Here is a 71863-nt window from a genome sequence, read left to right as displayed (position 1 = left end):
TGAGTTTTCCACTGATAACAACGGCATTCTCAGGGTCTGGGGGTTCATGAATATTGCACCAGTCCCAGCCACAAGTCAAGTGCTGATTTTCTGCACATACTTGTCTTTCTTGGGTCAGGAATTTTTCACGGTGTCCCACATTCGGATATGTATTATTTTGGTTTTGTGGCTCTGTTTGTATTTAATATGTAATACATATTACATAGTTTAATATGTAATTTTACTTTTATAGCTGTATAACAGATATAAGCCTAGGAGTTTACACATAATTCCATGTTATATTTATATATATGTTATATATTTAAGCGGCATTCAATAAAATTAATTTTAGTAAGCCTAGAGGTCCACAAGATATTTCCCTTTAAATGTACATAACCACAAACCCAAAATAATTCAAATTGATAACATTAATTTAAAGATATTTTGCTGAACAACTGATTTATCACTAGTAACAGGAATGTGATAAAGAGGCTGATGGCAAAACTTGCGGATGTTAAAGGAAAACTTTGAAAAAGGGTAAAATCATGACTCATGCAAATATAAAATGAACGTGTTTCAAAGATTTTATTGAATTCATCAATTAATGAGGGAAACAGGAAGATACAAAGATCAGTCTAAAAAGTGTTTGAGAAGCTACATATTTACTAGTAATTTAATAAAGGAATGTTAGGATACAATTGCTTGGTTAGATACAAAACTAGTTAATGGTCTATAAGGCAATAACTTATAACCTTTGCAGTTATCTTTTCTACTGGCAAAAATCATTTGCATCTCTCTTAGGCAAAAATCTACAAACTAACATGTAATTTCTCTAAGTCTGGGACCTTCAATGAACAATGAGTCCAATTAAGTACAATCATTCTCAAAGCTGGTCCATGAGACCCCCTAAGAGTCCTGACGAAGCTCTCAGGCGGTCTGTGTGTTCAAATCTGTTTTCATCATCATCATCCACTATTTATCTGTTTCACTGTGATAACATTTGTATTGATGGTGCAAAAGAAATGGTGGGTAAAACTGCTGTCATTGTCACACAAATCAAGGCAGTGGCACCAAATTGAACTAGTAGTCATTGTAGTCTTCATCATTACGCACTCACAGGAAAAAAAACTTGTTTCACTTGAGAACGTCCTTGACGAAGCTATAAAAATTACTTCTATTAAATCTTGACAGTTGAGTACAAATCTTTTTAATATTCGGTGTGACAAATGGAAAGTATACAAAAAGCACTCCCTCAGCCTACCCAAATATGAGAGTTACCTTGAAGAAAAGCACTTGTACAATTGAGTTATGAGCTGAATTAGCCACTTTTTTATGGAACATCATTTTTCCCTAAAAGAATGGCTGACCGACAAACTATTATTCTTCTGACTTGGGAATTTGGCAGATAGTTTCTTGAAAATGAATGAAGAGGGCCTTTCAATCCAAAGAAACCGTATGACAGTATTTGTTGCCTATAATAAACCTTGAGTTTTCAAGTGAAAATCAGAATTTTGGGAAGGTTGTATCTGCCACCATAAGCTTGATAGCTTTCCAGTACTAAAAGACTTTTCTTATGAGAAGCATGGTGAGTTAACGAATGTGAGTTTTTGATATTGTATAATGAAATATGTCAACATGTGGAAGATCTGCACAACTCATTGAATCCATGTTTTCCAAATGACCAATGCATGATGTTAGAAAATCCTATGTGAGCAAAAGAGCCATTCAAAATGCAGCAGGAACCAGTGGATTTTAATGTAACCAAGTATGAAAAATTCATTGATATGGTTCCAGATAATACCTTGCAATTAATGCTTAAGAAACTACCATTTTTGAATTTGGGTATAATATTAAAGAAGAACATCTACAATTATCTGAAAATCTATTAAAATACTCTTCCTTTTCCCAACAACATATATGTGTGAGGTCACATTTTCTTCATATATGTCAACCAAAGCAATAAATCAAAATGAGTGGAATACATAAGCAAATACAAGAATCCAACTGTCTTCTGTTTAGCCTGACATTAAATGGATTTGCAAAAATGTAAAGTAATGCCACTCTTCTGGATAAAGTTTTCTGTTGTGGAAAATATATTTTCATGAAAAATGTTATCTATGCTGATATGGGTTTATTATAGTCATTTAAAAATGAATTAGTAAATAAATTTCTCAGTTTTAATCTCTAATACATAAATATTGATAGATTCAACCCACATAAATGAAAGTTTTTGGGGATTCTCAATCATTTTTTTTTTTGCGAGGAGGATTAGCCCTGAGCTAACATCTGTTGTGAATCCTCCTCTTTTTGCTGAGGAAGATTGGCCCTGGGCTAACATCCATACCCATCTTCCTCTACTTTTTGTATGTGGGACGCTGCCACAGCATGGCTTGATAGGCAGCATGTAGGTGTGCTCCCGGGATCCAAACCTGTGAACCCCAGGCCGCCGAAGTGGAGCACGTGAACTTAACCACCATGCCACCCGGCTGGCCCATCTCAATAATTTTTAAGAGTATAAATGGATCCTGAAACCAAAAAGATCATCCTTGGGAAGGCCTTCATCCCTGTATGACATGGAAGGGACATGCTGCCCACCTTTTTTGGATGTTTTATCTTGATAGGGTTCTTCTGTAGATAATCCATGGGCTGTATGATAACTGCATACTCTCACCAGTTTTCTGGTTGAATGACTGGAAAAGTTTTCTTCACACAGTGCTTTGTGATGTCCTTTGGCCTCTACTTTTTTACATATTAAATTCATCTCTATTCTTCTTTCCTCTAGCTGTGACAATTCCAATAGCATTATTTGGCCCCAATACTATCTTAACACAGTGCCAATGTAGACACTGAAATCATGTTATGGTATTCAGTGGCTGTTCAGATGACCCAGAATCTGCAAACATTAGTCTTATTTTAAATAGGCACCAAAGGAAAAGAGAAAATGTGAAAGTCCTTATGCAGCACTCATAGATGCCTGGGGGTGAGTCTGCAGACCCCGCTGGAGAAGCCCGAGCTAGCTGGCTCAAGCATAGCGGTCCATGGCCATGTGCTGAACGAATCTCAGAGATGTTGGAAATGCTGCTGTTCTTATCACCAATTGTGTGGTTATTTCATAGTTTCTTAAGAGCTATACCTAAAAACCATCTTGACGGTTCCCTTTTATTTTTATGCCCCAAGTCTCAGTTTGAGATGTTTTCCTCTCAGCTTCCTTGATCACCAATGGACCAAAGATCTAAGTCCATGTCCACCCTTAGTTCTTCCTCCCAAAGTCTCCATCAGGCAGTTCATAAGCCTTGTCTCCCTCTAGTAGATGCCTCTTTCTTCTGGGTACAGAGGTCCCGAGTCATCTTCCTTCAACTGTCCCACACTCTGGCTTCACCACATTGCTATTAGGTCTCCAAAAGGTCACTTTGTGGTTCTCCCCAGGTATCTAAACATTCCTGTTTTATAAACTATTCCTTTCTTCCTTTAAAAAGTCAATCAGTATTTTCTCCACAATTCCTACTTCAGAGTTGAGATGCGGGTACTCACTGAGAGGCTGGTCATGTCCTCTTATGTCAGACAATTCTCAAATATTTAGTTTCAGCTCTGCCACTTTCTGGCTGTGTGAACACAGGCACATTACTTAGCTTTCTGAGCCTCAACGTCCCCGTCTGTAAAGTGATCATAATACTACATGCACTGCCTGTCGTGTGTGGTTGTGAAGCTCAAATTTGATAAAGGATGTGAAAATATTTTGAATATTGTAAAGCGCTAGTCAAATGCAACTGAGGAGTAAGACATTGACATATTTAATAGTCACTTTATGATTCTTCCATTGAGGCTAGACAAGAGCGACATCTCGGCATCGATCAATATATTGAAGATTTAGGAACACAAGATTCTTAAACAGAGGATTTTTTTTCTGCATATTTTCTTCTTCTAATTGCAGTATATCATATTTGAATGTTGTGGTACTTGATGGAATTTTTTTGCAAACTATTACCGATGGAAATGAGAACTCATTAGCCTCTCCAAATAGGTCATGGCTGCTCCCTGTTCCAAAAAGAGATGCCCTATCGAGTAACTAAGTTCTGTTTAGAAATAGAATATTTGCACCCTGAAAGGCCAGTTTTCTTTTTATAATGTAATCACATTAAAGACACTTAGGAAATAAAGAAAAAGCATCTCAAATCCTACAATTCTGTGTCCTTGCCGTTACAGCCTAGTTGTTATGCATAAACACAGATAGCTTAAGAGGCTATAATTATCATGTACAAACCATTTGATATTCTGCGTTTTTTCACTTAGCATTATAGCAATCATTTCTCCATAGCCTCCATGCTCATCATTTTAATGGCAAAATAATATTTCATAAACTTAACTAATCGTAATCCTCTTTGGGCCAGGATGTAAGTCGTCTCCAGGTCTTACTTTTGCTACTATTGATAATGCTGTACTGGAAAGCTTCTTAATTATAGCTTTTTAGCTCTGTTGAAAGATAAATTCTCAATGGCAGAATTATTCGCTCAAACGGTATGAAAAATCTTTAGGATTCTTGTGAATATATTTTTATTGCTTTCCAGAAGGATTTTCACAAGTTACAAGACCTTTAGACATGTTTGATTTCATAGCAAACATTACAGCATTGAAAAATTTATTATACAGCTTTACTAATATGTGTAAAATGCTATCTTAGAGTTGTTTTATTTTTAATTCCATAAAGAAAAAACAATTTTCAAGAGGTACTTTTTTTTTTTTTGCTGAGGAAGATTCGCCCTGAGCTAACATCTGTTGCCAGTCTTCTTCTATTTTGTATATGGGTCGCTGCCACAGCATGGCTGCCGATGAGTGGTATATGTCTGCACCCAGGAACTGAACCCTGGCCACCAGAGCGGAGCATGCCAAACCTAACCAGTAGGCTGGGGGCCGGACCCAAGAGGTACTATTTGGAAGACAAACTTTTGGCACCAAAAAGAGAAATCCAGGTAGCAGACAGTATCTTCATTTAGCACTCTGTCCACACCAAGAAGGTGAGAGAGCCAGTTGGTACCAACCTCCCGTTCAGAGGATGAGAACAGCCAGACCTGCCCCTCGAATCCACAACACAACCAGGCCTATAGTATGTAGTAGAGTGGATAGTCCTGAAATAGTTTATATATACTTGCTGGAACTCACCAATAGAAAGTTTCAGTTTTGCTGAACTTCTAAACCAGCAATACAAATTGCAAATATTCCAGAAAGGAACATTAGATTGGCAACACGAAAATTGATTATCATCCAACTACCGGCATCTGGACTCAGTAAGAGGAATTTACAGGCAAACAGAATCTGGTGTGATATTTATAGCAGCTTAGAGGGAGCCAGGCCTCTTAGCTTTGCTATTTGCATCAGTTCCCAAGGGAACTTGAGTGGACAAGCCCACTCCAGGTTTTGCAGTTCTCTGTTGTCCATTTGCTAGACAGCTTCCCTGAAAGAAGTGATGTGAAACTTGTGAACCAGAATCATGGAAATACTCTGACAGTCTCAGATGGAAGGGGCAATTTTAATTCTGAAAGCTTTTTCTGTTTAAAAAAAAAAAAAATCAGATCTTCTTTTCACTATTTCATATTCTGGTTCAGGTACTCTTAATAAAATGCAAAGAAAATGACTGAGAGTTAATTTTCATAAATTCAAAATCAGTAGCAAAATATAAAAGGAAGTGCTCCACTGTGAAAAAAAATTTTAAAAATTGTTAAAAAATGTGAATGTCAGCAGAGGTGATTCTAGGCACTTAGGGATGTTTGTTCCCCATCCTAGCTTGCCTTTTACATGTCTAACTTCTTTTCTGGTAGGAAAGTAGATTGTAGAGGAAAAAAAAGTCTTATTTCATCATAAAAACAATTGTATGAAGCAGATATCATTGTTGTCTTCGTTTTACAGCTGAAGACACAGACTCAAAGAGGCGAAGGGCCTTGCCCCAAGGTTGCGTGGTTCAGAAGGGTATCTCCACTCTCTTATCCAAGCCCTTCTACTTCTGCTAGGCATTACTCTTCCTGCACTTGAAATTGAGTGCAAGTTGCAATTCTTTTACCTAGGCTATAGAACGGGTCTGGGAAAGACGGCGAGAATGGTGCATGAAGGCGTTGGAGAGAAGTCCTTGGATGGAGAATGTGTGAACAGCAGGTGGCAGCAGTGTCCTTGGAGTTCGTGGTTGTCCCCTACAGTCCTTGGAAAGCAAGGTCAATACACACCAGGGAAGGCGTGGATCTAATGCCTGACCTCTGATCTCTGACCTGGTTCCCACCCCTCATCCACTTCCTGCTGAGCTAGGTAGATTATCTGACATCTAGTAAGGTGTTTCCCTTTCTCTGCCCTGTATCCCTGAGGAACAATCGGGGAGAAGATTGGGAAAGACGACCCAGAAGTCATTTACAACGGAAAGGCTCCCATCTAGATAATTAATGTCATGCAGTGTGTGACCTTGGCATATTCCCTCTCTGTTCCTCGATCTCCTTTCCTGTAAAATGAGGATGATAATGGCCACCTGCCTCACAGGGTCATTGAGATGACTGAAGGAACATGATACTCACAAAACCTTAGAAGAGCACAATGCCTGGTGCACACTATGCTTATAACACGTGCGACTCATTAGTATTCTTCTTTGTAGAGGGCTTTATCTTTTGCAGCGATCTTCCATCCTCCCTCCGTATTTTGAAATGCAAATACTACACCCATTTAACAGAGAAGGACTCTTAGATTGAGCCAGAGGAAGTAAAAATTAGCATGAGCTTTGAAGTCAGACAGACTGGAAGTTAGACTCCTCGGAGGTGTGGGACCACGTGCAAGTTACTTACAGCCTCAGTTTCTTTGTCTATAAAATGGTGGTAATATTCCCTATCTTGTGCATTTATTATGAGGATTAAATAAAACAACATATATGAAGCCATCTGGTGTAGTTCCTCTTACACAGTGAACACTTAAAATTACTAAAAGGATGTCTTAAAATAAAACACAGAGAAAGTTTTAAAGAAGGCAAGTAAAGATCAGAAATAACTCTGTTATTAGCATGTTGTGTTTTGTTCCCCAGTGTTTGCATGTAATATGGCTGCGATCACGTCACATATGTACAGGAAACCTGACTGAGGTACGGCCCTAAGAAAGTGGCAGAGCAGGGCTTTGGCTCCAGTCCGGGCTCTTCTGTGTAACCACTTCTCTCCATTGCCTCTATGGAGTTAAGCCTTAAATCCTTTTTGAGAAACTGATGAAAAAATATTTAAATGTTTCAAGTTTGAAAATATACTCTTACATTCAAAAGCACAAAAAGAAACCAGAAGTAACCAAAACAATCGTATCCTATAGTTAAAGGCTAGAATTTTGCCTGGAAAGTGTTTCATGTGGAAAATATTTTAATTTCTATGTATTTCTGTTTAGCCAACAACATTTTAATTGTTAAAACGTTACTGTTCAAGCTGTTACAATTACAATGGGTAAATTTGGTAAATCCAGTAAACTAGTCATTTGACAATGATTAAATTGACAAATTGAGTGAATTGATTATTCAGCAGATTGGGTTTTAGGGTGCACTAATTTTTGGCAAATTGGTTTGCATCTATTGGACGTAGAGTAGTGCTCAATATATATACTTGTTGACTGAATGAACACATGAATGAATGAAATGACCTTTCCCTCTAAAGATCAGTGACTTACATGATGTCAGCATTTGAAGAACCTTGGAAGTTTCCTGAGACAGATTCCGGTTCTAGGATCACGTGTACTCACAGTGTGTACCCCGACTCCAAACCCACGCTCATGGCCTGGGTGGCTGTTTAGTGAGAGTCGGTGCTTCCCTGCTGGTTCAGAGTCGTAGCCACACATTATGGGCTTGGAAACAGAAGAACCAGGTTCCAGGCTGGCTCGGCTCATGCATTCACTAGCCCCAGAACACTGGCCAGTCAGCTCACCCTTGAACTGTTTCCTCATCTATAAAATGGGAGTCATTCTGGTGCCTGCCCGACCTTGTTGCCAGCCTCACTGTCAAGATCAAATACAATATGTAAATATTCTCTGGGAGCAGGGAAGTGCTAGATGAATGTTAGTTCATTATTGTGAAAACTACTAGGCCTCAGGGTCCCAAGGACCATAGGCTCCCGGTGGTGGGAGGGGCCGGGATCTCCTTTGGGAAGGAGGTCCAGGTCTGCTCTCTGGAGGAGGGCCACTCTTCCCCTTTGCTCTTTGACCTCTGCCTTTCTGGTCACTGACACCCATGAAAGAGAGACACACAGACGTATTAAACTGCTTCCCCCAGGTCACCTGCCAGTGAAGAGCAGGCAAACACCTGTAAGCAGCCTTACAATGCCTCCCCGCCGCCTCCCCACCCCCCCGCCCCCGCCGGCCACTTCAGGGCTGAGGTTGTCTGCCCACAGCCCCTGGAGGGGTAGTGAGGAGAGGAGCCTGGATTCTCCCACAATCACTCCTGGGCCTCCAAGGCCAGGCTGGTGACGTCCTCTTTAGTCTGGTCTCCGCCCACCTCTACACTCACAGCTCTGAATCCAGCCTAAGGAGGTTCTGAGGGGGTTTCTACTGGCCACCTTTGCTGCCTCACAAAAAGAGATCCACAGTCAAAGAAACCTGGCTGGGGAGGGCAGGGGAAGGGAGAGAACAAAGCTGGGTGAGACAGGAAAGGGCATGGAATGGTATCAACCCGGGAACAGGACCAAAGACAGAAAAATGAGGGAGGAGACAGATAACTGGAGAGCACTATTTTTTTATTTTTGGTTCCTCAGAATGCTTAATTTTATTGTGAAATTTTCGTTGTACATTATTGTTTGTCAGTCACCATATAAGGAGAGTACTTTTTTTTTTCCTCCTCCCTTTTCTCAAGCGTAAGAGTGAAATGATTAAGAAAAAAGAAAAAGACATCCTTCAAAAAACAGTAGCCACCAGTGTCAGCTCTTGGTGCTTGCTTGGGGGGCAGCACAGTCCAGCTGCCATCAGGAGACCTACCACGCTAAGTGATGCTGCCAGCCGGCCAGTCCAGGCCCGAGGCCCCCAGCGTCTCCTTGCCTCACACCCAGGCTACAGGACCTGCGCAGGCCACTGCCACCAGCCAAGCAGTAATCTATCAGCCGCTTATTCTGGTTCCGTTTCTCTTTCTTGAGTTACACTGGCCCTAGCAGAGCCTTAACATAACAGTTTATTACACTTGTAAGGTGCTTATTCCTTCCAGCGAGCTTTACATCTGCCAACTAAAAGCTCATACATCTAAACAGCCCTTCAGGGTGGAAAGTACATGTGTACAGATGTAGTCTGAATTGGAAGGTTCTGAATTCATTATCACAGATAATGCAGTTACTATCTGATATCAGCTGGGGCCCCATCTCACCCTCAGAGATCTGATTGAACTTGGCCTAAACCCCAGTTCCAGGGGTTGTGACCAGGGCTGGTTTCAGACCGTAACAGGCCCCAGGGCCTTTTAATCATGGAGTCTACATTCCACATCAAATCAAACACATTAGAATATACCCATATTTCACATAAAATGTAACATTTTTGCTGTGGGAAAAAAAAATCAAAAGGGTTTTATTAATTTTGCTTTTGAAATTATTTAGCTACCAGTCATTCATTTACGATACGATCGGCTCTGATTTCTGGGCTGTCATCATACATGCACAGGAAATTTTATAGAGTGAGAAAATTGAATCATAGCATTATTTTCAACTATAAAATATTTATAAATACTAAATTTTAAAATGAAGTTGACATAATTATGTGTTTTATAGACATTTAATGAAAATGTATTACTTTCAATTTTATACTTCTCTCTTTACGTTTTAGATCAATTAAATTTTTTTCTCATCTCACGTGTTTTCACAGGCCTTTGAAAAAGCTCATCTGCCAGAGGCCCTGTGCCAGTGGGGCCTGCTGACCAGACGGCCCTGTTTGGGGTTGCTAAAAGCCCTTCCCAAGATTTTGGCCCATCCCTCACCCCACTTCTAGCATCTTTCTGATTCCTTGCTCCTGCATATCTGCTCATGGTTTGGTTTTAGGTGGTATCAAAACTGGTCACAAAGCTCAGTTTCTTCATGGTTTCCTACAAAATAGCCAACCACACTGAATGTTTCATGAAGTTGGTAACGTGACAAATTCTGAGGGCCGTGGAGAGAGGTCACTCATGTGCCTCGCAACCTTTTGCCATCTTGTTGGCTCCACCTTTCCAGCCAGTGCCCACCTTCCCTCATTCCATATCCTCCAAACTGCCTGTGCCAGCAGTGTGGCCACCTTGCCCAGGGCAGCTTTCCAGGGAGCCTGTGTCACATTGTCTCCTTCCCTTTTCTGGCTGCTTCTCTCTCAAACAGCAGACGCGCCAGGAATGCCTGCACTCCCCACTCCCCTTTAATTTTCTCCATCTCCTTACACAGCATTATCTGAGGCATCTATCCTCTGGGAGCACCACAAGCGGGAGCACCTGCTGGACACTCCCTGGAATGGGGCCCTAACCATCTCTCAGGTCAAGGCTTTGGCTTGCCTTTGGCTTGTTTTCACCAGGCTCCGTACTATAGTCGTTAAGTTCAGCACATTCTGCTTTGGTGGCCTGGGTTCCTAGGTGTGGACCTACACCACTCATCACCCATGCTGTGGCGACGACCCACATATAAAGTAGAGGAAGATTGGCACAGATGTTTGCTCAGGGCTAATCTTCCTCAGCAAAAAAAAAAAAAAAAAGAAAGTAATAAGATCTATCTGAATTCTGGCTCCACTGAAACTTCACTCTTGCTCCTGCTCCCACCTCAGGGCTCCTCTGACCTTCAACACACCACTGAGAGATGGAGCTGTGTCTCCATGAAACGACTGAAGAGTCAAGTGGTAAAGTCCCAACTGAGACCCAGGCCTCTCGACTGCCAGCCCTGGGCTTTCTCAGGGTTTTCTTCCCCTTGACTATCTTTTATTACTTGGCTTTCTTCAGGAAAAAAATGCCCCACACTGTGAATTTCCTTCAGCAAGTACAGACTCTCTGCTTGGTTAGGCAAACTGGGCCATGGAGGGTGGGATGTAGCAGAGGGTACAAGGGTGGGCAGCTGGACCAACTTCTCCATTAGGCACAGGAGGCCCAGTGCCCAGGGCCCACGATGCTTTCAGAGCCCCACAGATGGTTCAATTTCTTTTTTTTCCCCAAGGGGATTTCTTTTGTGTGTGTGTGTGTGTGTGTGTGTGTGTATGTGTGTGTGTGAGAAAGATCAGCCCTGAGCTAACATCCATGCTAATCCTCCTCGTTTTGCTGAGGAAGACCAGCTCTGAGCTAACATCTATTGCCAATCCTCCTCCTTTTTTTCCCCCAAAGCCCCAGTAGATAGTTGTATGTCATAGTTGCACATCCTTCTAGTTGCTGTATGTGGGACGCTGCCTCATCATGGCTGGAGAAGCGGTGTGTTGGTGCGTGCCCGGGATCTGAACCCGGGTCGTCATTAGCAGAGCACGCACACTTAACTGCTAAGCCATGGGGCCGGCCCCTCAATTTCTTTTATTTTTTAAAATTATTTATTTATTTATTTTTAAAGATTTTATTTATTTATTTATTTTTCCCCCCCAAAGCCCCAGTAGATAGTTGTATGTCATAGTTGCACATCCTTCTAGTTGCTGTATGTGGGACGGGGCCTCAGCATGGCCGGAGAAGCGGTGCGTTGGTGAGCGCCGGGGATCCGAACTCGGGCCGCCAGCAGCGAAGCACGCGCACTTAACCGCTAAGCCACGGGGCCGGCCCTCAATTTCTTTTAAAATCAGAAGGAAAAAAAGAACTTTTAGGTCAAAGAAATTATTATAATATATGATATTAATATATTTGTCTTCATGCCAATGCAGACATAAAATATAACTTTAATATTTTTTATGGAGGAAGAGGCCCACAAAGGCAGAGTCCCCAGTGTCCACAACAGTTACAATGTGGCTCTGGTGGCCAGGGGTATCCTCAGTGAACTTTACATGTGAAGGTCCATTTAATGGGATGATCGTACTATTGGTGGCAGATAGACAATTGGCACCTCCCGAACTATGATCGACCATCACATCCTGGAGGTGAATCAGATGAACTAATTAAAAGGCTGGTTCTGTCATCAAGGTCAGCATGGATTGGGTCCAACTGCCCAATCCTCATAGGGAATTTTCCATAAGAGGAGATACCATACAGAGCACGTGTTGTTGATTTTCTTCTTGACAAAGGAAGATGGCATAAAACTTAGCCATGGTTTAGGATCAAATCGGTTCTTTATCTCATATCAAGTCGGTGGGCATGGGTTCACTGCTTTGCCATAAGCATCAGAGAGAAGTAAAGACATGGACCATGCTCTGGGGGAAGGGGGATCAGCTCTCTTGGCTGGGGCCAGTTTGTTTTCTTCCTTGGACTTTCACCCCAGTTACAGCTCCACCCAGGGCTCCCTGAAGGACAGATGGGCAGTCCCTCAGAGGGTCTTGGAGCCTTGCCTGGCTCATCCTTAAACTGGCCATCCCCACTGGACCCCTCTGCTCCTCCCTGAAGCTGGTTAGCATTCTCAGCAGAGAAGCAGCACAAAATGGTAAAAAAGAACTTGAGCCAACCCTGTGTTCCAATCCCAGCTCTACCACTTCCCAGCTCTGTGTCTTTTCTGAGCCTCAATTTTGTTATCAGTTAAAATGGGGGTAATATTACCTGTTCATATAGTTGTTGTGAGTGTTGAAGAAGAAACCTATGCAAAGCCCGTAGAACTAGTAGGAGCTTGGTGTTGGCAATCTGAAAGCAGGGTCTAGGGTACGTGTCTTGAAGCTGTGTTTCCATACTTCACATAATATAAAGAAATATCAATGGCTTGTATCAAAGATGGGGGTGTGCAGCCCTTGGTGCTTCCTCTGTCTGGCTTATAGTAGCTCCCCTCTCTTCTTCTTAATGACTTGATCCCATCCACCAATAATCTGCCTTCATGGTTCTACCTGCCACCCCACCACCACCAGCCATGGGAAGACTGTGGTGTAATGGGAAATGCTCTGGATGTGAGGTCAGGGGCCTAGATTTTAACGTGAACCCTTCTGCCCCTTAGCGGCAGGATCTTGGGCAACCTGCTTCAACAATCTGGTCTTCAGTTCATATCTGTAAAACGAGGCCTCCCTTTGTGAAATAAGAAATATACAAATATTGGTCTCTGCCCCTGGTTCCTGACACAGAGCTCCTAAAACTCTTGAAAATAGGGATGCTAGGAGAATTTTTTGTCCTAATATTTAGTCTCTGACTCCACTTCCTAACACAGAGCTCTTAAGAACTTTTTAATTTCCTGAGCGATAGGAGTGTCTTTTGTTCTAAAGAGGTGACTCATGGTGGAATCCTGGATGGGGACTCAGCACCAGAAAGACCAAGATCAAAAGCTTGGAAGTTTCAGACCCACCCCCCATTCTCTGGTGAGGGCAGGGGGCTGGAAATAATCGACCATGCCTACATGATTTAGCCTCCATAAAAACTCCAATAATACCTGGTTTTGGGAACTTCTGGATTGATGAACACATCTACATGCTGGGAGGGTGGCGCACCCCTACTTCACGGGCACAGAAGCTCCTGCACTCAGAACTCTTCTAGACCTTGCCCTATGTATCTCTTTATCTGACTGTTCATTTATAACCTTTATTATATCCTTTATAGTAAACCAGTAATCATAAGTATTTCTCTGAGTTCTGTGAGCCATTCTAGCAAAATATTGTACCCAAGGAGGGATTCATGGGAAGCCCGATTTATAGACAGTTAGTCAGATGTACAGATGACAACCTGGGGCTTGTGATTGGTGCCTGAAGTGGGAACGGTCTTTTTTTTGGGGTGGGGGGGACAGAGCCCTTAACCTGTGAGATCTGACGCTAACTCCAGGTAGATAGTGTCAAAACAGAAATGAATTGTAGGACACCCAGCTGGTGTTGGAAAATTTCTTGATGTGTGGCAAACCCACACATCTGGTGTCAGAAGTGTTGTGAGTATGGTAGTATTTTGATTTTATGACTCTGGGCAAATTCAAAGTTTCTTCACATCAGGAAAAGATTGGGGATTCTTTGTTTGAAGGTATTTCATGACATACACCACACTACACTGTGGAAACGGGGAGACGGAAACATTCACCGGGCAGGTAGAGTGAAAACCGGCTGCCTTCCATTAACTCCTTCAGTTCACACCCTGAAGGTGGAGATGACTTTTAAATTGCTCACCAGCAAACCAGAGGCAGCTAGACTGGTGAATTCTCATACAGTCCCTGCTGTGACACTTTGACTAAGGTGAGAAGGGAAAATGGAGCTTCAAGGCTCACACTGGCGAGACCAAGAAACCCTTCTGACAAATCCAGGAAAATCTAGAATTCCAGAGAGCTAGGGGAAATCACAACTTTCTGACTGGGATCAGACTTCATCAGCTTTCCCAACTGGGAGGTGACGTCTAACGTGAAAATCCCCGTGCTGCCAACTCAGCCCAAGTTTACTTTCCTTGAAGTTGACCAGCTGCAAAACCAGAAGTTTGGGGAGAGGGTCCATTTGGGGATAAGGGGGCCAAAATGACAATCCCACATTTACCAATAAGCTTGAGAGTGGAGGGGGGGAGGAGAGAAATACCAGTTCTGGAATTCCTATCCTGGCCTGTTCCCGCCCCCTACTCCTTGCAGTATGGAAACCATTTAGCTGCAGACAGATGATTTCCCAGGCCTATTGTTGGGAGCACCCAGAGTAAATCACTTCCTTCTCCACCCCTGGGAAAAGTCTCTCTCTTGCTTGGATCATAATTCAGTCTGCCTCCGGTGAGCTGAGACTAAGTATGGAGTGTACCAGTGCTGATGGCCTGAGCTCCACGAATTATGAGTAGTGAAAAGACAAGATAAAAAGGGGGCACCTCTGGGGTAATGCAGTGCCTGCTTCAGGCAAACCTGACCCCCAAAACTTGGAGAGAGAACATTTTCATTTCTCTAAACCTAAATAATTATTTTAGGTAGAAATATAAAAAATATTTAAAATATGATTTTATTCATAAGATTTCTATTTACACATACCTTTCTGGAAATCTATGTATCTCCTAAAATGAGTGTCACTTCCTCACTAAAATTAGATTATATCTAGTGATTTTGTAAAAAATACTGGAACAAGCTGATGGGATAAGTAATAAGAATACAAACAGCCTCCCTTTAGAGTAGGGAAGCAATAAACTTTTCCTGTAAAGATCCAGATAGTAAACATTTTAGACTTTGTGGACCATAAGTCTCTGTCACAAATAACTCCATAGCTGTGGCACCAATGCAGCCAGAGACATCACGTAAATGAATGGATGTGGTGGAGTTCCAATAAAACTTTATTTATGAACACTGAAATGTGAATTTCACATAATTTTCACATATCAAGAACTATTATTCTTCTTTTGAGGTTTTTATCAACAATTAAAAAATTTAGCTTTTTTAAAATTTATTTATTTAAAAATATTTAAATTCTTAGCTCTCTGGTTGTACAAAAACAGGTGGTGGGTTGAATTTGGCCCATAGGTTTTGCCTGGTTTATAAATTCCCAGGGCAAAGTGAAGGTAAAGTTTTGTTTCTGGTTAATGTAATTCTTTTCCTATGCTTCTGGTATTTTTTTTTTTTTTTTGCTGGGAAAGCTTCGCCCTGAGATAACATCTGTGGCCAATCTTCCTCTTTTCTTTTTTTTCCTCCCCAAAGCCCCAGTACATAGTTGTGTATTCTAGTCGTAAGTAGTTCTTGTTTTTCTGTGTGAGCCTCTGCCACAGCATGGCTACTGACAGACAAGTGGTGTGGTTCCGTGCCTGGGAACCGAACCCGGGCCGCTGAAGCAGAGCACACCAAACTTTAACTGCTAGGCCATCAGGGCTGGCTCTCCTATACCTCTGGTATTTTAAAATAAGACAAGTGGGTAAGGAAAATGAAAGTCAAAGGAATATATTATTAACACAGGCATTTCAAGAAGAGTAAGAGAAAATATTTTGAAGAAGGCCCCTCATTTGCCACCTTGTAAACAACTACTGACTTAACCTCCAGGTGGAAAGATTTTCACCTCTATCCGATTCAGCAGACTATACTCCAGGAACACGCTAAGTACAAAGATGATGAAAAAACAGCCTCTACCTGCTGACAGGGCAACTGCTATTAAATAATGAAAAGTCCTTTCCATTTAGTGATAGGATTCGATCATTCATTGGACAAAGCATTTATTGAGCTCCTACTACAGGCCAGGTCCTGGGTTAGGTGCCCAACATTCCAAGATATATAAATTCTGAAGATGTTTATGGTAAGCGACTTTCTTCCTCACTTTCACTTTGTTCTTATTTTCTTGAGGGACAAAGGGAGGTACAGAGGGTCACGTTGGCTGTCCCAGATGGAATATCAAAGAGGGAGACCAAAGCACGACTAGTATCTGCCTTAGCAGGGCTGGAACTAGGGTGAGGGGCGTGAGGCTTCTAGGGTGCAAAAGTTAAGGAGGCATTCATGCGCAAGTTCTTGCATGACCTTGAGAGTAAGCACCTTCTTCACCTTGCACCTTAGCACTTCACTCGCCTCCCCCTAGATCTGGCCGGTGCCTTAGCTCCCCCGAAGGCCTGCTGTGGTCCTGGGGGTGGGGGAGTGAGCGTTCATGTGTTTGGACTACCTCGTGTTCATGCTCCTTCCTAAGATGCCCCGATTCCCTGGTGAGGAATCACTTCTTTCTCACTGTATGCAGTCTTGTGGAATTCCTGCGGGGACCTCACCCGCCAAGAGCCTAGGCTGCTGTGAGGCCCTGAGGCTGGTGTGGGCATCATGTGCTCCCTTCCTGGACTGTGACCCCTGAGCTGAATGAGTTGCTTTCTGTTTCTTCCCATCGCCTACGTGACATCTACAGTCTCTCTGAGTAATGCCACCATTACACACCAAGTCATACCTCAGAGCCCTGCTACTCCAAGTGTGGTCCACAGGGCAGCAGCACTGGCAACGCCTGGAGCCAGTGAGGAGCAGAACCTCATGCTCACCCCAGACCAGTCAGAATCTGCATTTTGACAAGATCCCCAGGTGATTCCTGTGCTCATGAAGCGTGGAAGCGCTAACCTGCACCTTTCCCCAACTCTCCCACCACTGCGCGCCATTGCTGCTGCCCTTGAGTTTCCCAACCACAGGGTCCTGGGACGGGGCCTTTCTTGGAAATGCAGGACTTGCTGAAACTCAAGGAGGCTCAGAGCTGACCCTGCCCTTCCCAGACGGGCCTCACTCCCTGAGGAGTCCTCAGCCAAGGGCTTCTCAGAACACTCACCTGGTGCTTTGTTGATGGCTGACTCTAAAACAAACAATTAGGCATTGATGTCAAAAAACGACGACAGCACCACTCTTCGAACAAGCGTCTCTCCAGAGAAGCCCCTTCCCTTTAAAAGTTTGGGGCAGTGGAGGCAGGAGACTCAGGAGGCTGCTTCAAAGGGTAGAGTTTCCCTACAAAGTCCCTCAGGCTAATATGGGATGGTGGTGGTTCCTTTTTAGAGAAGGGACCCACTCTATGTTTCTTTTAGAACGGGCCAGGAGTGAAGGAAGGGCATTAACAATCCTAATATTTACTGATAGCCTGCCATGTGCCAGGCCCTGGACATGTTTTATCTTTTATTCTTTAATGCGACCATAAAAGACAGGCTTTTACAGAGGAGGAAACAAATTCAGAGAGGCCAAGTAACTTGTCTCAAATTCTCCAGTTGTTACCTGTGAAGAACCAGGGATTGAGCCCAGGTTTTACCAGTGTCGCAGACTCACAGAAACACAGGAAACATAACACATGAGAAACAACTGTGGTGGGCGTCTGCCCCATGTGGGTGGTGGTGATGAAGAAGGCTCTGGGTGTGGACGTGTGCACATGTGTGTGGGTGGATGGTGGGGTGGGGTCCTCAGGAGAGTCAAGGGCACAAGTGAGAAGCTGGCAGAGGGGCCTAGCCCTTCATGGTGATGGGCCACGGCATCGATGAGATATGCAGTCAGCTTAAGGCACCTTTCACACATTCGTAATTCAAAATATAATATCACTATAAAATGACTGGAAGACAGACCAAGGATGTTCAGAGTTTTCCAATGAGGATTTCATCAATGTTTTTCGGTGGAAGTGTAAAATATTGAATTCTCTCACTTTTTCCTCATTCTTTTGGGTGCCCTGCTTTTGTTGACGTACTCAGTGCACATCCTTGTAGGACCCACTTTCATGCCAGCTCTGAGGCCTAGGGACGCTCACTCAGCTGTGTGGAAGGGGTGGTGACACCCCCCACCTGAAAGACCAGCGGTGCGCACCATGGTTAGGGAGGTGGGGAGGCTGAAAACTCAAGTGAGTCACTGCTCTAAGGATTTCTGGAGTACCAGCTAGCCCCATTCCTGGGCTCTGAGTCAAGAATGTAATTGAAGCCACAGGACAATAGAGTGTGAAAGGAAAGATGTTCTCTGGTGTCCAATACCCTGGCGAGCCAGAGCAGGTGCTTGGCTTCTGTTCCTGGTGCTGGCTGGGTCCTCGTGCCCTGCCCCACACCCCAAAGCCTCTCTTGACAAAAGCCACAGCTAAGAAGCTCAGGCTCCTCCTCCAGCACATCCAGGAACTGCTCCGGCTGAGAACAGCCTGCTTCCTCCTGCTGACCCCGTTTCAAGGCAAAAGATAGAGAGGCAGGACCACATCCCGACAAAGGAAACCATGAAGCAGGGCCTCAGATGCTAAGGTTTTCAACCAGAGGACAAGGATATTGTTCATGTCCGAAGAAGACTTTCAAGCGCCCCAGGTAACCTTCTGCTGTCTGGCAATAGGATCAACAACGAGGTGAGCTGAGTTTTCATAGTGTCATCGAGAAGTCCCTAGGAAACCAAACCCTGGAGGCAACCCCCATCACGCCCCAGTGGAGACAGGGGACCTGGGCGCTCTCTTCTGGGTTGCACGTGGGAGGCGGCTCCCAGAAAGCTGGTGATGGTTGGTCATTCTGTCGTTCAGGGTCTATTCAGGCTCCTCCCCTCCCCAGTGGAGAGGGCTGTTCTTACTGTTCACCAACACTGGATTTTAGTTCTGAAGGGCGATGCAGCCTTGCCTCCTTGTGATTTTGGGGGGAAGATCCAAGTGGACTATTTGGCCCTGAACCATCCTGATGAAATGAACATCAGAGGCAGCCTTGAAGGAGCAAAGACAGCACCATATGGCAGCCTCACAGGTGAGTACGGCTTCTTTGAAGCCTGGGAAGGGTGGCTATAAGGTCTGATCACAAGGACACAAGACTCAGATGTGTTGAAATAATAACACCACAAAAGAAGTTGTCCATCATTGACAGTTTGCTGCATGGGGCACTGTACTAAAAACTTTAATGATGCTCTGAATGCAGGTATTATTATCATCTCATTTTGCAGACGGAGAAGTTAAGTAGCTTACTCAAAGTCACACAGCCAGTGAGCGGCAGAGGTGGCTTTCCAATTCTGGTCTTACCTCAAAGCCTGAGATTTTAAGCACACTGCTAGACTGCATTCTTCACAGTGCAGTTTAGGTTTCTTTCATCCCAGCTTCTTTCCTCCACCACTGCTCATCACCAGTAATTAAGGGTCTTCCCAAAGCCCGGGTGAGAATCGCCCTGGGCAGTGCCTCTGAGCCCACACACCCATTATTCACTTTTATCAACTCTGGGTCTAGACATGGGGAACGGGAAAGAGCAGGGTGGCTGCTGGGAAAGTATCTCTTCAAGTTCAAGTCTGTGTGTTTTTGTTGGTGGGAGGAGCAGGGGGGAGGAACAGAGATAACATGTGGAGCTAGACTTCCTCAAGGCCTCTATTTCAACTGGTTTGGGGAAAGTGTTTTGTTTTGTTTCTTTTTTAAGAACCCAAAGCCTGGAAATCAGATGGGCTGTCTAGTTCAGGCTGGAGCGAGAATCACTACAGAGTTAAACAGTTCAGCACTATATTTAGGGTATGCCTGCACTTAAAAGAAGTAGCTTTGTTTTTCTAAAAAAGTGTGTTTTCATTTCCTACGAGTCAGAAAATATCCAAACAGCAAAGAATCTCATCTCAGTTCTAGTTATGAGAGCAAAAAATCGGAAACAATCCAAATGATCAAAAATAGAATAACGAATTATGGCACATGTACCAGATGGAGTATCATATAATATCATGAAGACCAGGTTAGCAACATAGGAAGGTACTTATACAAAAATTTTTTCAATAAAAAATAAAGTTTTGAATGAAGAGCCCTATATACACATATAGGCGAAACATATGGAAAACATTTTTTAAAAAAGTGGTGAGATTATGAGTGACTTTTTTCTTTATAGATTTTCTCTATTGTTTTTATAACATTTTGTGACAAATAAAAACCTTGAAATATACACAGTTATATGGTGGCTTGTACCTTCTGTGTACATTTTGGCTTATTTGCCTTGCAACCCTGTATCCAAACGTGGCAAAGAGCTTTTCATTTGAACTTGCAAATTGCTGCATGGAATTTCCATACTCCTTTAAACATATAACACATATCTATGACTGTTATACAAATTGGAATGAATTTCTCAGGTTAGAGTCTTTTTCATCCAAATTTAATTATGCTGTGTTTGTCAGTGATACTTTATCTTTCTTGGTTAGGAACCAAAACTAGAAAAGCACAGGCAGAGCTCCCAACCCCCAGCGGTTCCTGTCAATGCAGCAGTGAACTCAGTTCTCTCTGGCACACCACCTCACTTTGCATCTTTCCTGGAAGGCTGGAAAAGGGATTATCTGCAGATCCTGACAGCTCCTCACCCAGTAGGCAGGCTGACGTCTGGCAACTCCAGCAGATCAGCTCATTGCCTTCTCTCAGGGCCACAAGAGCACAGGGGTGTCTTCCCATAGAAGAAGTATTTGTGGCGACTCTCATCCGTTTGCTTTCCCAGAAACTAGAGGCTCCCTGCAGACCTCCCTAGGGAGTAGAAAAGCTGATTTTAAAGTCTCTAAGAGTCTATGTCATCATTTATTTATACTCTACTCTTTGCTCTAAAGATTGAGAGACGCTCTTGGATAAAAGCAAAGGTATCGTAAGACCAAAATTTAAAAAAAGTTAAATGGCACAAAACAAGGAAGGGGAAGTGGGTAACAGTGAAGTTTTAAAGTCCAGCAGAAGAAACCTATGATAAAGAACAAAACACTTAGTGGCCAGAGTAAATAGTAAAACCAAAGCATTTATAAACTAGCAGAGCTTGTTTCTCAGATTTGAGAGGTACGGGTGAGTCGTGGACTGCCTGTGGCTCAAGGACCCCTGAGCAATTTAAACAGCAGGCCCCAGACAGCCTTTTCCAATGGTTTTAGGTGTTTAAAAATCTTCCGGGAAGGGGGCATGATATCTGTTTTCAATGCACTCCTGTATCTCCTGTATCATTTACTCTCAATTTGCCAAGTAATCATATCCTATTATTATTTTTTAATGTGTGCACATTGCTTTTCTAGATTATAGACTCTTTGAAGCCAAGAAATCTATTTTATGCTTTTTCTATATTGTCCTACAATTGCTAACCTACAGTCCCTAAAATAATGTGTGCTTCTTAAGTGGAATTGGAATTTAATTCTTAGTCCCATAGGCCAAATCATGTATAATCTTAATTTCTATATGTTCTTTAGTTACTAGAAGACAATATGGAAACCTTTTCTGCGTTTAAGAGAAAGCGAGCAGAACAAGAGATTTAGAGTAATAAAAAAATTGTAGCCAGGAGGTGGAAGAGAGAACACAAGCCAGAAAGAGGAGACATTCCAGATAGGAGCTTTCAAGTAGAGGATGAGCAATTGACGAGATGTGAGCAGTTTTGCCAGAATTTGAGACTAGAAACACTTTGTTGAGGCACATTTTCTTTACATTTATTACATTCCTATTCCTGGGTAAAATATTCTGCCTTGTTCCTTTTTAATTTCTTGGTAAGGTGTTAAGGCAGACAGTCCCGGAATGTTCTGGAAAGGAGTACTTGGTGAGAACATAGCAGGAAGACAAATCATGATGGCAGCCTTTAAGCTGAATAAGCCAGCAATTAAACATTTCCTGGCTGGGTTCCGAGTTGCAGATATGCTGGCCATCCCTATGACGCCATCACCCACTTTTGTGCGTGTGTGTGTGTGTGAGGAAGACTGGCCGTGAGCTAACATCTGTTGCCAATCTTCCTCTTTTTTTGCTTTAGAAAGATTGTCCCTGAGCTAATATCCATGCCAATCTTCCTCTATTTTGTATACAGGACCCCTCCACAGCATGGCTTGATGAGTGGTGCATAGGTCCATGCCCCAGATCCGAACCCGCAAACCCCGGGCCACTCAAGTGGAGGGCACAACCCTAAACATTATGGCCACCAGGCCGGCCTCCCATCACCCACTTTAGAAACAAAAATGAAAAATCCTATTGCCCGGGTGTTGGTTTACATTTCTAATATGCTGATCACTGGTCTTTCAGCAACAACATTTAACCCTATTGGGATAGTGACAGGGCTTACTTGAGGTAGCGGTGTCCTTGCTACAGCATGATTCAAGTAGTTACTTGGCAATTGTTTTATTGTGAAATGTAGTTTTCCCAGAGGAACTGGGCTTAGGACAGGGTGGGGAGTCGGGGTGCTGATGCAGAATGTGGTCAACTCATCAAAACCTGGCTCATCAGAAGGCCACAGGGCTATATGATTCCATTGCATGTACCTGAGAGTTGAATACCTGACGTATGGAAAGACAACATTCCAAATCCTGAGTATCTCCTGAGTTGAAAACAGATCAGGATGGGGGTGTGCTCCCCCTCACCCCCATCCCCATGCAGCATCCACGCAACTCTTTCATGACTCCAGCCCAGCCGGGCCCAGTTGCCCCCTTGGGAGACAGAAGGGAGAATCCTTCCTCAGGCGCACACACAAAGGGCTTTTTACCTTTCCCGTCATTAGCTTTCCTCTGGAGACGGAGGATTCCGCAGTGGTCCTACCCAGTGGCTCCTCAAGAATGAACGAAGGCTGAACCACCTTCATTCACATCTGCTGCAAGGCGTGTAAGCAGTATTCCTTATTCTGTCCGCTTCCACTCAACTCAGCCACACATCCAAATGCAGTTCGAGACTGGAGCAACAAAAACTTATTTTCAAGGGGCAGTGTTTTGCTTAAAAATGAAATTTGAATCTCTTACCTGGGAACATTCTTCACCTCCTGTGCACAGGTGATTAACGACTCCGGAACTGTTACCCGAAGGTTTGTGTCTGGACCATTCGTCCAATCAACAAATGCATTTTGAGTGTCTTCCATGTGTGGGGTCCTGTTGCAATGCCATGAATGGCCTCAGGGGGATGGTACTGAGAATTTTCATTTCAAAAGGAAAAAAGTTCCTTTCAGTTTCCCTAAGGACCCAATGCAGGGGGGAAAAAGGCTGAGGGCTGAGGAGCAGAAAGGGGACCAGAGGAGGAGTAAGGTGGGGGGCCCTCTACACACTTCACCTCGTTTCGCTCTCAGCCTTGTGAGGAAGTGCACACACCTGTGAAGAGGCAAACCATTTCCGTTAAGGATGAAGAATTGCTACTCAAATTAAAATTAACCTGGGGTCACACAGCAAGTGGTGGGGCAGGATGCAAAGCTGGCCCCTCTGGTTTCCAGTCCCTGTACTGCGCTGCCTGCCCCGCAGGAGAGCTGAACTGGATGGGGTTGAACTCAACTAGCTGAATGACCTTGAACAAGCCACTGAACCTCTCTAGTCCTTGATGATTACAAGCCTCCTTCCGGCTCTGACTCAGCATTTCAGTCAGGGCATCAGCCTTGGCAGGCCCTGATAAGGCCTCGGCTCCACTCTTTGTTCTCCATGGCCTTGGTAACAGATGGAAATAAAACTCTTACAGGCAGCAGGAACCAGTCTTATCCTCTAGGTTGATGCCCATTTGTCAAAAATTTGGCAAAAGCTGCATTCATATTAGCGAACCCTCAATATAGCTTCATTCATTGTTTGACACACAAAATTTATGACATCTGTCGAAGGAATGTAGCTCTGAAAACTCTCAATGTCAAAAAGTATATATAATGGAAGGAACACTTCTTACACCGCCTAACATTTCTAATTTCTTTCCAAACCCGTCTCCAATTCTGGAAATGAGGGCTCCCTGAGCACCCAGTGCTTTCTGTTTTGATTGGAGAATTCAGACTTTTTTTGTGTATGTACATCTGACGGCAGATTAAAAAAAAAAAAATCACATCTACAAATAGTGTTCACAAGTTGGAAAAATGGTTAACATACACTCAAATATTTGTTCAAGTAAAAATGACATTTTTTTCCTTGATTAAAAATATCAGGCCAAAAGTATTCAACTCTGGAGGATCCATACCAGCATACCCAAAAATCAGATTTTGTTTCTGCTAACGATACCTCTAGGAGCAATAAGTAGGGGAATTGTCCTCTTCAATGCCAGTCTCAAAAAGTTCAGAATGTACCCACAAAGCACTTTCCTTTCTTCCTTAATAACGGATTGTAGAACTCTCATCGCAGATGTAAACATTTTTGGAAGATGCTTATATTCTTACACTGCACCCTTTCTCTGTGGAGTTCCACAATGTTTTACTCTGAACAAGGCAACTTTGCCAGCTGTTCCTTCTGAAATCTGGGCCGACGTTTGAACAATGGAATTTAGAGTATGAATCTTGAATTCTTTCTCTGACTTCATGGTTTTCTAAATGGTGACCACCTCGGCTTCCAGCCTTGGTGTTTCCACACTGAGAAACTGTTCGCCACTGAGCGGCGTGATCAGAGATTATCACCCTGGGGCAGACCCAATGTGTGTGCCACGTGGAGATGGGGTGTTCTCCCTTTCCTATTTAATAGAAAGATCGGGTAACAATCATTCTTCAACTTGGTGTGATGCTTCCTTAATTCATGGATTTCATCTGACCCCTGGAACCCAGGGAGGCAGTCAGGCGATAAACCACTCACTTGTGGTCATGTCAGCTGCAAGCTGACTCAGCCTACATCTTCCAGCCTCCTCTGCTCCCAACTGGACCCGCTGCTTCATCTGTTCCTACCTATGTCTATTGGTTGCTTTTCTTCTGATGTAAAATGAGTGAAACAAGTGGAAGAAGAATCCTAACAGGGCTTTTGAGTTGCACAGGCCTGAGTTTGAAGCCCCGACCCAACTCCCTGTGAGCTATGGGACTGTGAGTAGATTCATTCAGCCTCTGGCATATGGTATCTGAGAATAGTATTAATGACCACCATCATTTGGGGCAAAGCCAGTGTTGTCTCAGCTTCACCAAGTCGGATATTAAACGCCCTCTGTGGTGGTCTCTGGAGCATGTGGCAAGTTCAGGACAGCAGCAGTCAGTGGTTATCAAACACGCCCTAGGGGCTGTGCTATGTACTCATTACATGGGTTATACATGCGAGTCCCACGACAACAACCTACATGCTACGTGCTAATCTTGGCCCTGTTTCATAGATGAAGAATCTCAGATTTTAGCTAGTAAAGAGGAAGCCAGATCTGGCTCCCAAAGTGAAAGAGTGCTGGTCAGGAAAGGTCTCTATGACTAGAATGAGATGCATTTTCTGTCCAGCTGAGGACTGGCAGGGTGAGCCTAGGGGAGGTGAAGACGTGGGAAGGTTGAGACCCAGAGCGTTTATTTGCATTATACCCTTTCTTTCTGTGGAGAAAAAACACCTGGTCAAAGGTCAAAGGGCTCAGAAGAACAGCTACAGAGATATTCAATACTTTTCAATGAAAATATTAGCCATGCATCCGAATGAGTTTTCGTTTATTTCCATTCTACTCTATTTGCTTTTCATGAGAATGTCCTTTTCTCCCTGCAGCACAAATTTGGCCAACTAATATTGTTCGTAATGTAGTTTTGTTTGCTTCAAGTCTTCAAGAGAGACCTGTGATACTTTCAGTTTCCTACTCTGAGAAAATGAAGATGTACTAGAATTAAGAACTCAACACGAAATCAGAAAGACCCTTTAAAGCAATACTTTTAAGTCGACTCACACCGCTGGGGGACAAAGCAGATTTGGTGCATTAACCTACAATTCGTTGATGTGTGTGGACGCCACTGCTAAAGGCCTACGTGTTAAGTGCAGATATATACAAAAACATGGAGAAAGGCTTCTGGAAAGGGTCTTTCCTGCTTGGTCGTAACTTTAACTGACCAAAGGGATGCTGCCTTGAGTGCTTCTGGGAGGGTAACACGTGGAACCCAGTTTCCCCCTAGAACACAGTTTTTCCCTAGATATTGTTTGGCTTTCAGAAACCATTCATGAGGGAAGGTAGATTGATCGCATGATCTAAAGTTCACAAAGTAAAAACAAATGACAGGACTACCAAATTTAGAAAATGTCCTACAATGTGCATTTTATTCCATATCATTATACAATGTTTACATATAGTTATAACTCTTAAGAACATGTTTTTTCTTTACCAGTTGTATGTAGTGCCTAAATCTTTAACATGGAGAAATGATGAGTGGAAATCCACATTGAATGCTGTCCTTCCTACGCATTATAATGAGCTGCAAGTGTGCCAATTAGAAGGCAATAGTCTTAAGAGAGCAGCGTGGCTTACAAACTCTTGGCTTTAGTGAATTCAGGCATACAGGATCCATAGTCTCATCTCATAGTAAAACTCAAGACAAAATAAATTAGTGTTGGACGGAATTCTAAGTTGTACAATATTGAACGAAAGACCACAGAGGGACCTTTTGTTTAAAGTAGCACCAATCCACACCTGATTGTGTTTCCAACATTAATCTTCCTGTTGAATGTATCGTTGGCACTTCGAGTGGAAATCTTTCTGCTCTAGTGAGGATTCCTAGACTGACTAAGCATACTGTGTTGCTAAACTCTCTACGAAGTGTGGCAACGTCAACCTGGGAAATGGCACATCTGAATCATCATGGCCCTGACAGGGGCTTGCCTTTGTGTGTGTGTGTGTTTTCCCCACCCCCTGATCTAGCTGGTATTTTGTGGATGTTTCTGTGACAGTGGTAAAAGTAAATAAAAATGCATTTAAGGGGTTTCAGGGTAAGCATGGTGTTTAAAAAAACAAAACAAAACAAAACAACAAAAACAACATGAAAGAATGTGGTTCGCAGCTAAGGAGGTTTTCACATGTTGTTTAACTCCAGTAAAGTCTGATCCAGCATCTGATGCATACTAAGGTTTTCTTCTTTGGCATGAGCCACTTTCTCTGTGGTGGGATTAGAAAATTAAGTCATGAATAGCTGTACTTTGGACACAATGGTGGTTTGTGCATTTAGGCAGGCAAACATCAATCACAGACATGGGGTGAGATGATTAGGACCAGGCATGCTTGGAAGACACTACTCATTTCCGCACAAGGACCTCCAGAGGGGAAGCCGTCTCTGACCCAGAGGAACTACAGGCACGGCAGGTTCTCATGGAGCGGGCAGGGGAACCTTCACCAACAATCCACTCAGAATCAGGCACAGGTGGGGTCTGGTGAAGGTTCACTGGCTGCAGGCCATGGGAACGGGGGAGGTGCTTGCAGCACTGGAGTTAATAACAGCAGACATTTCTGAGTCACAGGCAGGTAAAGGTCTGGGAGATGTGCTGTACCACAATCTCACAGGAAACAAAGACGACATAAATAGGTTTTCTGACAACTTTTTAAATGATTTATTTCTGTTGCTCATTAAAAAGAAATTATCAACATGTTTCATGCACACTTAGTAGGACATCTTCTTACTACTCTTATAGTGTTCTATTTATCATTAGCATGACAGTCTCACCAGATTCCAACAACACCATTAGACTGAATCAAAGCATACCTTTCAGACAACCAGGGACTTCTGACATGAGCTCCTTTTCAAAAGCTATTCTGCCCAAGCATAGGTACATTTAATCGTATTTCAAACACTATACCAGGTATTAAGAAGTTAGGAATATGAATATGTAATAGAAATATATATATTATATATTATATTCCATATATAATATATATAGTTACACACACACACACCCCTCTGATTTGGCTTTCTAGCTTAAAGCAGGACTCAGTTCTCTGTAGGAAATAGAAAACTTTTTTTGGTCCTCATATGTATCAGTTCAAACAAGAGGACCTGCTGTTGCAAAGAGGAGTGCTGAATTGATCCTTATAAATATTTATCCATATACAGTGTATTTTACCATAAAAGCTGTTTTGAGATTAAAGAGAACTTAATATTCAAGATACAAGAGGAAAATGCAGGCAAGGCCAGCCTTTCAGCTGATTCCTTCCTCCTGTGTACATTTCTGCAGAAAGCCACTGTTTTCAACCCTATTAAGTTGGAGGAACGACAGTCTGCGATTTCCTGCCCAGGGCTCCACTCCTAGAATTCAGCCCCGTTCTTTCCCACTTAAGTTTAATCCTCATTCAGGGCCAGCTTTAGTTGGTTAGTTAGGCGTCGGTTTTGCTCAAGTTGCTGGTAGAGTTGATCTGTACAGGTCAGCAAGCAGGTTAGCAGAAGAGAAGAGCAGAAGGAAGAGAGGTTAGCTAGACTTGGTGAGAGGAGGTTAACAGACAGAACACAGAGACACCTCAGGCACCGGTCACTGGCTGAGCGGTTTACCCTCACCCCGTGGTCATCTGTCCCGTGCCCAGTGCAGGTGGATGCTAAAGGCCTAGCAGACTTAGGAAGAGCCAGGCTTTCTCTCTTGGTGGGAGGGGAGGAAAAGGGAACAACAAGGTAAGAGGAGGAGAAAGAGTGGATGTTCCTCTTGCACCTCATGAAAAACACTGTGTGTCAGCCGGATGCGTTTTCTGGCAAGAGCCTGAGGAACGGAGGCAGGGCTGGAGGTGAGCCCAGCACGTCCCCCGCTCCTTGCTGGGGCTCAGTGGAGCTCTCACAGCGACACCTCAACCTGCCCATTCCTGCTCACCTCTTCCTGGAACCCCTTTCATCTCCACTCCCAGGGCTGGCTTTCCTCTCAGGTACTAAAGAGGCGGCGACTGCTGCTGCATTAACATTTCCTGAAATGCAGAACTAAGCTCCGTGTCCTCCCCCAGTCTCCATGACACAGGGTACAAATTCTGAACTCTTGTCCAGCCTTGCTGCCGGGTGTGTGTTACCCTACTTAAACAGCAAAAGAACAAGACTTATTTCCACTCAAAACTGACTTCAAATTCATCTGCTTACTTCTTGAAAAGGATGGCGTTTAGGTTTGGCGCTAGATGGATGTGTATAAGATGAACAAAGTCTCAAACATCTACAGAGACCAGCGTGATATAAATTCTACACAACAGCATGTAATCTGCTCACACGGCAAGGAAGCCAACCACGAGAGTCAGCCTGTATCTGACAGTCCAGGGGGCGCCCAGACAACGACAGGAATCTGGCACCTACTACAAGCTAGAGAATACATGATTGCTTTGAATGACGGTAACAACACGGACCCAGACATCCTACTTAATGATCTTGAAAAGCTGACAATCCTACCCCTGGGGAAAATGAAAATGTCCAGTCTCCAGCCCCTAGGTCTGTTGGGATATGGATTAATTCTTATTTTAACTTTCTCTCATAAATAGTAGGAGATGCAGAAGATGCTATGTTCATATTATGTTTTCTAGCTTGGAATATCTGCTGACTTGTTCTCTTTGCTCATCCAAATTTTATGAATATTCAGAACCCTGGTCAAATGTTACCTCCTGCAGGTGGCTCGCAGTCAGAATTATTCTCTCTTCTTCGTTGACTCTAAACGCACATCATCTATTCGTTCAGATTCGCTTCACTCATCTGTCTTCTCATAAGATGGCCAGCCCATTGAGGGCTAAGAACATTTCCGATTTATCTCTTTACCACATGCCCACTACTTTCCACACTGTCTTGCATATGGGGGTTGCAAAACCTAAACCCCGCTAGTACATTCACACTATTGCAGGGGGAACTATCACCATGGGCAGGCAGCATGTTTGAGTTTGCTGAGCCAATGTTTGGCCAAGCTGGAAAGGAAGAACTTTGGAGAAACCTTAGAGAATCCAGAGGGTCCATGTGAATTCGGCTTAAATGACAGCTGTCCCCATCACATCCTCTGGACCTGCTTGACCTCAGCTGCCATGGATCTGAGATGCTTGGGTAGTCTGAGGGCAGGGACCAGAAACGTTTATACATTTGGAAGTATTTTCCTCTCCTGCTCTACCTCCCAGATGTCTGGGCCTCCAGTGCCCAGACTCAGCAAAGCTTTCGGTTTGGTTCAACCAAGGCTCCTGCTGCAGCTGCAGCTATCGCCTGGCCCTCCGAACTAGAAGCCCGGGCTCTGACAATTTCTTGTAAACTCAAGTTGCTATTTATCCTCTCGCGTGACCACACCTTCTTGGGCTGTTCCAGATCTGGCTTCCCAATCCATCAGTTTCCCATTTCCCCTTGTAGATTGTACTTAGAGAAAGTGTGAAAGTCTCTGGAAGGGTTTCCAAAAAACAGATGTGCTTTCAGACTTAACAGAACATCTGCTCAGCAGAACTTGCAGACTGGCCGTTTTGTCTATGGCAGGAAGCAGGGTTACTCAGAGAAGGGCCCACATCTATTACTCTGAATTTAAAAAAGAACCAGGCAGGAATCATGGTCAAAGTAGGCCCAGGGAGCCTTAGGGAAAAAAAACCATGAAATTACAGAAGTCTTTATATGCTCAAGGGAGAGACAATGTCCCAATAAAAGTCTACTATACCACTACTAAAATACTTAATTCACAGCCCTCTGAAAGAGTATTTTTTCTCTGCTCTGAGGTCTTTATAGAGTGATTGACATGATTATCAGTTTGTCCAAATTTATTTGAGTACAGTGGTACATTGACCCTCTTAGGCTAACAAAACCTACACACAAACAGATGAAGATCACCCACATTTAAAACATAGGAGAAATACAGCCAGATTGTTAAGGAGAAATGTTGGAAATTAAGAAACAAACGTCCACATCACTTTAAAGTTCTAATTTTGCAATGTGTGTGTGTGTGTTTTTTTTTTTTTTTAAATCACTTAACTGCTGTTTTTGAAGTGAAACAGTGAAGCCCAAATAAAATAGAACTGTATTCTGAATAATTTCCACCAACTACGTTTTAGGGAAGGAAAAAAAAAAAAAAAGAATCACCTTTAATGGCTATACTTTAAAAATGTCCACATACGAATAAACCAGCTATTAACACAAAGATTCTGTACGTACAACAATAAATTTCGACTTGAACACAGTAATCATATTTAGAAAACCTGAGATGTAATTTCATGAACGTGGCTGAGTAATGAATATACTGCTAAAAAGTTTTAACAGTTTTTTGTGCTATAAAAGGATGACCAACAATAACCTCAACTTACATTGTTTGAATCCAAGTTCTTTTTCACCTTTCTCAATATGTAAATTCCTAGCAATGTGAGATGGCTGTGGAGCCATTCATCAGTTAGCCACGTCCTCCCAAGCAGGCCATCTAAATATCAACAAAGGCGGCTCACCACATCCCAAACTAAACCTCTGGCAGAAGACACTGCTCAAGGCGGATCTTCCAACTCCAACAAGCAGTGTCGCCTGTGCAGAGGTTCTCAACCCAGACTACATACCAGAACCATCACGATCCCTAAAAAATACAGATGCCCAGGCCTCGCTCTAACCTTTGGAAGCCAAAACTCTGAAAGGGACCCAGGCATGAGTATTTTCTAAAAGTTCCACAGGGAACTACTGCTTTAGGAACTCTCAATATTAATGTATGATGTTCAGCATGAAAAGAAAAACAAAAAAGCAGCAGCCAAAAATTAACCCTCATATGCGTGAAGCAGATTTATAGTTTTATTCAGTGTTGAAACTAAAATGTCAATAAATAAGAAGTAAAAAGAATAGCAAACAGAAATAGCTTACACAGTGTTTATTTTACACTGAAATGAAGAGCTTCTGTACAATAGAAAGCACAGTGTGTGCCCGGCCCTAAGGCAGGATGCTAAAGGAAAGAACCAGGCTGAGCTGGAGAAGAGACAAACTGCAGAGCTCAGACAGGTGGAACGTCCAGCTTGATGAAAGGGTCTTGGGAGAAGTGAAGCAAAGAAACTTATCTGCATGAAGAGAAAAGGCGGGAGAAAAAGAAAAAAAGTGGCACAAATGGAAAAAAGGGAAACCAAACTCACAGATGAGAGCAGCACTTGAAACACAGGGGAGAAGGAGACATGCAAAACCCACGGCCAGCTGCACCTGCAGGAGGATGTCCATCCTTGCCCACCAGTGTCTGGACTAGAGGCGTCACAGGCCCCCTCTTGGTAAGGGTCCATTTAAAGACGACTCATGAACAGAATTTAAAAACAAATTTAAGATGAAACCCACCTCGCAGAATATTTAATCGTACCTGATGCTAAATGTTTTCCCCATAGAATCACCACATTTTAGCACTAGAAAAGACCTTAGAGATGGTGATCCGATCCACCCCCTCATTTACAAATGAGATAAGAGTCATGGAATTCTTTCTAGTTTCCATGGTGACAGTTGTGTCTCTAAGGGCAATGTAGAGATTCTATAACCTATAAGGCAGCAGGCACATGCCACACTCTTCAAGCTACCATTTTTCTGCATGGGTAAAGGAATGACAGGTGGGCCTGGAAAATGGAATTTCCAGCTCATATGGAATTCAGTGCTATATTATTAGCATGAAGAGAAGACCCGTGAAACATTCCAGGTGAGAATTTAAAGCAGCAGACTAAGTTTAATGTCTCAGTTTGGTTAGTAATATGTAAATTAGTTGTGTCTGCTCATGATTCTCATGAGAACAAGACCATCTACTCCAATACTTACTGCCTCACAGTAGTAAAAGCTGGGCCATTAACTCCCAAACTCATACTGCACAATCTGTGTTTTATTTCCCATTTCTTTGACACAGCTTGTGGTGTTTATTGTATTTTAATTCCTTTTATATAAATACAGAATATTAAAGGCTTGGTTACTCGGCAGAGGGTTCATTTCTGCCTAGAATTCTTAAAAGTGAGGAAGAGATGATCTTTAACGGCACCATTCTTTAGGCTGTATTCCATCAATTTCCTTCTCTCAGATGCTCAGGAACCTGACATTTTAGGGCTCCTTAAGTTTATATTTCTTTTATGAAAACGATCATGTATTTAATTGAATATCAGGAAACCAATTTTTGTTATTTCTTGGGACATTCCTGCACAATTGCATGGCTTTCTAATCTTACTTGAGCCTAGTTTAATTTCCTAAAAGAATAGTACTCAAGTCACTCACATTCCAGCTCATTGCTTGGTGGGAACAATCTAGCTCAAAGATTTTGAAATAAATGGATTCTGAAAGGAAAATGATTTGTATAGACACTTAAATCTACTTGGCCTTTTATATTAGTAGAATGTGAAAAAACAACGATGATCCTATTATGCAGAGAGTGAACAGAAAGGTGTAAAGATGGAGATTCTGGAGGCACAGAAGGAAGCAGCAGTGAGTTTATCATATTAGCGTGAGGGCACGGATGTGAGCAGGCAGGGTGGATGAACATTTACATGGAAGTCATGTCGTTGAGAGCGTGGTCCAGCTCCTCGCTGATGGCTTTGTACTTCAGTTTCTGAGCGTACAGCTCGTCTATGACCAGGAAGTGGAAGGCAGAGGTGCAAGGACATGGAGAGTGATCAAGAGATGGAGGGTGAGTGAGGGTGGCATGGACACCATCCCGGCACAGCAGCAAGGAAAGGGCAATGCATGAAGGAATTGGTGCCGCAGCAGGTGGCGAGTGCAGGAGGCGTGCGTTTTGTTTTTAAATGAATTGAAACAAAAACAAAAAGAACAAAACCCATTAGAAAATAAAACAAGAAAGACTCCATATGAAAATCATAACAAATATGGTAGGGAGGTATATCAGTAAACCGTGTTAAAGCCTAAACAAAACCACAGAAGGCTGTCTCCCGGGTGGGTAATAGGACACCTCTCTTTCATAGAGCCATATTTTAATTACGCTGGAGTAGTCAGCCACCTGCAACTAACAACGGTGGAAAACATAGCCAAGGGCAGTGTTTTGGAAGAACAATTTGTGACAACAGTCTGTAATCCTTCTCTGGCTCCACCTTCAAACCACTGCCTTCCTGACAAACTAGACCTCCGGTACGTGGATCTCTTAGTGCCATGTAAACTATTCCTGTGGTCTTCCCGCTCAAGCTGCCCTGTGACTGGTCCAGGAGGCTTGCAAGGCCATCTTCGCTGCAGACTGTTTTGCAACCATTCGTCATTCTCTCTTCTCCGCTAGCTTGGTTACCATCTGCACCAACCGCCAGTCCCTAGACTCTAGGCTCCTCTGCCTCTGATGTACATATTTTATGTACTTTTTCTTTCTTTTCTTTCTTTTTCACAGCTGACCCTTCACAAGCCTCAGAGCTCAACATTTAGGATTTCTGTGAGATGTAGTGGGTGTTACTAAAACAAAACCTTAAATATCTTAGGGGAGAAATGCTTCAGTATAATCTCAGAATACAATGCCCTATTACACCCACCCCCTTTCAGGATATAGAGCATTTGCCAAGATCATTAATGACTGAAAAAAAACCCCACCCAAACCCTTACATGGAATTCATACTTGGAAGAAGATGAGTTTGTCTAAAAACAAATCCATACCATTCTGACAATTAGGAGGGGTCACTAAAGACAGACAATACACTAGTCATTCTTACCTACAACTACGTCACCCGCTATGAAAAATAAACCTGCCACACTTCTGAAGACTGTGAAGTAAAGCTGGATGGATCTGGCATTACAAAAAGAGACGTACCCTGTCTGGTGGCTAATGGTCATCTGGTGAGCAGAGGACTCAGGCCCAAGAGCTTAAGAGCCACAGAATGAAAACCCCAAAGGACAGACAGGAAGAGTGTGCAAGAGCAAAGAAGTATATCAAGGAGGATGCACTTGGATTGGATTGTTTCGCCAGGTCAGTATTCAACCATAAAGATTAAATTAAAAAGAAAACTTAAGATCTTACCTTCTAAGTCATCAATGCTTTTCTCCAATTTAGTTACTGACCTCTCTGCAAACTCAGCCCGAGTCTCAGCCTGTAACGATTCAATGTATTTCAATCAAAATTGAGAAGTTTTAGATTCCCAGTAGCTACAAATAGAGGGAAAACAAGAGAATGAAAACCAAGCACAGCACCCATAAAATGGGTCTGACACTACCAGTCAGTCAGTCACCACCATGAGCAGCTAGCACAGCTCATGATCTCCAAGACCACCTATGAATATTCCTGACTTGGATCATCGTAACTTTAAAACAAAAAAGCCCTGACCTGCTCCATAAAAACAAACTCACTTAAAATCCAGTTGGCTTTGTCCAAAACACTCATAATATTACCTCCTTCAGCTTGTCAGAAAGGACCTTGATCTCTTCCTCATATTTGTCTTCCTTCTGCGAGTACTGTAATTAGAAAGAACGTTCCAGATGTCAGGCCACAGCTCACCCTATACTCTTGTCTTCCAATACAAAGAAAGCGCCAGCCCAGCCAACAGATGTTGAGGATCTCTTAGGAGGTAATGGAGCCTCTGATATCAAATGGCATACTACAATATCTTTTCTGTTTTCTTGCCTATTGTTTTACAAGGGTTAAGAACAAGATAACTTATCGACTTGGCAGTTGGTTTAAATTAAATTGTTACAGATGACTCATATACTCAACGTAAAATATATTCTCTATAAAAAAAATGAATCTGTTATCCAATAACCATTAGGAAATCACCTCAAAACGATTCCATTTATTAAAATGCCTAAAGGACTATTGCTTTCATCAGCAGAGCCTCAGAAAAGAAAAAGTGGGTGTCTTTTGAGCAGCTCTTAAACGATGCTTTTCCCCCACACCATGCTCCTGGCCTACCTTCTCAGCCTGAGCCTCCAGTGACTTCAAGTTGTTCGTCACAGTTTTCAATTCTTCTTCAAGCTCGGCACATTTGCTAATGTTTTCGATCAGAGGCAGAAAGGGTGGGAGACAAGCCAAAGGAAGGAGGAGAGAAAAAGGAGAGGGATGGGAAAAAATGAAAACCGAGTCCTAGAGAACAAAGTGCTGCCTTAAAGTAGCCAAATCATCAGGTATTAAAATGCTCAATCTTGCCATGGACACTGCCCCCCCAACCCTGCAAGAGCAGAAGGTGGGGTGACAAACGCCAACAACTCTGAAGTGTGATAATTTGGCTTCTTCTTTGGCTGCACCAAAGAGCATTTATGAAGGAAAAACAAAGGAGTATAAAGGACCCAAAGAAAGCACTTAAAGCAAGAGATAAGATAGCAAAGGGTGTAGTGAAGGTGCAGGCGTTACACCAAACGGACCAGGAGGCATTGGAAGCTGAAAGACGTCTGGGTTGCAGTTAAACCTAAAAACCACACATGAGCCATCAGTACCTTATCCTCTGCAGCCATTAATGCTTTCAAGGTCTGATCCATTATTCTTAATTGTTCTTCCAGCTGTCGAACTTGGCTGTTAGTGGACACAGGAAATGCACAAGGCCATTCTCAAAATCAGTGTGCAGGTAAGGCATGCGGTGATATACACATTCACACACAGACGCCCCACACAAGTCCTCCGAGTTCCATACTCATAACTCATCCACGTCAACACATAAGGAGCCCGGAGCTGAAACAGGTACATGTGCAGCTGCCAGAAGGTCATGCTGTTTAGTCACTGCTCTGCAGCACCCCACACACGGCCTCCTGGCGCCAGGCCTGCTTACCCTTCCGAGAGCTCAGCCCGCTCCTCTGCACGTTCCAGGTCACTCTCAATGATGACCAGCTTACGGGCCACCTGCAGCAGGACAAACAATACACACACACCATGGGGCTTGCAAGTTTTGAGTAAGGGGGTGTGGGGGTGGGGACTGGATCCATCTGCCCCTAGGAGTTCTTGTCTACAAACAAGATGATTCTCTTTCCCGTGGACTGGAAACAACTCTCCATCAGGAGCGCCAGTGGAGAGGAGACCAGAGACCTTTGCTCACAAAGACCCAGAACGGTTAGTGATGAGTGGGCAGTCTTATTTTAAGTCTGACCCAGGTGAAGTCTGTATAATTACATAGCACCCAGCCCAAAGTGCGGAAGGAGGGAGAGAGACAAAATTCACCATCTCAAAAATAGCAGTATGAGGAGACATGATGCATTTTATGCTGCAAATGTGGGGACTGCCAGGAAAATACTGAAAATAATCCTAAGAACTCCATCGATTTAGAGCTTTGTACCTCAACCTCCTTTCTGTGGAGGAAGTAAAGGGCCAACAGAAACAGCAAGAGAAGCTACCATGAGATAAGCTGGTGAGATGACTAATGAAGCCAAATCTGTCTTTAGTGAAAGAAAGACCCTGAGAGAAGAAGAGATCCTCTGAAGCATTTCAAAATTAGTGGGCATGGTGTAATCTAGAGATAACAATAATAATAACAATAAAGAAGAGGGTCAATGCCATTTCAGGATAGCCAGGACGTGATACGATAAGGGAAAACTAAAACCTTAACAGTCACGTTGGCTCTGTTATCATAGAGGTTGTCTTCATGGGGACATGGCCAGGAGCTGATTCACTTAGAACCTGTCTTGATAATGGGATTCTACCACCTTGAGGAGAGAGGAGGACAGACTGAAAATGGCCTCCATGCATCTACCGGTCCGTGTCTCTGCGCTGCCTGAACTAGACCTTGTGAGATGAATCACACCAGGAAGAACTGCCTGCACCGTAACAGCGTCAGAGGCTCCTTCCACATGACTCAAGAGGCCCAACTCTCCCTTCTCCTGGCCAAAGATCTCTTGTCCTTGTCTTTGGTGGTGGGGGGGTGGGGGGGGAAGAGGTGAAGATTCGGTCTTTCCCAGTGTTACTGATTGGCTTCATAATAAAGCCTGGGATCCCCTTGCTGGATCAAAATAAGAATCATTTTCTGGAGCCAAAGGAAATCTGCTTCTCAAAACCAACCATTTCTGCCAAGGAAGCAGATCATTTGACCGGAGAATGCAAGGCTGTACACTCTACCTGGCCCCCCAGTGCTACTGCTGGGGAGTCCACGAGGCTTTGGGCCCCAGGATCTGACCTCTTCATACTTGCGGTCGGCATCTTCAGCAATGTGCTTGGCCTCTTTCAGTTGGATCTCCTGAATTTCCATTTTCTCCTCATCTTTTTGGGCTCGGCTTTCAATGACTTTCATGCCTCTGAAAAGGAAGACAGGGAAGAAACCCCAGGTTTAGAGTTGACCCCCACAAACCCACAGCGCACTGCGTGGTCTGTGGGGCTCAGTGTAACTGGCAGACCAAAATAGAGCACAGAGCTGCTTTTATTTTCCAAACCATGAAGCAAGACTTTGCAGAGCTGAAGGCAGAAACAAACATAGACTTCTGTTTATTGTGACTGCACTGGTGAAACTGTCCAGGCATCGAACGTCAAATGGAGGGTACCATGTCAGGATACTGCTGGAATCTGGGACACGCTTTACTTGCTATGTAAATAATGGGATTTCTTCCCTTTCCTAGTGGGAAGCTTCAGCTTGAAAATAGCCCAAAGTTAGAACAAAAAAGCAAATTTATCTTTATGTACCTCCTCCTACAAGGAAGGTAGCTGTTCTTACCCCAGGAGCCACAAATGAAAATATTAGATTGAACCATATGAAATTGCTGATATTTGACCACTTTAGACCTCAAAAAATGGCAATTTCATAGGGGTCAAACTAATGCTTTAGACATGAAACTATGAGTTTTGCTTTTAGTGGAACTCTTTCATAATAGAGGTGTTGAGAGACAGGACTGACACCATCTTCAACACTGATGTGTATGTTAGGGTCCTATGGCATGGTGTCTTAAGTTTTGGAAAATGTTAAATGATCTCTGATATATTACAGATTTACGGAAAAACAAGTCATTTAAAATGAGATTCATTCACCTAAATCTAAGTAGGCAGTAAGGTAAATAAACCACTCCTTTTGGATGAAGCACTATGATCTGTTTTAGGAGACCTGAGTTCTAGTTTTGGCTCAGCATAAATTGGCTGTGAGACGCTGGGCAGGACACATCAGTCTCTGGGCCCTAGTTTTCTCGTCTGTAAAACCAGAGGATTGGAGTAAACGATCTCCAAATTCCTTATTACTGCAAAGTCTAACATTACCAGATTGCCTTTTAGGTTCACTAACAAGTGTATTTCAGGAAGAAGTCAGCCACAAAACCACTGGTATGCGTACACTGTAAGAGACGATGAGTCATCTTCAAGAATTCCAAAACTCTTGTTGGAGAAGGAAGCACTAAGCAGCAGTGAATAAGGAGCTGAAAACTTCAGCTAAAAAGCTTCTTGAATCCTCAAGTCTGAAATCACTCTTTATCCATGGCAGCAGGGAGCAGAAACTCACTTCAAAGATGGTGAAATGGACAAAATAATTGATTGCATTCTCCTGCCCCGGTCACAGCACAGATAAACACTCTCAGTGTTCTGAGCCACCACACCACTTTGTTATCCCTCAAGCCTTAGAACTCTTTTCTGGTCTCATGGAGTGCTTCTATGCAACATGAATATATTAACTTGAATAGCTGAGCATAAGAGAAAATGCCTTCTGGAACCCACGAAGTTGTCCTGGTTGATATGGCCATGGTTCTCCGTTACCACCACCAAGCTGAATCTTGGAGTAGCAAGTCAGGCAGAGCCAGGTTACAGTGGCAACTGGCTCAGAAGACACGAGTATCTGACTGCGTTTACGTGGGTGCACGTGTCTTATCAGCATTCCTAAGTCCAAAACGATTTACTTTTGCAGATCGTATTTCTGTTTTATCTGTGCTTTCTCTTCCACCTGTTTTTTGGGCTACTCGACAACTGACAGCCCATAGTTCACTTATCGAGGCCCAAGCCTCCTTGGTGTATTTTTTTTTTTTAATTTTATTTATTTATTTTTTCCCCCCAAAGCCCCAGTAGATAGTTGTATGTCATGGCTGCACATCCTTCTAGTTGCTGTATGTGGGACGCAGCCTCAGCGTGGCCAGAGAAGCAGTGCGTCGGTGCGCGCCCAGCATCCAAACCCGGGCCGCCAGCAGCGGAGAGCGCGCACTTAACTGCTAAGCCACGGTGCCAGCCCTCCTTGGTGTATTTTAAAATAAAGTTATCTTTAAAAAAAAAAATGCAGAATTGCCCTGTGGTCAGCAGGAACGAAAGAACCAATGTTATCCCTAGAATTTCTCATTTACATGTCCATCGCCCTTGTTGGATGGCGAGCTCTTGTTGGATGGCGAGCTCTATAAGGGTAGGAATAGGATCTTTTTCTTCTTTGTAACCTTGGGATTTAAAACAGTGCTTTGCACACAGGTGTTCCACTGATGTTAAATGAACAAAATCAATAAAGTTATATCTGGGATCAACCGAAGAAATGATCCCACCAAAGGGACTGGAAAACTCTGAAACTCCAAAGGTCGGAGAAGCCCTCCCGCTCCCCCAGGAGGAAAGGCCTGTGCTAAGAGCTGGGCTGGACGGGGCTTCCTCACCTCTCGCTCTCATCTGCTGCCTTCTCGGCCTCCTCCAGCTTCTGCAGAGCTGTTGCCAGACGCTCCTGGGCACGATCCAGCTCTTCCTCAACCAGCTGGATGCGTCTGTTCAGAGAGGCTACATCGGCTTCAGCCTAGGCAGAGAGAGCGAAAGGTGTTTCAGAGTTGGAGAAAAGTGAGTGTCTCACCTTGAGGAAGTGGCTGAGACTGAAACTCTGGTTTCAGACAGGGCCTGGGCCTCATGCTGAGCTACCTTTAAGCGCATTACCAGCCCTGGTCAACTGTGGAGTTCTCAGATACATTCACACACTGATTTCTACAGTGAATGTCCATGTTGCTGCATATGCAAATCAATACCCACAATCCTCATCACACAGACAGACCCTCAACTGCCACTCTCTCACTTGGCTCCTTTCTTCCACAGATTTCAACACCCTGGCTTTACCTGACTGTTACAGGGGAGCTTCATTACAGACCCCTCACTCACTGGGGGCCTGAGGTGTGACAGAGACGACAAGACTTACTCAGCCTCAGCCACATAAGACAAGAGCAGCACAGCCAGAAATCAGACTCAGGAGTCTCAGTTCCCCTTTCTCCTGGCCACTTTCTCAAAGGGGCCTTATAAAGGAACTAAAATATTTTAAAATTCAGTGGTTCTAAGATATACACCATCCAGAGACACAACAAAATCCAGGAACCGCCCTCCCCACTGCCTCCTTTTCAGTACCCCCTTTAGAATAACTGGTCACACTGGAACAGGGCCAAGACAAATTTCCCAAGTGTTTTGACATAAGCCTAGTGTAATTTCTTACAAGTCAAGGTTGCTATAAGGAAAGTTTCAAACTCCTTAGGAGAAAAGCAGTACAGATACTGTTTTTATTTGGTTATCTCTGAAATAAGACGTTTCCTTCTTGGGGATGTGGTGATTACCCACTGCTATAAGCATTTGTTACTATGAGCCTCAGAGCACTGGCCAGACTATGATGGCCTGTTACATACACTTGCATTGGTGGCTGTTTAAATATTATGCATGGAAATGAAAGATGGATCTCACTAGTCAGGTACCGTTTCCTTAACCTCATCCACTTTGAATGTATGCCTATCACAGGGTGATGGGGTTTTCAGCACACTGGGAAGTTTTCTAAAAATTACAATACACACATAGGGACCTATGCCGCTTCTCTGTCTACATTCTTGTCTTCTTTACTCAACTATAAGTTTCTTACGTGCACAGAATCACAGTTCTATGCATAAGAGTATGGGCTCAGTAAATGTCTACCGAATAAAGTGAATAAAACCAACCTAATTTAAACAAAAGCAACTTTCTTAGCTCACGGACCCATGATATACACAGTTTGAAGTGCACACACAATTCAGAGAGAGGCTGCAATTACGGCCTTGAATCAAAGGAATATGAGAACATTCAGATCTTTGCTCATCTACATTTGTAAGATTTCAAATGCCAAGTTTTATCTGGGAAAGAGAGGTGATTAGGGTATCTGCAACTCTGGAGAAGGACTCTATAAAAACATTCAAACATACTTTTATCTCCTCAAAAATGTAGCAACAACTGGTTGATAGAGGCAGGGGAAATGTGAAATGAATTGAGGACAGTTCACAACTGTACTGGCCCACAAAGTAAATCATTATCGGTGCACAGCTAGTAATGGGCCCCACTAGGTCTGATTGGCAGGCGACTGTTGTTTTTTGGAGGAGGGGTAAGGGAAATAGAGATAACAAATTTCTTAAGTATGGGGAACTGTCTTTTTAAAGTCTTTAGCCCTATTTTTAAAAAGTTGGAAGGAGATATATACACTAAGGGTATACTTTTGGGTCAGGTCAGGTCAGCCTTTTTCACTTTTATGTATTTTCCGTTTCCAGTAAAATTCTATTCCTTTTATGAATGGTGGGGGGTGGAGGTTAGGGGAAACGGGACAAACAAGCAACTCTGAAAGTTAAAAACAAAAATGAAGAGCAAAAACAAAAAAACCTCAGAAGCGTGTCTAGGTATTGTACTCAAAAAGTATTTTTTTTCCTCCCCCCTTTCCTTGCTATCATTATTTTTAATATGAAGGGAAATATCCTTGTCACAGGCGCTGTGGCCAGAGAAAGTCAACAAGATTTTCAGTGTTTTTTGTAGCCACCACATTCTAAGTTCCCTGCTCTGCTTTCGATCTGCGCCCCAGCCTTCAGGACTTTGTCCTCTCAGAAAGGAGACTGTTTATACTCCGAGGAGGGCCGGCCCCATAGCTTAGCGGTTAGATGCTCGCGCTCTGCTGCTGGCGGCCTGGGTTTGGATCCCGGGCGTGCACCGACGCACCGCTTCTCCGGCCGTGCTGCGGCCGCGTCCCACATGCAGCAACTGGAGGGGTGTGCAGCTGTGACATGCAACTATCTACTGGGGCTTTGGGGGAAAAATAAATAAATAAATAAATAGAATTAAAAAAAAAAAAATACTCCGAGGAAAGAAACTTCTGGGTGACAGGCCAGTCTAGGCCTCCAGCTTCCCACATAGCCGGGGCATCGGGGGGTAAGGAGACAGTACCCGGTGTTCATTCCTGCCTCTGCACACAAGATCTCCCTACCTGAGAGGTGCCCCCATCAATCTGTGTCTTCCCTCTTATTGCCCCCAACTCTAACCCTTCTTTCCTTTAGCTCTGGACGCTGTTTTATAAATGTCACTAACTTTTTCCCCCCAGGAGCATTTTGTAGAACCTTAGACCTCTTGACATTAGGGGTTGTGCCCTATAGGCACACCAGCCAATAGGGCCTCACGTAGGGCACCCAAACACCGACTGGGAACGGAGATCTGTTCTAGGAGCCACAAATGCTGCACACGCAGAGAGCATACCTGCGAGTGGTCCGAAAAACAGGGTCTCAGTTGTTTAGCTGGAAGGGTCCCTAGGCATTGGCCAGCAGTTCTCACCACTGGCTCGGTGTCAGAATCCACTTGGAGATGCATATTAAAAAGACAAACTTCCAAGCCCTATCCCTAGAGATTCGGATTCAGGAGGTCAAAGGGGAGGGCAGGAACCTGCACTATAAATAGACAACTTGTTCCACCCCTCCACTCTCCCCGCCCCACCACCCAAAGAAGCTGGCAAATCCTGTGGGAACCACTCTTCCAGCTCTTCGTTAAAAAGAAAATAGGAAAAGGGAGGGATCTTTGGCCCAGAATGCTAAAGCATGCTCAGGTCATACAGCCGTCAGCAGCAGACAAGACTAAAATCCAAGTCCCCGGCTCCTCCTGTGCTGGCTCTGTCCCGTTCCCTCAAGGCCTCCTGGGACCTCAGGGAAGCCCTGAAACTGGTGGTTCTCACCCCTGGAGTCTTTCTCCCTTCCCATGTCAGAGTGGCAGGTGCTCTACAGCCGTCCCACCCCAATCTCCAACAGAAAGAAAGGCCTCAGAGGCTGGCCCCGTGGCTTAGCGGTTAAGTGCGCGCGCTCCCCTGCTGGCGGCCAGGGTTCGGATCCTGGGCGCGCACTGACGCACTGCTTCTCCAGCCATGCTGAGGCCGCGTCCCACATATAGCAACTAGAAGGATGTGCAGCTATGACCTACAACTATCTACTGGGGCTTTGGGGGAAAAAATAAATAAATAAAATTATTAAAAAAAAAAAAAAAGGCCTCAGTGACAGAGCCTAACCAGGACTAGAGTAGTTATTGTATCGAGTATCATCCACTAAACAATTCTTCCCAATCCTTTCTGAAATAAGGCGTGGCATAAAATTGAAAACTGCATCAAGTAACACTAATGGGTAACAGCTCACATAAAGACACAGAGCATTTGCTCGCCATCCCAGAAGCCAATGGCTCCTGCCCCACAGCTAACAGGCAAGGGTGCCTGTAGGTGACAGCCGGAATGGAGAGCCGGGTCTGGGCTGCATCTGGCTCCACATAAGCTTCCCCTGGGAAAAACCTGGACTCTCACTGGCTCCTCTGGCCCTATTGTACTGGTCTGATCTCAATTTTGTTTGGTTCCCTAGAAGTCAAGATATGTTTAATTCCATAAGTTAATTAAGGGCAACTTTCTCATTTTTCCTCTTTTTTGGATTATGCTCTGTGTTCAAAACGCCCGTATCTCTCACCCTCACCAGCCTTTATTTTTGGTATGTAGTCTCTAAGTTCTGAGGATTATTTACATATTTTTTTAAGGTTCCTTTCATCACAGCACCTGGGCAGTCTACTAAAGACTTAACCTGCTGTTGCCTCTGCCAGGGCAAGCCCATGGCCACATGACCATCTGTTATTTAAAAAGCAGATCTAAGTAACACGGCTTTTGGGAAGGGTCAAGACCCCAGACATAAATTATTTCCAGGCAAGGAAATCACCCTTAGTGTACTGGGTTAGCTGCTTCTAACAATGGCCCACATGTTGACACTGCTGGCGAAGTCTTTCAGTTTGGGATGCTAGTTTCTTTTATTTCAAAAGTGCTATTATGTCCCAACATGTAACGAGCTACTCAGAAAAGAGACTGCTATATTAGTATGGACTACCAATTGTCTTCCTGCAGATCTGTTGTGATCTGTACTTGTGAGGGGCCTTAGAGTAGCATGTGCCTGCCTGTCCCCCCAACCCCCACCCCCAAGGGACCTATAAAGAAAACAAGAACAAGCACACCACTCCCCCAACCCCCAACAAGGTGCTACACAGAAATCAAGGGCATGCCCGCCCCAATATAGCAAAGTAGTACTCCAAATCAAATTTGAAAGAAAACTTTTACAAGACCTAAATTTTCATGAAATCCAGATGTTTTAGCCAAGAGAGCTAAAAAAAAAAAAAAAGAAAAACAGCAATGATTTTTACTTACAAAAAATATTCCAGTTAGGACCATTAAGAAGAAATAATCTTCTTAGGAGAATAATATTATATCCTCAAAATTAACCCTCTGGAATATGTTTTTAAAGTCCTGCCTGAACCAGAGTGGAGCATAGGATGATCAAAGGTTAGGTCTTTTTATTTCATGCAAACTGTAGTTATACAGAGAAGGTTTCACCCAACTTGCTGTGTAAGACTAAGTAACTAGAGCCAAGTTAAACTTCTGCCCTTATATGGTAAGGAAGGGGAAAAAAACCACTGATGACATTAAGGGGCACTCCCATGGATAACAGATAAACACAACCTCCTCTATCTGTGCCAAGGCCTATAACTTATGAGGTGTATTTGTATAAGGAAGGAGAACGGATATGAACAGGGTATTGTCCTGCCTCTGCCTTGCCTACATATGAAAGCGGAAATCTCGAGTATATATTCCAGTTACTGCCATCCTGTGGGTGCCAACCAGAGCACAAAATGTACTCTCAGTTCCCCAGTCTCAGAAATATTTACCAACACTAAAGAGTGTTGGTAAATCACCCATGATTTAATAAAGTTACCAATTAAGACCTACAGGCTGCAACTTTAAGTCTCCTTGTTTGCTGGGTAGTATCCAGAAAGGGAGGAGGAGGATTGGCTCCTTCTTGCTACTTTTTCTCTTGATAATTACAAAAAACAAACAAAACCCTAGTGGTCACAAGACCCAGAGTCAACCATTACACCAAGCAAAGTAGCCTCATTCCAACATTTTGAAGGGCCCACACACATCGGGGAAACAAACCATTCGGAAGTAAGGAATGGTCGCTCTTTCCAAGGTAAGTGCTGGTGTAATAGAGCCAATTAACTACGGCCTGTCTGAACTTTTGAGAATCTGAATTTAGGGCCAAGTCTCCAGTCAAATATTTTTTGCAGTGGCTCATGATTTTGTCACTAAACATTTACCTTTGCTGCGAAGAGAAACCGTGACTGCTGGCTTGACTCACAGCTATGTCTGACAACTAACTACTAAGAAACCACCTCAACTTAGCTACCTGTGAGTTTCAGTTTCATGAGTTAGGAACAACTCTCCATCTGAAATGCTCTCTTCAATGGTCTGACCCAATCCTCAAGTTGCTGTCTTACAAGGTTCTGTGCCCAATCACCCAGGTAGACTGTTTTCAAAAATTACTTAAAAAACTTGAAACTACTTAAACTATTTTCAATATAAAACTTTGAAAAGAATGAAGGCATAGTCTTTAGCTAACTGGCACAGGAAGAAGACTCTTAGAAGAACCATGCACAAAAGAGAAGGGGAGTATAGAAGTAACAGTGTGCCTTTCATAAAATGTATCTTCTGTGTCTAACATTAATCACCAGGACAGGTCAACAGGAGGCTCTCCCGTAAAGGACCACATCTTCCCTTTCTGAGTAGGGTGAGGGGAGTTCTACTGATTTCCACCACTAATACCACTCCAACCTACCAAACGTGCCTTCCAGTCTGCCCACATCCTCTCTCCATCCAAGTTCCAAAAAGAAAAATTATTAAAACTATTTAAATGGAGTGTTTTAAGATGTAGTGAAATGAGCAGGCCATTTTCAAGACCCTCCAATAGGTGGTGAATTGAAGGTGAAGGAGCAATGAGCTACGCCAGGTGCTGAGCAGTTTTAACACCAGCTGACACTCACAGAGCACTCACTCTGCTGTGCCAAGCACCACTGAAATTTCTTTACACATTCTACCTCCTTTCACTCTCACAACAGGTAGGTACTGTGATTATCCACATTTCAGCTGGGGAACCGAGGGACTAAGTTAAGTAATTTGCCCAAGGTCTCACAGATAATAAGTAGTTGAAGTCAAGATTTAAATCGTGGTAGTCTGGGTCCAGAGTTCTTATCCATCATGTTCTATTAGTTCTAATGGTTCAAGGACAGCTGCTAGCCAGTCAGAGAGGGAATCGGAATCAATTTATTGCCCAGCCAAATTCAGAGTTATCCATGAGACCTTTGCTGACTTGTCCTCTAAAGAAAATTATCTTTTGCCTATTGATTTCCTAATTCCTGTCTGTATTTTATCTGAAACTTCCTCTAGTTAAGCCCTCCTCTTAAGAAGACCCATTTGTTTCTATGTCTTTTAGTGAAACAAGTCTTGTAGTTTCCGCAGCCAGTCATACTGCCGTTACAAACACTTAACCAATAGGATTTACTCAGCTTAGAACAGGCCAGTATTAAGCACAGCTGGACATCATATTATCGCTTGTCATAACATTCCCAAGGTGTTTGAGTATTGTGATTTAAAACACATACACACACACAATCAACAAACAGCAAATGCTTCAACTCTCTCTGAAATCCTGTTTCTGTTTGCTGGATACATTTGCCTTAGTTCGAGAAAGGAAGGAAGCCAGGTATTACATTCAACACGGGGAAGGGGGAAGCCGGCAAGAGAATACACCCAATAATCCCTGACATTTAGCCAACTTTTTTCAAGACTCGGTAACAAAGGAATATCTATCTGTATAAGAGAACCTGGGAGGAGGGATGGTTAAGAAAGGAAAGGGGGAAAGGGTTGCATACTGTATAACTCAGAACCTGGCACTGTCAATGTCTCAGGCTTCCAGGAAACCAAGGGTGAACGGGGACGGGGGAGTTCAGCACTCCCGGGCCTCCAAATCTGGCAATGGCTCAGATTTGACCTGTTAGCGCCCCTTCCTAAAGGAACGGATTTCCAGGAGGAGGGACCTCTTCCCTCCCCGCCCCCCGAGTAAATAATTCCAGCAGCGCAAAGTGCACATCCTGGGGGACCCAGACCGAACGCAAACCCCCCAGAAATAGAGCCCCTTCTGGGAAAGTACTGCTTCCAGAACCTTCTCAATACCACTCCTGCTTCCCCTCGGAGCTTTGACTTTAGACCAGGGAGATGAAAAGGAAGGGCTGAGGAGAACCGGCAGGGCCGCTCCCCAGAGCCCGACGCCAGCTGGCCCAGGTGCGCCAGGTGCGCCCTGTAGGAGGTGGGTGGGGGCGAGGGAAGACCGGCTCCGGAGGGCCCTGTAGGGTAGGCTGGGGAGGAGGCGCCTCGAGTGGGGGTGGGTGATGGGTGGGTCCCTTACAGTCTCCCTTAGCTTCCTCTCGTAGTCCAGCTCGCGCTGCAGGCTGCCCGCGCGCTCCTCCGCGGCGTCCGCCTGGTCCTGCAGGCTCCGGATCTTCCTCCGCACCGCCTCCAGCGAGCTGCTCCCCGCCATCGCGCGGGGCGGCGGCGGGCAGACGGGCAGGCTGCGGTGGGCGAGGCTGGCTGCAAGCGCTCCGGCCGCCGCTGCTGCTGCCGCACTCCCGAGCGCCCGCGCCCCGCCCAGGACGCGCCGCGCGATCGCGGCGCCCCCTGCGGCCCAAAACCAGCCCGGAAGTCGCGGCTTCCCGGGCGGCGCAGACGAACCGCAGGCGGGTGCGCGAGCGCCGGGGGCGGGCACAGCCGGCGGGGCGGGGCGCGCGCCACGGATCCCCGGAATTTGCAGGTCGCGGGAGGCACTGCGCATGCTCGCGGCAGCGGGCAGGACAGGCGTGGGGGGCGCGCTGCTGGGCACCTGGCGGTTGGGGCCTTTCCCAGAGGGCGGCCACCGCGCCAGGGATTTTACTTCGACTCCCAGCGCCCCTCCCCGGCTCCGTGGTGACCTGGGGTAAGGGACCTGGCTGCGAAGGGTGATGGTGCCGCCCACTGGCGGCAGGAGTACGCCGCTCTGGAGTCCCGGATTCCCATGCCCAGGAGGGAGAGAAGCTGAGCGAGGGGTTTGGGGTCTGAATGTGCCCCGGCAGGGACTGTTCCTCGTTGTAAAGAACCCCTGAACACAAGATCCTCACCATCACAACCCTCCTCCCCCTCCAGAATTCACGAAGTGAAAACCACTAACATATTGCATAGTGGTTAAACCTCCTATTCTAAATGTAGTTTTCCTAGGTTAGAATCTGGCTCCTAGTTCTCTCCTGGCTGTGTGACTTTGGGCAAATAACTTGACTGCTCTGGGCTTCATCTGTAAAAGTGGGGTTAATAGTGGTACTTTCCTCATAGAGCTGCTGTGAGGATTTTGAAATAATATAAAACGCTTAGCACAATACCTTGTACATAGTTAAGAACTCAAATGATAGCTTTAGTTAATAAATACACAGGCACTGTCTTAAGAGTCAGGCTGGAGCCATTAACCAGCTGTGTGATCTCAGGCCTGCCAGCCTCTCTGGGGCTCACGTTCCTTTCCATAAAAACAATCATCTGAAGGGTTCCTTCTAGTTACAATCTTCTCTGGTTTTAGATCAGCCTGTGCGATCTTCTGGAATCTGACCAATGCTGGGTTGGACTGGGATGCCATTAAAAGGCACACCAAGGGAGGCTACAGAACCCTATGAAAGCCTCTGGCTACAGCTGGATGAAAACCAATGTGGACACAATCTCTGGGAGCCGTCCTCTGCCAATTCTCCTATTGGGCTGCGATTTTAAATGCCTTGTGTGTCACGGCTTTCTTTCCTCATCTTTATCCCAGAAGGCCCTTCAGGTCAGTTCCTGATGTGTTTAAGTGTGGGAATAATGAAGAAAAAGAGAACATGCTTGACAACCCCCCTCCTACCAAGCCTAACGGCGAACCTCCTTGGTTTTCCTGACTCATTTTCTTTGGACTTGCTCACAGCCTGTGCGGACGCTCACCAACCCCAGCATGGGCCCTCATATCCTGTAGGTGGAGCCTCTCGCTTTCTTTCCACACAGTTCGTCTGGACAGGCGGGAGGTTACAACGCCTCGCCTAGACAAGTGCCCTGGACCGCGGCCCTCCAACTTTGAGGGTGGGGGAAGGGAGCGTCTGGGAGTTTCTAAGAGGAACCAGGGAAACTGCTGGACACTTACAAGTGCTCTAAGCAGCCAACTAGTGACTTCAAACACCTGGGAAAGTCAGTTTCAGGTGAGTTCATTTTCCTGCTGATGTCATTATACAAGAGGTTAGGATAGTTCTCAGCCTTGGCTGCACGTTGGAATCACCTGGTTATTTAAAAAATACTAACGCCTGTGTTCCACTCCCAGAGATTCTGATTTAATTGGCCTGGGGTGCAGCCTGGATTTGGGGTTTTAAAACTTTCTTCGGTGATTCTGTTTAGATAAGGTTGAGAATCACTGATTTAGGAAGCAAAGACCTACAGGGAATAAAGACTTACATACTATAAATATCAGATACATCACAGTTCTTGGGGAAGGGGTGGGGGCCAGAGAGAAAATGGAACGCCTGATCCCCTTAGAGCCTCACCTAGGTGGAACCACAAAAAACAAAACCCTCGGGGATGCTTCCTGAATTATAAGCTTTTAAGCTAGGAAGAGCCCACTTCTGGAATAGGATTTGTAAAGTAGGTTGATAAATTAGAAAAACGTGAAATTGTTTTACACTGGTAATGACAGTGAAATGTCTTAATCTCAAATGTAACATGATTCTACCTCAGGAAGCTGACCTCTCTCCCACCTCCCCCTTTCTCTAGTGACATCTGTCTCTTCCTCCTCAAATCTTGACTATTTTTACTAGTTAGGAATTACTCTAAATATAGCATTTCCTCACAAACCTCTTCAACATCCCTACAGGTTCCAGACAACCTAAAATGTCTTAAAGGAGAAGGTGATCAATATACTACAAAAAAAAAAAAAAAAAAAAAGATGGCCCATATTAGGGACAGTTTTCCAGTGGAAAAAAATGAACCAAAACAGTTTCAAAAATCTCCCTCCCCTGCTGGCTCTGCCCCCGCCCCAGCTGGCTTTAAATATCCTCTTTTCCACTTCTGTCCCACCTCATTCCAATGCTCCCTTAAACAAGACTATTCAATAAAGACATGATAGCACTCCATAATTACAATAATTATGATCTTTTTTTCCTTAAGAATTGTAGTAGCTTTTTATCTCCTTCTCTTGCCTTCAGTCTTACTGGGCTATTTTCAAATTCTCTGCATTCTTTTCCTTATAAGGAATATCTCTCCTTGATCTATCAGCGGCTCTTTTGAAAAAACTAAATAAACGTCCTGCTGGAGAATTTGGGGGAGACAGACATCCTCCATTTAGCCATATACGGAGCAGACATCTGATCTACATTATACAAAGCAGGCACAGAGTTATATGTGTTTTTTGGCTCTTTTTCTAAAGCCAGGTAGTTTGTAACTTAAATGTTTTAGCTAAATCAGTGCATCAGTGCTTCCCTGAACCCCCTTTCCCAGGAATCTTGATTTTCACTGAAAATTTCTTTTTGTCAGATTCTAAATGTCCTATGTCTGGATTTCTCATTTACAAAGCACACTTGGAAATTACATTTCAAGCCTTTCACGCCACAAAAAGCCTGTACTGATTTCAAGACCCAAGACCCTCCAGCAATTTGCATTTTACTCTCATACAAAAAATTCTGCGGTTGAACTTGGTAGTTCAACTTCTGGGCATAGCTTTCCCGGGTGCTCATGCATTCTTGGAATTGTTATACCAACTTCCCAAGGAATTCTTGCCTAATTGGGCCTCTAGGCTTAATTAGCTTCTGGAATGGAATCCAATGGTGTGAGAGGAAGTCAGTCCTTTGGAAATCTAATGGTTGGCTTGACTTATTCAGCAGAAGAGGCCAGCTCTTCAGCTAAAAAGATTCCAAAGGGCAGCGGACAAAGTGCTGGTAGAGCTTTGGCGGCCTATGCATCACCCCTGAAACTATGCGGTGGTTGTCAGAGGGCTGACAGGTGGGGGTGGGGCGAGCAGGAAGGGCAGGGGGCAGCGGGCTCACTATACCATATAAAGCACTGAGCTATATATAACTCCCAGCTTACTTTCTGGATCTGGTGCCCTCAGACTGCAGACCCAAGCAAGTATCATCTTCCCAGGCAGATCTTAAGGGGTGGATTAAGACTTCCCTGGTGAGAAAGGAGGCCTCAAGTGTCTCTCTGCCCCACCATCAAGCTCCGCCTTCTGAGTAAACCTAGCACCATGCCATTCCTTCCATCTAGAGGCCAGGCCCTCTGGATCCTGACTAGACCCACCACTGAAACCCAGGCCTTCCCACCCACCAGACATGGCAAAAGGAAAGAGAGGGAAGAAAACCAGGCATTCTGTCTGCACAAACCTTGGTGATGACACCTCAGAAGTTTTCTGCCACCAGGGAGGCAAGGTTCACCTCCAAAGTCCAATTTCAGCTGCTCTATGCTCCCAGCTTCTCACCCACCCACCTCCACCCCCAGGGGTGGGGAGAAGGAAGGAGGAAAAAAGAAAGAGGAATGGATGAAATATAAATGAAGGTGTGCAGTAGCAGTCCCAGGCAGCATCCAGTGCTCTGAGCCATGGCGGGGCTGTGTGCAGATGTCCAGCAGGAGGAGGTGACCCTCCTCCATTGCTCTTTGGCCCGTGTGGTGACCCCGGAGTGGCCACGCGGGGCAGGAGGTGAGGGAAGCAGTGTGTGCGTGCACTTACGTCGGTGGCCTTTTTCTCCGCCAGCTCCAGCTTCTCCTGGGCATCTTTGAGAGCCTCGGAGTATTTGTCCAGTTCATCTTCGGTGCCCTTGAGTTTCTTTTGCAGCGACACTAGCTCATCTTCCAGCTGGGAGTTGGCCGTGGGGGACGGGAGGGGGGGTGGGGGGGTGGGTGCAGCAGGCAGCGTGATCCCGCAGGGGAAGGGTGTGGGTGCACAGAACCAGAAGGACAGGGACAGAGGGAGAGAGAGAGGGAAAGACAGGGAGGGAGAGAAAGAGAGAGAGACAGAGTTAGCCATTCGTGCGCCGCACCGCGCCGCGCGCCCCGGGTACCTTGGCGGCGGACTCGTCGGCGGCCAGGAGGCTGTCCTCCGCCTTGTGCAGCTCCTCCAGCACCCGGTCCCGCTCGTCCTCCGACGCCCGCATTAGCTTCTCCATCGCCGCGATGTCCTCCTCGAGCTGGGGGCAGCGGCGGGCGGGCGCGGGCGGCCGGCACGGACCGGGTGTTAGACACACACACAACACAAGGGCGCCGGGTTGGCTGAGGGCCCTCGGGCTTGGGGCGCCACCGAGTTGGGACTCAAGGGTCCCTGGGTAACCTCCTCTCGCTCCGAGCTGGAACCGCACTGTGGCCCACCCCGCACCTCCACCTCCCCCGGGAGGAGACTCCTGCTGAGGCCTCAGCGGGCTCAAGTCCACAACTTGGGGGCCCAGAAAAAGCCCCTGTCTCCCTATCTTTCGGGCCGCACTCTCTATTCTGTCCTATCTTTGTTCTTAGGAAAAAAATCCATGACCTCCTCCCCTCCCCCGTCTCTATCCCAGTTGAAGTTTATATTCTCCCCAGTCAAAAGTCCAGAAGAACGACTAACACTTTCTGGACTTGATTCCCTTCAACCCCTCAACCCTACCGATCCCCCATCCAAAATTGATTCCCGATCCTGAGGATCAAGTGCCTCTAGGACTTGGATTGACTTCGCGAGCTCTGGGACCAGAGAAGGGAAACAAGCGTCCTCAGACGAGACTAAAGAGTTAGAATAAGCCTGAGTCTTCTCTTCCCCTCCCCCTTCTTAGACGCGCGTCCCTGGCCGCCCAGGAGTAGGGGGTGGCTCTCCGAGTCCTGGGGGTGAGGGGCCGGGCGGGGGTGCCAAGCCCGGTGCCAGGGCTCGGGGCCACCGGGCGGACGGAGCGCGCGGGCGCACGGGGGGCGCAGGGCCGGGGAGGCGCAGACCTGTTTGCTCCTGTCCTCCGCCGCCTTCTTATCGGCCTCCGCCTGCTCCGCTCGATCCAAGGCGTTCTCCTTGTCGAGCTTCAGCATCTGCATCTTCTTCTTGATGGCGTCCATGGTGGCGGCGGCGAGGGGCCCTGGGGCTGCGGCGGGAGCGGCGAGGCGAGAGCGCGGTGGGGCGGCCGAGCCGGAGTGCGAGCGCAGAGCAGCCTGCTGCTCCCAGATATGTACTTTCCCAAGGGGGCGACCGCATTCCTCAAGACAGCCAATACTTTTTTGGAAAAGCTTTTTTCTCCTGCCCCTTTTCCCCCTCCTTCCTCCGCCCCCTGCCCCCTCCCCGCTCCTCCCGCGGGGGCCGCTCGCCCATTCGCTGCCGCCTGCCGGCCTCCCAGTTGACGGTGGATATGTCTATATATGGGGACCGGAGCCGCCGGGGCGGCGGCCGGGTGAGGCCGCCCTGTTTCCAAACCTGCACGCCAGGGAGAGGGCACCGGGGCCGAGCCCGGGCCGGGGCGCTAACCTCTGCCCTGCGCGGCTCCTCCTCCCAGGGCGGACGCCCCGCAATCGAGGGCCCCAGGCGAGCCCGCCCTGAGCCACAGGAGGCCGGGGCAATAGGGCAGGTAGAGGGTGCGCGTCGCCCCCCTGAGCCGCCAGATCCCGGCGCGCTCAGCATCAGGCCCCGAGGCCCCCAGCAGCCGCCCCACCCGGCGCCGGGGCTTGCGCGCTCCCTGCACTCGCCCAGCGCTTCCCCGGCAGCTCTCCGCTTGCCGGGTGTCATCCGGGCGCTCACTCTGGAAACTCAACTAGAGCAGAGAAAGGACGAGTTGGGAGGAAGGTCTGGGGGCCCCTCCTGAAACTTCCTCTGCTGGTGCGGGTCAGAATGTCTGGGCATCTTTCTGCGTGCCCTTCCTCCAAGGAGAGGAACAGTCGAATATTTTAGGGACACGGGACTCGGCTTAGTTCTGCTTTTGCCTGTGTGTGGTGCTTCTGTAAAGGTGCTTGTGTGTGTGCTAGTGTGTCGGTGTGGGAATTTAAGGGGAAAGAATATTGAGTGTAGACTCAGGCAACTCAGTCTTTGGTCTCCATCACCAGCAGCTGTGTGACCTTGACGCATGGCCTCGTGCTGCAGTTTCCTCATCTTTAAATCCCGGGGATAGATGATCCCTGAGGTGCCTCCAGATCTCACTTTTTATCATTTTTCTTGCACTGATTTTAGGGAGTCGGCCTCTTTCCATGTTAGGTGCTCAGGTACCAGGTTGCCAAAACGTGGGATAGATGTTACCCCAGCGAAGTCACTGTATCCACAGCCATAACCACGAGGAGCGAACAGGCCAACTCTGTACAGACTGTGAGACTTCAAGCTCTGCTTGAAGGCAGGAGGATTTCCCTTACATCTCTGACTCCTCCCAGCCCCCAGTGGGGAAAAGCTTGCTCTTTTCAGAGCTTTGGTGGGAGGGGAAGAGAAGGGGCCACCCCAAGGCTCTGCCTGAGACTGGCTGCAGCAGAGTTGGTGAGGGTCTTGTTCACCGTCCCCAGAGAATAATTCACAACCTGTACTACATGGATACTGAATATTCCCTGGGCAGTATCTGAGTAGATTAGGCAGGCCAAACAACTTGTAAGTCCTTCAGAGAATAGTCAAGTTCCTCTCCAGGATTTTATCAAGCTTCTTCCACTAACCTAACAGCCCAGGAAGGAAAAGATACCCTGACCTAATGGTCAGAACATTAGATCTGTGTGCATAGGGGCTGTAGGGCACAGAAATTCACCAGAACCCCCCACCCACGGGAGCACTAACAAAGTTCAAGGCCTGTGGACTTGAACAGATGCATGGACCACAGGGAGCTGATTCTCCAGCTTGGAGCTCAGGACAGGGGGCAAGAGTAGGGACTCAAGAATTAGACCCTGGGATCCAAACCTGGCCTGGCCACCTCTTTGCAATGCGACCGTAGCCATGTTACAATCTCTTTAGGCCTCAGTTTTCTCTTCTGTAAAGTAGGTGTAAAAATTCTTCCCTGTTAGAGTTGTTACAAGGATGACAATGCAATAAAGAATGAAAAGCATTTTGTCTAGCACATAGCAAAGTGCTCAGTAAATTACTGCTGCTTGAGTGGCAGAGGGCAAGTTGTTTCCCCTCTCTGGGCCTCAGTTTTCTCATCTATAAAATGAGGCAACTGAACTAGAGAAACTCCTGGAGGGATCATATAATATTGACTTTTCTCCACTGTGCCTAACATAGCAGAGCAACTTGTTAAATTTTCCTTAAATGAACTGGTGCTACAGACAATTCCTCAAACACACCATTGGTGAGCATCTGCTCTATACCAGGCAGGCGCTAGGCTCTGGTATCCCCAAATGAGTAAGACACATCCATGCCCTCCAGGTGTTCAGCATGAGCAGGGGTATAAGAACTCAGAGGAGAAAGAAATAGAAATGACCAGTTAGGAGCAGACAGAATAAACTTCTCTGAAAAGTGCTGGTTTTTAAACTGATTTTAGAGGAAAAGTAGCAGATAGAGAGGAGGATACTGTATGAGCCAAGGGAAGAAAAAGGAATGTTTCATGGTGGTTGGACACTAGGTTTCCTTGGGGGTGAACTGGGACATGAGACTGGAAAGGTAGATTGGGGGCATATGGTAAAGGGACTGAATTCAGGGTTCAGACGTTCAGGTCTTATTGTTTGGGTTGAAGCCAAGCAGTCTTCTGCCCCTCCCTGCCCCTCTCACCCAGAGTTATGTTCAGAGGATGAAGACTGTGGTATCCAAGGGTGGAAATGGAGCTACACAGAGCCAATTTTTTAAATCCATTGGTACCACATCATTGATCCCTAGATTGATGGGTTAACATAGCAGGTCCCTGGACTGAATCATTTCCATTTCGCCACTGTTGAGATTCTGCCCTATGAATAGCCTGACAGCCAGCCAGACCCAACCCAGCTTCATGGACTGCACCATCCATGACCTTTCTGTCATCTAGGGCTAGGACAAGCAAAACATCATGACTTAAACAACAATTTCTTCTGTACTGGACAGATCTCCTGGTCGCTGGATAGGATCAAGAGGAGTGGGCTGGACAGCCGCGTGCTGTAGTGTATATATCCCTGTTGCCCAGCTGACTGGCCATGACTCATGGACAGACCCAAAGGCTAACCAGAGACCTAGTGCTGTGGTCTGTCAGGCAAAGATGGACTAGGCCACTCAGCTTCTCTCTCACTGTGGTTTGAACTAAGGAATGTGGAAAATATGAATCATCAGCTGTGGCTGCTGAAACAAAAAGTGTTTGCAATCTTGGGCTAGAGATGCCTTGAATGAGGGTGATTAAGGCTATTCACAAATATTTGGGCTTTCTCCCCAATCAGGGTCTTGGTAGGATTGTACATCTTCACCCAATTTAGTTAGGTGTGGTCATTTGACTTGCTTTGGCCAAGGAAATGTGAGCAGAAGTGACTTATGGCGGACACTTGAAGAGTTAGCACAATGTCTCACTATGTTCATTTTTCAAGATTCTTGCTGCTCTGTCATTCTGGGTTCCCACGTGGCTATGGTAAGCAGAGCTCCCCCTCTCCTCCCAACTAACCCTTGGTGGACATGTAGCAAAAGTGAGATATAAACCTTTGCTATTTTAGGCCACTGAGATTTGGGGGTTGTTTGTTACTGAAGTGTTACTAGCATCTCCTGCCCTAATTCAGCACAACAGGTCATATATCACCCCAGTTATGAGGAAGCAGAGATGTCTGGTTATAGAGAAAGGAGGATGGAGCAGACATGTCAAGATAAACAGAAGCACCACTGAGAGAAAGAGAAGGGAGAATATGACCAAATTTCAGTGCCAGGAGTCCTTATAACCCCCTTTCTTTCCTGAGGTTACATGAGAGAGTCTGTGTTCCTTGAAAGTAAAAAAGCTGACCGAATCACGGTGACATGGGAGCCTGCACAACATCCTTGGTCCAGAGCTTCTGTGTGAACATCAAGAATGTCTGTGGAATTTCCAGGAGATTTCCGTAGTGCTTGGTATTCAGTCATTTCTCAGTAAATGTTTGTTGAATGACTGTTTATTGGCTATTAGCCATACAATTAAGTAGGAGAAACAGTATCTGGGAAGGAAAGATAACAAAACTATGCTCAAAAGACATTATTTCCATTCAAAATATGGATTCTATGTTTTATTTTCTGAAGTATTGTGATAGAGTAGGACAAATATTTACTGAACACCTTTTGTGTGCCAGGCATTTAACTAGAGTTTATGGGATCAAGGAAGGTGGATAAGAGACCTGGATCTTTTCCTCCAGGATAAGTATTTATGTATGACGTGGGGTAAAATCCTCTCTCTGGGGGTCATTTAATGTGAATTTCCAACCACATTACCATTGACCCAAATGCTGCCTGGGCCCCCCTATAGCTGTGAGGATCATGTATCTCAGGTTTTCTAGGAGAGCTTTAACATTAAATATACTGTCCCTTCCTCTCATAAGAGCACCCATACTTGCCATACTACATTTTCCAATATTTGGTTAGAAAAGACAATCAACATGAGCAACAAGTGTGACGCCTTTAACAAGAACACTCACTTGACTATGTACATGAGGGTTTGTTTGTTTAAAAACAAAAGCAAAAATAAACCCTTATTACCTGATAGTCACACCTTGTTTAACAGCACTAGCTCTACCCATGTACCATGACTCCCCCAGCGTCAGCAGTGCTGACTCAAGCAATTATGGGAACGTGGAGAATCTATAATTAAATTGAGAGACAATTGCTTCTTCCACTGGGTTTTGGAATGCAGCGTGTTATGCTCACGGCTCATTGTCTCATGGAACAAGATACAGCCTGTTCTCCTCATACACAAGGGATTTTTCTTTCTCAAGGTTTGTGATGCTACCATCAAGCACCCAAGGAAAGTATGCTCTGCTTTCAGGGAGCGTTTGGAGCTCTGAGAAAGGTCTTCAGGCCACTGTGGATGCCTTTCTTCGTTTAGTGACCATCTTTCATTGTTTAGAGGTCCCTGAGTACGCTTGCTACCTGGAGGGTTGGCACAGGCAAAATGGTTCTCCCAGGACAGAAAAAGACAATAAGTTAGTTCTGCCTTATATCTTATCTTCTGTTTTTCAACAGGAGCAACTATGTATAGATTTAATCAAGCTGACTTGTGGTGGAATTTAGCTGTCTCAAGAATAGCAATATTCCTTATTTATGTAAAGTCTAAAAAGCACTTTCAAGTTCATTATCTCCTTCTCACCACCTCTTATGACAGCATCAGGATGAGTGCTATTATTCTCATGCTATAGATTAGAAAACCAAGGGCAGTGACTGGCTCAAGGTCACCCAGCTGGGAGGTGGCGGTGCAGGGACAAGAACGTGGATGACCCAGCTCCCAACAACGGTGTGCTTTTCATGAACCGTTTCTCAGCCTGTTTTATATTAATATTTGATTTCATATTTAAAAGCAACACATTATAAGGTGAGAAGGAGATGAGAGGGGGCCACCAGAGGTCTCCTCTACATCTGAACATGGTTAAAAGGTGATAGTAATGAGGCGGGGGCTGAAAGGTGTCTTATCTTGCATGAGCCATCCCAGTACTGCAGCCCGGGCTCCTAAACCCACCCCCATTCTCAGCTGATGGGGGAACCTGGTGAGAAGGTGTGGTGGGCCAAGGAAATCTTTTCCTACTCTTGTGTTTATGGGCCAAGATGGGACAAGAAGGACATCTTCACAAAGATAGAAAGGGAGGTACATTAGTTTTGTTCCTAGTAGCTTCAAGGGAGAGTTTGAGGTAATCATTAGAAATCTATACCTGCTTCTCTCAAAACTCTTAGGTCAGCAAAGGAACGAGCCACCAATCAATCCAGGCAGTATATTTGGGGGAAAATGAAGACAAAGTATGGGGTCGGGACAGCATCTAGTGCCGCCTCAAGCCCCAGCCTGTGCAGAAATGAAAGCGTCCATGGGCTTTGCAGTCCAGAGACTCGAGTCAGCCTCACGGGCCACGTCTGAGCTTGGAATGGTTTTAATCATTACTTCCCAGCAAACCCTGCATTGGATGCCATCTATTCATTTTTATATTTTTATACTTGGTTCTCAAGTTTCCACTGATGTCCTTAACAAGAACATATGTGAAAGTGACCCTTGCAGCCTCCCGAGTGGCAGGCAGAACTCCACTCTTCCTTTAGAGACCGTGAAACCTGATGTGAAAACACTTGTGGATGTGGACAACCCCAGTGCCTTCTGCTCTGACTTCTAGCTTCCACTCATCGGCGCTAGGAGGGCCGTTGTGTCATGCAAATTCAAAATTGGGATTTCTAAAATTTTGTTCATGCACCTATGCCATACCCACTGCCAACAGCTTAGCTTCAGTTGAGATTCCTTGGTTTGGAGGTCCATGGGTGGGCCTAGGTCACTGAAAATAGTCAGTGGACTTCCTTGTTTTTGTAAAGCCCCTTTCTTGGCTGACTAGCAAAACAGTTCTCCCCCAGTACTTTCTACTGGGACCTTGGTTTCTCCTTAAGAAACCCTGTTTTCTTGATTTAGTAGAAATTGCTGTTTCTCAGTAGAAATACTTCTTTCAGTGTGTCTTCTTCAGAGGACCATTTCCATCTCAGAAACTTCAGTGGAGGAGGGAGCCAGACCTTTCTTACTGCTTAAGGCAGAGGAAATTCTCTCTTCTTTTTCTGAGGTCCTGCCGCTTGAGGAGGGAGCTCCAGGCTGCTGGCAGAGTTCCAGAAGAGTCCGGGTATTTTTAGCGTGGCCTTCTTTACTTCTCAGCACCTGCCATGATCTGTAACGCAAGGGGCTACTTAAATGCCAGTGAGATGACTGAGGACAAGGCAGCCTGAGCTAATGTCCTAAAATACCACCCAAGGGAGGCTTTTCTTGTGGGAGCCATTTCATTTCTAGCTCTGTTCCTCTTCTTGTTCCTCCCCAAACTGTGGGGCTGTTACAGATTCTGGCTGAGATGTGTGACATCTGCCTTGGGAAGAGGTTGGAGAAAACCACTGGATCTGTGTACCTTGATGCCAGCCAGTCTAGTTATGATGATTCTACTCTTGGCTCCCAACTTCAGTCTTTCCCTCTACTCTTCATTCCAGATGGAGGCAACAAGAGAAAGAATGTCTACACATATTTCCTTGAAGCAAAGTCCTCTTTTGGTATCCATGAAAATAAGATGAGAGACAAAGTCCAGCTAATGTTCCAGATCAGATGATGGTAACGGGGGTGCAAACGTCTTTCTCAAAGCAGATATAACTCATTGAATTCATTATCCCCTAAGGGTGGTACGAGCTGGAAATAGAAATGTGTTCTCAAGAAGCCTGATACATTTGTGGAGGGCAGATGCATCATGGATCACGAAGGATAATGAGAATGTCTTAGGATGTCTCTAATCCTGGAGTTTGACATCAGCCCATCCTCTCCACTGCATTCCTTGGTGCCACTGTCAGACATACAATACTAGGCTGATAAATTGTAGGGCTAGCCTGGTGTGGAAGTTCTTGTGTGCCTCTGCTAATTCCTCTTGCTATCCTAAATTCTCCCAAGCACCATGGAAGGCCTGATTATGAAGTCAAGAGCTTATTTCAAAAGGAAGTGAACCAGAACTTAAATTTAAATGGATTTTGTCCCCTTTAAAGTGGTCAGTTTTCATTTAGTTGAGTGAAAAATGCAAGCAGTGAATCACACATATGGTTATACAATTTAGTAAAAAATGATATGTATGAATATATGTAATATATAGCGTATATATGCATTATATATGTATATACATGCGCAAACATAAAAAAGATTTGGAAAGTTGCAAATCAATCTGATAACTGAATTCACTTCCTCTAGGGAGGTGAGAGGGGTACTAGGATTGGATATGGTGGTCAAAAGGGAATGTAGCCATATCTTTAAGGTTTAATTTGTATGAGTAGAATTTTTTCATGAATTATATAAACTGTTAACAATCTCTTATTTTCCTTTTACTGTTATTTAAAAATACATTCTTGAGTGTATTACAGAAAATTCTGGAGGGCTTATAATTGCCTGAGTCTCTTAGAGGAAGGAAAATCCACTCTGGCATGTATGCCACCCAAAGACACACTAGCCAAAGCCACACGGCAATTAAAAGTCAATTAAAAAATAAAGTGATCGATCTCCTTCAGGGCACGCAACTGTTTTTAAGTGCCACCTATTATTCGTCAGGCATAACCCTGGGCACCAGAAATTTAAAAATGAGCAACCGCAGCATTCTGGCCTTCCATGAGATCCTTTGTTTCTAAATCGCTGCTTGTGGCAAACTCAAATTTCAAGCTACCCACTGGACTGCCATTAGAGCTATTTTATAGGCCATCCAATAAAATTCATTTCATTACTTTACTGTCTTGTGTTTGGACCAAAAGCAACAAACCCCCAGCTCGATCACTTATCAAAGTTGCCCCACCTGGTTCCTGACGACTTATGGATGTTTCCAAAATGCCAAGCTACCTTCAAAGGATAAAGATTTGCCTCATGAGCAAAGTGAAAAGAATGTGCTACAGAGTCTAAGGGAACAGAGGCTCCAGACGTGCAGGTCAGAAATACTTTTGGAAAAAATACCAATAAAAGAACATACAGCAAAATATGGACGATAGTTTCCTGGATGATGGAATTACGATAAATTTCTGAAATACTTTCTCTACTTTCCAAAGTTTCAGCAATGAACATATTTTACTTTTTATTAATACTAAATCAATAAATGTTCAAAAGCTCCTTTAACTATCAGCAGCAATGCTTTATATGTAAATTTGAGGCCTCCCAAAGGGACAGTTTTGAAAGGGACAGAGTTTATAACTTTGAATTACCTGTTGGGTTACTTGCCATATTCTGCATGTTTCCTATTTCACAATCACAGGCTATTTATGTACTTGTCTTAACGCCTCTCCTAGCAGGAACACTCCTTGAGTCCTACCCTTCTCCCTACCAGCACCCAGCTTAGGACTTCCACTGAGTAATAACACACGTAATAAAAGCAGTGGACTCTCACTAGACTAGGCCTGAACAAGGCTAGGACTTGAACCCAATTCAGACAGGCACCAGAGGTCACCTTCCTTACCACTAGACTATATCGCCCCTCCCAATGCTTGATGGGAGTAGACCCACCACATATGTTTTATTGAGTGAACAAATGTTCTACATGTGCGTTAAAAATTGCAGTTGCAGTATCTTGTAGTTACACATCACTAACAGCAGTAGGAAATCCAGCAGCCAGTATCTTTCAGCTAAGAGAGGAAAGAAAGCAAAGGTCACTCTAGCCTGTTTTCTCCTCCACTCACTCTCCGTCAGCCTTGAAGTCTGAGCAAGGATGGTGAGCTCATGGCTGGGAATGATGTGCTTCCCCTAGGTGTGTGGTCTGCCGGGAAGCCGTTACTCATGTCCTCTCCTCCAGGGAAGCTGGGGTGGCTTGTGACTTCTTAGTCATCAGCCAAGTTCCTCCAAGGGATGAGTGCTGGCGGTTGCTTTCTGGGTTCCTGGGTTCTTCTATTAGTGTGGGTTTGCTCCTTGGTGTGACCGTTTCTTCTTGGTGTTCTTCAAGCTGGTGAGCTCTGGTCCTGGTATTGCCAGAGACAGACAGAAACCCTGAGAAGTAACAGCCCAGTCATTGAGCACCCCTGATCCAGTGCAAGGCCAGGCCTCCTGTCCAACCCAACAGCCAAGTGGGTTCAGTTCAGAGGTCCACACAAGGATGTAGGTTGCCTTGTTTGGGGCTAAAATACTTTCTTGGGCTTTGGAGTCACCCAGGCAAGAATCTGAATAGGGATGGAGGCCCTTATCTCTCCCAGCCTCAGTTTCTCCTTCTGCAAACTAGAGTCAAGAAAATCCACTCATAAAATTGTTAGGAGGATTGCGTTATAACAGAACCACTATGTCTATTGCTTCCCCTCTGACATTCACATGTGGGAAAATGATCACATTAATTATCGCCTATTTACCCCTTGAAACAAACAAGCTCACCTGTCTTGCTACCAGCTGTATAAACCTTCAGTATAAACCGTTAATAAATGAAACTAGACATTTCTTGTCTTATATTTTACACAGAGGAGTCAAGGGTACAAACCTCTGTTTGTATCTTTTTGGAGAAATGGAAAGTATTATTTTAAAAACAGGCTTTGGAATTAGACTAAGTCGATTTTGCCATTTATTAGCTTTGTGACAGTCAAGTCACTAAACCTCTCTGTGCTTCAGTTTTCTCATCTGAAAAATGAGGATAAACAATAGTACCCATTTCGTCAGGCTCTTGTAATAAATTGAGCTATTTAATGAATATAAATCATAGTGCCTGCCATGTAGAAAGCATCAATAAATATTACTTTTATAATTATTATGAATTTATCAAAATGTCCAAGGCATGTGAACATGGGCACACACACATATGTGTGTTTGTGGGTCTGTGTATAAAACATGAGCTCACACACATTATTATTGCACCATTTGGGGTTGTCTTCTTGGCAATGAGCTCTTTTCCACCACAATTTCTTCTCAGAACAAGGCTGCTTTTCTGTGACTTGGCCCGTAGATTCCTATTCTCTTCCGGGCCCCTTTGGTTATTTATTTTAACCAGATATCACTTGTATGAAAATGCTAGGGAGGTGGGACCTTGAAGTCCTGCCATAACTGTATCAGTTGGGCTCTGGATGCAAGTCAAGACCTGACTGACCCTTGTTTGTAATTTTTTAACTTTTTATTGACATGCACCATACATACAGAGATGTCCATATATCATACACATACCCCTCACTAAATTCTCACAAACTTAACAGACCTGTGTAACTAGAACCCAGATTGGGAATCAGAACATTTGAGAAGCCCCTTGTGCCTCCTTCCACATACTATCTCTATAAGGGCAACCAGTATCCTGATTAGTTGTTTCCTGTTTTTGAACTTGGCCCCTGATTTTGAGCAGCTCGGTGCCTATTTGTTTCTCCCCAAAATCTACACTGTGATTAGGTTTTCACCCATTTTTGATTATTAATTCAAGTGTCAACAAACTTATTCAGCAGCAGCTACGTGCAAGGCACTGTGTTAATTAACTAAAGCAATGAGGCAAAAGAAGTTCAATGTCTTTCGTGAGGCTTTTTTGCAATCTTCCACACTTGGGGCCGTCTGCTTGAGCTGTTTCTCTGTGGAATGAGGTCCAAGTTTCCCATACACTTCTCTCTTGTCTGGCTTCCAATCTGTATCCTATCCATGAAAGTGAGTCTTCCTGGGTAAAGATCCCCACTGAAACTGACTGGTGTATCTGATTTCCAACTCCAGAATTCCAGGAAAGAGTGCTCGACTGGCCTGGCTTTGTCAATTCTTGGTCATGTCAACTGTGGCTGGAGGGTTAGGGACCCATGATGCTAAAAGGCTGTAGACCCACTCTGAAAAAAGGGAGCGCTACTGAGAAAGGGGGAGGGGCATGCTTGGAGCTTCTCAACAAGGACCATGGTCCAAAGTGGCTCTTTCAGCTCTGATAGTCTATGATTTCTTTTCCTTCTCAGATGCAGATCCTTGACCCAAAGTCTAACCTGACTTAGTCACCCTCTGCACCAAATTTGAACTGAAGCAATTAAATAACATGGCTCACGGAGGACTAAGGCCAATGCTCCCAAACTGTAATTTGAGGGGCATTTCCAGCTTTGATGCAGCAGCCAGCTACTCAGGAAGGCAGCTCTTTCATCTGGCTCTGAGGCTCAGCTGTGGTTTTATAGACACACATACTCTGCAGTCTCTCCCTCTGAGGAAGAAGCGTGTTCCATCACAGCATAGACCTGGCCCCTGAAAACTAATTTCCTAGACACAAGGACCACCAACTGTTTATGATGATTATTATTGCAGAGTATTGGAATTCCTGCTCAGATTCCAAAAGTCGCCCACGTGGAGGATTGTTTGCAATGGCGTCCTGAATCCTGTATAACCTCGTGGTCAGAGTGAAGAGCATAATATTGGGTCTACGGTCCCAGCTCTGCTTATACCGTGTGAGGGGCAGAGACGGAGGCAGGGAACTGTGCTCAGTTTGCTTTACATACATGAGCTCATTTAATCCTCACTGTAAATCCAAGAGGCAGACACTATTACTACTCTCATTTTTTTTTTAAAGATTTTATTTATTTATTTTTTTCCCCCCAAAGCCCCAGTAGATAGTTGTATGTCATAGCTGCACATCCTTCTAGTTGCTGTATGTGGGACGCAGCCTCAGCATGGCCGGACATGCGGTACGTGGTGCGCCCTCAGGATCCGAACCCGGGCCGCCAGCAGCGGAGTGTGTGTACTTAACCTCTAAGCCACGGGGCCGGCCCGACTTCTCTCATTTTTAAGGATGTGCAAACTGAGGCAGAAAGTGGTTAAGTATAACACAAGTAAAGCCCATTATCATTTATAAAGTGCTTTCCTCTTACTTATCTCATTTCATCCTCAAAAACTTCCATTTTACAGACGAGCTTCTTAAGGCTCAGTTTCCCAGTTTTGCACAGGTCATAAGTGGCAGGGATTGGACATGGACTCGGAACTCTGACTCCGATCCCCTAAAGCAAATCTGCAACTAAGTGTAATAAGAAGCAGATGGTGAAGAATGCCTTTAGATGATCTAGGTGAAATCTATGGTGTTTCAGAGACAGTTAGTTCACATACAGATAGAGGAAACTGAGGAAGGATTGAAGGAAGAGGTGATATTTAGACCTAGTTCTTATAGGTGGGCATATTGAACAAGTATAATTTGAGGGAAGGGCACTCCAGCAGGGATGGACATGAGCCAAAGTCTCGGGAGGAGGAATGTTTGGGAAATAGTAGGACTGTCCCAGAAATGTACTGGCAGACTGATGGGCAGAGTGGGAGATGAGACTGGAAAACCAGGGCGCCTCTCACCTGGGCCATGATAATTGTCTCCTTGACAGCTTGGGACAGATGGGATGGTGGGTCAACAACCCAGAGTTGGAGGTCTGTGACCTCAGAATCACTAACCGAGTTTCCTCGGCTTCACTGGGTGCCTATGGTTAGAGACAGGGTGGGGGGTAGGAGTTGGAGCGCCATATTATTTACAAGTGCTGGGGAGATCCAGCAACATTCTAAAAGAGGGAACAATGAAACTTTTATAGACTGTTACAGAGTCAGTTGCCCCATAAGGTAGAGTCTGATGGTGTGTGTGCGTATATATGTGTGTTGGGAAGTCTGAGGGTCAGGGAGGATAGGGAGCAAGGCAGCCAGGGGATAAGAGTGGGACACGGCCTCCTCTGGCCCCATGTTAGTTTGCACCTCCCGAGGCATGGCTTATAGGAGGACAGCATCCCTACTCTGAGCCTCAGTTTCCTCATCTACAAAATGGGGGATCATAGTACCTACCACTCAGGATTACTGCTGCAGGAATCCAGTGAGACATGCCAATGTGTCTTGTGACATTACTTTCATTATTATTTTATGCTTTTGATAAACTTAAGCCTTCTCTGGGTGCATCCATTCCCAACTAGAAAATAGGAGTAGAGGCCGTATCATCTTTTTCTTTTAATCTTTGATAGTGCCTAAGAAACATGCAATAAATTGTTTCAAGAAACAAAATAGACAAATTCTTAGTAAGGTATATTTTCCCATGGTATGAGCCAGTCCCTGGGTGTAGATTTGTGGAGCCTCACCTTACTGCCTGAAATTGTAATGAGCCAGATGTCAGTGAGCTGAAAGAAGCAAGGTGTGTTTCAAACAATCCTTCCATACTTGTAAACAAAGCTGCATTGAGCCCCTGTTCTATTCCTGGCCGTGAGTGAGTTCTAATACATTGGAAGGAGATTATTTTAGAATCAAAAACATGAAATGTGTTTAGGTGATGATAAACTAATGGATTAAGTTATTGAAAAGTGAGGGTATTGTCCTTCCTGCTGCTGTAGGCTCATCAGCCAAAGAAAAGAGAGTTATTCTGCCTTGAGCCTCACCGGATAGGGCAGCCAGACTTCCTTCTTGAGCCCTACACATCTTGCCCTGGAGGATGGGGTGGAGGGCTGGTAAAAACAGCATTGTGTGTGTGTGATTCCAGGACAAAGAAAATAACATCTGGGGTTTTGGGGAAGGTCCAGGCCCAGTTAGGAGGAAGGCTTGATTGTCCTAGAGGAGAAGGGGTCAGGGGCTTGACACTGGGGTGGAGGAGAGGATGGGAGACCTTTATTCTCGAGGGTGGCAGGACCCAGCGTGGGCTGGCTGCCTGGATGCTTAAGGACCAGGGCCCAAATACCATACTTATGGAAATTTGGCTTCTGTCCTGTGCCTGAGCTTGGCACAGTGGTCATAAATATCTTTGTGGAGGAGCCCACCTTTGAATGGACCTCACAAGCTTGGACCAAGGACCCCAACAGTGACCATAATGAACCACAACTAGAGGACTTGCTCCTATTGTCTCATGGGTCATGAAAACCCTGGAGAGAGGGCAACAAGCCACAAAAAATCACCAACGTGGGACTTTGTACTGAGCTTCGTTTGTGAGGAATTGGAGACTGATTTCACTCAGAAACATTTCCAGTAGTAACAATTCTTATGGCTCAAGTGGGGCTCAAAGATTCATTCCAGTTCTGCTAACAATGGTGAACACTGTGTAGAGAAATTGCTATAGAAAAACTCTCCTAGGACCTGAACAATGTGTGTTGAGGGTGGGAGGGAGAGGGCAGAAGTTGACGTTGGAGGATCTCAGGGCCAGTCTGCATCATCTTTGAATGATAAACTTCTTTCGAAGAATTTCCTTTTGGGATGAATGCCTGGAAAATTTGTGTCTTTGATACATTTGAAAAAGTAGGAGATGCTACAAAACCGCAGGTAGTCTCTAAAGTGTAAGGAGGGGGGATCTGGATTTGAGCTTGTCATTTCACATATTGTTATACTTTTGTGGTTAGAGTATCCAGCTTTAGGAGAAGGCAAGGATATTTTGGGAAGTGAGGGCCTCACTTGGGTTACTCTGTGTTTTGTTTCCATTTGCTTATCCCCAGAGCTCCTGTGCTAAGTCCATTTTTCAGTGAAGTTTTCTGCCTTGACTTCCTGTTGGAGTCTCATAATTTGTTGTCATCACTAGATTTTCATTGCCACCTATTTTGGGGACATTGTTTATTACCCCAGAAGCCCAGGGATCACAAAAGGAAAAACTGTGAAGGTATAGTTAAGGAGAGACAGCTTCTCCTAAGATTCGGATATAGAAAGATTGTGTTATAGCACCCTCATTCCTAATCCGTTTGGATCTAGGAGTCAGAAATCTTTGAGGTGAGTCTGGTGGGAGCTTACCAGTGGGAGGGGTGCCTGGCTAAGAGTGTCCAACTGCTGGGTGAGGGGGGAAGGTTGTTACTTAGGGCAGCAGCTCAGGGGTGTTTTGCCAGTTTAAAGATGAAGAATCATAGTGGGGAGGAGGTCAAACCAAAACCAACGGGACCATAACAGGTGTCAAATCCAAGAGACGGCTGAGGCGGAAGAGGAGAAGGAGCAGAAAGGTGAGGAGGCAGTTGGGGGAAGAGGTTGGGTTGAAGAGTCAGGACCAGCTCTGTGAAGGGAGATCATGTGCTAGGGCACCCTTGACACCGGTGGCTGGTTCATGTCCCAGAGGAGAGTGCTGATCCTAAGGGGCTAGCCAGGCTGAACATTCACCCTAGAGTGCCTTGAGAATCTATGGAAGTCGCCTTCATGCCTGTCTGCTTTTCTCAACCATCTTGCTGCCCATACTCTACTCCCTGACTGTCTGAATCCATCTGTCTACCAGACCCTCCACCCCAAAGTGGCCGGGGAGAAGGAAGCACAGAGAAACCACAGGAGTCCACTCGGCCACCAACCAGTAACAATAACTAAAGAACAGTTTTGATGGAGGATCAGAGGTTGAAATAAGCAAGCATTTCAACTCATGGTTTGCTTTATGTCTCCTTGCATCTCTCTACTCTGAGGAAAGAAATTTAACAGTACACACCGGAGCCCTCTCCCAAATTACAGATAGATCTGATTTCTGCCCACTCCTCCCTCTACTTCACCAGACAGGGGCCTCTTTAACTGTCTCCTCTGTACCCTGTACTCTGTTCTGGGCTCCTGGATCAAGCTAGCTCTTAGACAGGAGGAGTGGCAGGGACTTGGAGCTGCAGTTCTGTACATGACCACTGAGTCAGCTTGGCAGCTGGTCCTTCTGTGGCCTTGCTGCACCCCTCAGGTCCACTTCGGCCTGAGCTCCAGGTGTGGGCTTCTCACTTGCTTACCATTTCTGCCTTAATTCCCTAAGCCTCTGAGACTGGGTTCCTCTTTCTGGCCCCCTACATCCCACCTCACAGTCATCTCTTGGTCTGAAGTCTTGCCCTTGAGTCTCAGTACCTGTCCTTTTCCCGTCCCTCAAATTATACTTATCAAATACTTCCCTCTCTCCAATCCAGACCCTCTAGCCTGGATCTGCTTGACTAGCCATGAGGATGTCCACTGGTTACTCCCAAACTTTCCTGAGGCCAGCCCACCCCTCTGGACTTCTAGGATCTCCTATTGCTGAGACCATCCTTGACCACCTGCCCTGTCTCAGTAGGTCTGTGTCCTGGCCAACCTTGTGTGACCTATCCCCTGCCCTGTAAGCTATAGTTGTGCTAAGCAGTTCTAAAATCGTTAATCCAACAGCCAACAAGTAATTCTTTATGGAGCACCAACTACGTGGTTGTTGCCGTGGGAGCAACACTCCTCAACCAAATGATGATTGAGAGGCAATAAACACCAGTTTGTAGTGATATGAGACCAAATACAGAATTATCTTCATTTACCCTTTTGATGGAATTATTTGACCTAATCTATTAGTTATCTGTTGCTGCATAACGAATTACCTCAAAATTTAGTAGCTTAAAACAAGAATTAATATTTATTATCTCTCACAGTTTCTATGGGTCAGGTATTAAGTGGTTTAGCTGGGCAACTGTGGCTTGGGGCTTCTCATGAGGTTGTAGTCAAGATGTCAGCTGGACTGCAGTTATCTGAAGGCTTGTCTGGTGCCAAAGGATTTACTTCCAAAGTAATGCGTGCAATTTGGTGCTGGCTGCTGAGAGAATACCACAGTTCTCCCTACAAGCCTATACATGGCTTTGTAAGTGTCCCCATGACATGGTGGCTGGCTTCCTCCAGAGTGAGTAATCCAAGAGACCAAGGATGAAGAAGAATGTCTTTTGTCACCTAACCTTGGAAGTCACAGACTGCCACTTCTATGATATTCTATTGGTCACATAGGTCAGATTCAATGTGTAGGGACAACATAAGGGCATAGATAATAAGAACTGAGGATCATTGGGAGCCATCTTGGAGACTGACCACCACACCAAAGAACCATTCAGCTTAAAGGCCAGGAAGAAAATCGATTTTATCTATTAAAAAGATAACATTTGTTTAATGCTTTATCTCCAATGTTGGAACAAGGCCTGGCACACAGTAGGTGCTCAATAAACATTTAGTGAATGCATGATTGAGTGAACAATATACATTACTTTCAGGAAGTACTTTGTAGTTTATAAAGTACTCTTCCAGATCTTATACAATTTGATTATCACCTCTGTGAGGTAGATAGGGCTAGTATTATTAATACTATTCATAGAAGTATTAATAGTATTATTAATACTATTTTGTTTCAGATGTGTAAAGCATCACCCAAAGTCACACGGCCCTGAATCTGATGCTCTTTCCCCCACGGTCTACTCATATCACACGATCATGTGACCCCAGTTCGCCAGCCTTTGTCCATGTCATTGGCTGTCAGGTGGCTATCTTGAAGGGTAGGTGAAATGACCCTTGCGAGGCTGGGCCAACCCCCTTTTATGGTTTATAGGGCAGATTTACTGTGAAGCTAGTGACACTTAAGGCCTCTCACTTGCACAGGCCCTTCCAGGGCAATTCCAAACATTTTGGCAAGTGAAAACCATCTATCTGTGACTTCACTCAACAAACTGAAACACATTCCAGAAGATGGTAACCTGCTGTTTAACAACATTCACTGTCACTCAAGACAATGCAGCTGCAAGCATTCTGTAAAAACATCAATGGGTTCTCAGAATAGGTGTCATGTCCAGCTGATTTCTTTAATCTCACAGGAGAAATCTCTCTCCCATGATACCTGAAGTTGT

General features: G+C 44.9%; 1 protein-coding gene across 21 annotated transcripts; it reads right to left on the bottom strand.

The window, feature by feature from the left end:
* Window positions 1-26221: 26221 nt before the first annotated feature.
* TPM1 (tropomyosin 1) lies at window positions 26222-54023 on the bottom strand. Of its 21 annotated transcripts, none has more exons than XM_004421655.3 (9): window positions 53791-54017; window positions 52896-53021; window positions 40319-40452; window positions 37897-38014; window positions 36562-36632; window positions 35712-35787; window positions 35195-35257; window positions 34827-34896; window positions 26222-27081 (listed from the first exon to the last, which is right to left on the bottom strand). In XM_004421655.3, the coding sequence occupies exons 1-9, from the start codon at window positions 53902-53904 to the stop codon at window positions 26999-27001; spliced, it is 855 nt and encodes a 284-aa protein (XP_004421712.1). In that variant the 5' UTR covers window positions 53905-54017; the 3' UTR covers window positions 26222-26998. The 21 variants fall into 21 exon arrangements, with proteins under 21 accessions (XP_004421712.1, XP_004421714.1, XP_004421713.1 ...); XM_004421657.3 differs by lacking the exon at window positions 35712-35787 and adding an exon at window positions 36233-36308 and having other exon boundaries at window positions 53791-54007; XM_004421656.3 differs by lacking the exon at window positions 52896-53021 and adding an exon at window positions 52565-52690 and having other exon boundaries at window positions 53791-54006.
* Between the last annotated feature and the right edge of the window lie 17840 nt (window positions 54024-71863).

Source organism: Ceratotherium simum, chromosome 3, assembly GCF_057802395.1.
Source record: "Ceratotherium simum simum isolate JZ-2026a chromosome 3, ASM5780239v1, whole genome shotgun sequence".
Taxonomy (NCBI): domain Eukaryota; kingdom Metazoa; phylum Chordata; class Mammalia; order Perissodactyla; family Rhinocerotidae; genus Ceratotherium; species Ceratotherium simum.
Note: the sequence above shows the minus strand (reverse complement) of the source record. Positions and strands in the feature narration are given on the sequence as shown.

What these genes read in the sequence shown, in the direction of transcription:
- TPM1 (XM_087428112.1), bottom strand. Translation starts at nt 53,904, where the DNA reads ATGGACGCCATCAAGAAGAAGATGCAGATGCTGAAGCTCGACAAGGAG. An exon ending in GCAGCAGATGAGAGCGAGAG is followed by an intron (nt 38,015 to 40,318) that starts GTGAGGAAGCCC and finishes CTTCCTTTTCAG; the next exon opens with AGGCATGAAAGTCATTGAAA. An exon ending in CCGACCGCAAGTATGAAGAG is followed by an intron (nt 36,633 to 37,896) that starts GTCAGATCCTGG and finishes GTCCTGCTGCAG; the next exon opens with GTGGCCCGTAAGCTGGTCAT.